Below are 72,089 nucleotides of genomic sequence, written 5' to 3'. Positions count from 1 at the left end.
TACATTTCCCTCTGAGGAAGTCTTGTTGTGAACGTCCGTTTGGAAGGTTCCACAACAACGGTGACTGGACTTGCTTGCAGAGAAGACGTGAAAGCTAATACCAAGAGCTAATTTATCCTTCATTTGTCATTTCCGTTATGTGTGTGATGTCTATGGACGAATCATCATTATTTTTCCCGCTGAAATCTCCATCGTGCAGCCTCTGTATCTCTCTGCAATATGTATTATATAAATCAGTTCAGCAAGATACTATATATCTATAAACATATATATATATATATGCTTATATATCAATCAGGTGTGTCTCTCAATCACATCAAGAAGTACTAACGTCAGTCAGTGTATTCCGCCACAGTTGTTATGACGAGAGCGATGGGTTAAGATGATAAAACGTTTGGACGGGAATGCGAGAAAACATGATTGCGAATTCGGTAGGGGAATTAGGAACCGTTAGCGATTTAGCCTTAACTAAAAGATCAGAGCTGTGCTAAGTGTGTAGAAAGGTCAGAGTGTTATCGCTGTAAAACAGACACAATCATGTAAAATCTATTAACTATTGAAAAAATACGAAGTATCTTTCCGGAAAATTCTCAACGGAGTAGAAGTTTCTAACACCGTTTAACATGCATTGGTAGCAACAGATAATGTCATTTATCAGATTCTGAACACGTGGTAACGATTTGGGTTTTATTTTGTACTGCCGGTAGAGAAAATACATAATTCGCATTCGAAGAGACTTTATTTTCATTTTTCAATAAGATATGCTAAATGATTCGCGATATACGAATGAGTTCATTTATGAAGACTTATGGTATCGTGTATGAATCTCCGTATTGAAGAGTTCCAAAATAACAACATACATATACGGAAGATTTAACAAGATATATTGAAATGAAATCCATATGTATGTATATGTTCAGTACAAAAATGACCCTAGCAATGCATGACTCGGTCATCAAATTGATTTCCGCTGACATAGAAGATTCACCTGAACACAGGTAAGGGATCGCATAACGCATTAAAAAATCGCGCGCATGTCGTGTAGACAACGTGCGCATATATGTGCGATTAAGATTGGACTATCAATATTGCGAAACGACAAAAAATACGGAATGAGTCGTATCATTGACTTAGATAGATTAAAATCGCATTTAAGTTTTTATATGAAATTTCAGTCCATACGTAATAAAAAAAATCAAGCTTGGATTATCTGGATAGACCCATTCAGATAAATTTACATGTACATATTTGTATGATTACGTTTTCATAAGGTATACATATCCATCTACAGTTGGTCTAATATATTTTGTATATATCGTACCCACGGGAGTGTTTCCAACGTTTTGGAGAAGAAAGAAATTGAAGAGGATTTGTAAGACTAGTGCAAAGCAATTATGAAGTCAGATTTGTACTTACTATATAGGTAAAAGAAGTAAACATACAAGTAAATCTATTTGAAACAGTAATCAAGCCTCGCTCTCTGTTTAAGTATATTTACTGCCTGGTTACAAATGTATCACCCGTGTTACCGTGTAAACCGACAGAGGATATTTGTTCTCAATCGGAAAAACATAAACAAAGCATAATAAATCATCTTAACAAATGACTGTATTTGCAATAATTTTTTCTACAGATTCTACGTGAAAATAAGCACCTTATGTTAGACCGTAACGCCTCTTTTTGTAGTCCATGGGTTGTTGGAATGAACATCGTATGCTTACATGTATACACGTGTCCTGCACGTGCGTATTTGCACGTTAGATCATCTTACACCCTTTAATAAGTAAGACAGAGAATAACAATATTCTAGTACTCCCCACGATAGAAAAACCTACACACATTGTACCATGTCCCCTTAACCACTTACCTGAGTTTATGAATGTGTTTGTAATATCAAGAGTTGTGTTGTTGTGTAGTAATGCAATGTGCGGGAGAATGTGTTTTCTTAGATATAATAACCGGCGCCTAATTATTTTGTTGCAATAAATAGATAAGATATGCCAATAAACAATAACAGTATGTCATCGTCCTTCCCGGGCATGAAACAAAAGATGGAATACAAAGTCAACCGGCGAGAAAAGAACAATACAGACGGGGCGGACAAATAATGACATAATGTCAACGTTTTGGCATGAAACAAAAGATGGAATGCAAAGTCAACCGGCGAGAAAAGAACAATTAAGAAGGGGCGGACAAACTATGGCAATTCATGAACCTCTCATAGATATACATGCAGCGGTTCAGCAGGTTTCAGCATTCTCGAAACAACAGGTTGAATTTTAGTGATGGTTGGCGTTGAAATCAGTTTTTGCATGATTATCTTATGAACGTTTTCATTATATATATACGCCCGTTCGTCATATCTGCAGGGTTTCTATAAGAGAAGGATAATGTGGAGGTGAAATTCAGATCTATTCTTTTTATCTACGTTGTTAATATTTGATCTGTAGTGATGAAGTCAATGTGCAGTATTGTGAATAAATGAAAATCAGATTTCATGTCGAAAACAAGAAACAACATCTTTTTAGAGGTACATGTTAACGATTCCTATATAAGCAGTAAATACGTCTAAAATGAAAAGAAAAAAGAACAGGAAGAAAGGAAGTGCATCCACATATAATAATGAATAATGAATTGATAATATAGAGGGGAGATAACTCCAAGCAAAGAAATATTTTATGCATGTAGTTTAATTTTCTATAAAACATAATTGATACTTATTTAATGGAAAAATATACCATTCTTCTGATCAACTAATTCTCATAAACTTATAAAACAGGCAGTTCCTGGATAAAAAAGCTCAACCGTTTTTTTTAGTAAACTAACAAAGCAGTATAGTTCGCTCAATATGTACATATATTACTGATTGCTATGTTAAAAAAGAATCGGGCTTCTAAGTTAGGTATAATGAACCCTTTAGTAATTAGTACTTGTATCTTCAGATAGTGGACATAATACAATGCAATTCCAATCTTTGCAGACAAGTTTCATATCTTATAAAAGTTAAGGACATTGGATTCGGTCTATATACTGTTCGATCAAAATTTCTTTCAACCAGGTTGATAAAACACCATATTAACCTCAGCAAAGGTCCATAATTGATACACATAATTTGCTTTTATAACATACTCTTCTAAGACTTCCTGAATGCATGTAAATGTACATCATTATTGACATAATTATCTTAGTGATTAGTTTGCGCAGTGGAAACACACTTGTCTTTCACCTAGGCGGCAGGGGTTCGATTCCCCGATCGGATATCATATGTTATGGGGTCACCTGCCCGACCACGTGGGTTTGTTACTCCGGTTTCCTCACACAGTAAGACACCACACACGCTGACATCCGGGCAATCGGGAGTGATTAATAGAAGTTAATATACATTGTTTTGCATTTTTTTGTAAAATAAATAGAGTTTACATAGTTATCTGTTAATTATATCATTTGTAAGATTTGTAAGATGATACTTAAATATATTAACAATTATATAATAATCACGTGGTGCTATACTGTGTTCAAGTTTTTGATTTTGTTTGTTTGTTTGTTTTTTTGTTGTTTTTTTTTTTCTTCTTTTTTTTTTTTTTTCTTTTTTTGTTTTTTTATTGTGTATAAAACATCGAGTGCAGTCTAAACCACTGGAGCTGTAAAAAGACAACCATAATGAATCAAGAGGGATTAAGCCGATTAATTAATCTTTATTTTTATTTTTTCATTTATTTATTATTTATTTATTTTAAATATTAGACTCTATATAATGGCTTTTAACTGCAAACGCATACAGTCTAATTTCTAAGGTTCATTTCTGTACTAAATACATAAATAAAATTTCATTCTCGAATCCATTTAATCCGATTAATCTATTCATATACATGTCTACTGTTTATCATGCTATCGCTTACTTGGCAAGTATACATCAAAAATATTTAATTTGCATTGAAACAAATTGTTGCAATTTATTGGATCTAATTTTGTCTAAATAACTTTGAGAGTTAAACGTTGAATAGGACATATCCGGACTGTAAATTTATTGTACTAAAGACACAAATTAGCTACTGATTGTCGATATATGTAGATTCGTGAATACATCATACAGATGTTTTATCATCTGACTGATATCACGGGCCATTACTGCGAAAATCGAGAAAGAATTTTAGTAAGATTAACATATATACAAATATACCATAACAATAGCAAGATCACAATAGGACGAACTATTTACAAACGAGAAATTTAAATATATTCAAGGAAGGCAAGAGGACTTATAGCAGAGAGGTAAACAAATATATATAAAGCAAAGTCATGTCATGTTCTCAATGTAAGAACCGCGAAGTGAAAGCGGAAACCAAATAACAATACCAAATATTGTTATATGGAAATAAAATTGATGTTTGTTGGATAAACTATCCTTCAAATTTTACACAATTCAATACACATTATTGGTGTCTTCAGGCTCAATCGCTCAGACCTGTACACTACTGGTGTCTTCAGATTCCATCGCTCAGATTGTACATTATTGGTGTCTTCAGACTCCATTACTCAGACCTGTACATTATTGGTGTCTTCAGATTCCATCACTCAGACCTGTACATTGTTGGTGTCTTCAGACTCCATCGCTCAGATTGTACATTATTGGTGTCTTCAGACTCCATCACTCAGACCTGTACATTATTGATGTCTTCAGACTCCATTCCTCAGACCTGTACATTATTGGTGTCTCCAGACTCCATTACTCAGACCTATACGATATTGGTGTCTCCAGACTCCATTACTCAGACCTGTACATTATTGGTGTTCAGACTCCATCACTCAGACCTGTATATTATTGATGTCTTCAGACTCCATCACTCAGACCTGTATATTATTGGTGTCCTCAGACTCCATACGTCAGACCTGTATATTATTGATGTCTTCAGACTCCATTTCTCAGACCTGTACATTATTGTTGTCTTCAGACTCCATCACTCAGACCTGTACATTATTGGTGTCTTCAGACTCCATCACTCAGACCTGTATATTATTGATGTCTTCAGACTCCATCACCCAGACCTGTATATTATTGATGTCTTCAGACTCCATCACCCAGACCTCTACATTATTGGTGTCTTCAGACTCCATTACTCAGACCTGTACATTATTGGTGTCTTTAGACTCCATTACTCAGACCTGTACATTATTGGTGTCTTCAGACTCCATTACTCAGACCTGTACATTATTGGTGTCCTCAGACTCCATTACTCAGACCTGTACATTATTGGTGTCTTCAGACCCCATTCCTCAGACCTGTAAAATGTTGGTGTCTTCAGACCCCATTCCTCAGACCTGTACATTATTGGTGTCTTCAGACTCCATCACTCAGACCTGTACATCATCGGTGTCTTTAGACTCCATTACTCAGACCTGTACATTATTGGTGTCTTCAGACCCCATTCCTCAGACCTGTACAATGTTGGTGTCTTCAGACCCCATTCCTCAGACCTGTACATTATTGGTGTCTTCAGACTCCATTCCTCAGACCTGTACATTATTGGTGTCTTCAGACTCCATTACTCAGACCTGTACATTATTGGTGTCTTCAGACTCCATCACTCAGACCTGTACATTATTGATGTCTTCAGACTCCATTCCTCAGATCTGTACATTATTGGTGTCTTCAGACTCCATCACTCAGACCTGTAAATTATTGGTGTCTTCAGACCCCATTCCTCAGACCTGTACATTATTGGTGTCTTCAGACTCCATTACTCAGACCTGTACATTATTGGGGTCTTCAGACTCCATTACTCAGACCTGTACATTATTGGTGTCTTCAGACTCCATTACTCAGACCTGTATATTATTGGTGTCTTCAGACTCCATCACTCAGACCTGTACATTATTGGTGTCTTCAGACTCCATCACTCAGACCTGTACATTATTGGTGTCTTCAGACTCCATCACTCAGACCTGTACATTATTGGTGTCTTCAGACTCCATCACTCAGACCTGAACAGTATTGGTGTCTTCAGACTCCATTACTCAGACCTGTACATTATTGGTGTCTTCAGACTCCATCACTCAGACCTGTACATTATTGCTGTCTTCACACTCCATTCCTCAGACATGTACATTATTGGTGTCTTCAGACTCCATTACTCAGACCTATACATTATTGGTGTCTTCAGACTCCATTACTCAGACCTGTACATTGTTGGTGTCTTCAGACTCCATTACTCAGACCTGTACATTATTGGTGTCTTCAGATTCCATCACTCAGACCTGTACATTGTTGGTGTCTTCAGACTCCATCGCTCAGATTGTACATTATTGGTGTCTTCAGACTCCATCACTCAGACCTGTACATTATTGATGTCTTCAGACTCCATTCCTCAGACCTGTACATTATTGGTGTCTCCAGACTCCATTACTCAGACCTATACGATATTGGTGTCTCCAGACTCCATTACTCAGACCTGTACATTATTGGTGTTCAGACTCCATCACTCAGACCTGTATATTATTGATGTCTTCAGACTCCATCACTCAGACCTGTATATTATTGGTGTCCTCAGACTCCATACGTCAGACCTGTATATTATTGATGTCTTCAGACTCCATTTCTCAGACCTGTACATTATTGTTGTCTTCAGACTCCATCACTCAGACCTGTACATTATTGGTGTCTTCAGACTCCATCACTCAGACCTGTATATTATTGATGTCTTCAGACTCCATCACCCAGACCTGTATATTATTGATGTCTTCAGACTCCATCACCCAGACCTCTACATTATTGGTGTCTTCAGACTCCATTACTCAGACCTGTACATTATTGGTGTCTTCAGACTCCATTACTCAGACCTGTACATTATTGGTGTCTTCAGACTCCATTACTCAGACCTGTACATTATTGGTGTCCTCAGACTCCATTACTCAGACCTGTACATTATTGGTGTCTTCAGACCCCATTCCTCAGACCTGTAAAATGTTGGTGTCTTCAGACCCCATTCCTCAGACCTGTACATTATTGGTGTCTTCAGACTCCATCACTCAGACCTGTACATCATCGGTGTCTTTAGACTCCATTACTCAGACCTGTACATTATTGGTGTCTTCAGACCCCATTCCTCAGACCTGTACAATGTTGGTGTCTTCAGACCCCATTCCTCAGACCTGTACATTATTGGTGTCTTCAGACCCCATTCCTCAGACCTGTACATTATTGGTGTCTTCAGACTCCATTACTCAGACCTGTACATTATTGGTGTCTTCAGACTCCATCACTCAGACCTGTACATTATTGATGTCTTCAGACTCCATTCCTCAGATCTGTACATTATTGGTGTCTTCAGACTCCATCACTCAGACCTGTACATTATTGGTGTCTTCAGACCCCATTCCTCAGACCTGTACATTATTGGTGTCTTCAGACTCCATTACTCAGACCTGTACATTATTGGGGTCTTCAGACTCCATTACTCAGACCTGTACATTATTGGTGTCTTCAGACTCCATTACTCAGACCTGTATATTATTGGTGTCTTCAGACTCCATCACTCAGACCTGTACATTATTGGTGTCTTCAGACTCCATCACTCAGACCTGTACATTATTGGTGTCTTCAGACTCCATCACTCAGACCTGAACAGTATTGGTGTCTTCAGACTCCATTACTCAGACCTGTACATTATTGGTGTCTTCAGACTCCATCACTCAGACCTGTACATTATTGCTGTCTTCACACTCCATTCCTCAGACATGTACATTATTGGTGTCTTCAGACTCCATTACTCAGACCTATACATTATTGGTGTCTTCAGACTCCATTACTCAGACCTGTACATTGTTGGTGTCTTCAGACTCCATTACTCAGACCTGTATATTATTGATGTCTTCAGACTCCATTCCTCAGACCTGTATATTATTGATGTCTTCAGACTCCATTACTCAGACCTGTACATTATTGGTGTCTTCAGACTCCATTACTCAGACCTGTACATTATTGCTGTCTTCAGACTCCATTACTCAGATTGTACATTATTGGTGTCTTCAGACTCCATTACTCAGACCTGTACATTATTGGTGTCTTCAGACTCCATTACTCAGACCTGTACATTATTGGTGTCTTCAGACTCCGTTCCTCAGACCTGTATATTAGTGGTGTCTTCAGACTCCATTACTCAGACCTGTACATTATTGGTGTCTTCAGACTCCATTACTCAGACCTGTACATTATTGGTGTCTTCAGACTCCATTACTCAGACCTGTACATTATTGGTGTCTTCAGACTCCATCACTCAGACATGTACATTATTGGTGTCTTCAGACTCCATCACTCAGACCTTTACATTATTGGTGTCTTCAGACTCCATTACTCAGACCTGTACATTATTGGTGTCTTCAGACTCCATTACTCAGACCTGTATATTATTGATGTCTTCAGACTCCATTCCTCAGACCTGTACATTATTGGTGTCTTCAGACTCCATCACTCAGACCTGTACATTATTGGTGTCTTCAGACTCCATTACTCAGACCTGTACATTGTTGGTGTCTTCAGACTCCATCACTCAGACCTGTACATTATTGGTGTCTTCAGACTCCATTACTCAGACCTGTACATTATTAGTGTCTTCAGACTCCATTACTCTACTCAGACCTGTACATTATTGGTGTCTTCATACTCCATCACTCAGACCTGTACATTATTGGTGTCCTCAGACTCCATCACTCAGACCTGTACATTATTGGTGTCTTCAGACTCCATCACTCAGACCTGTACATTATTGGTGTCTTCAGACTCCATCACTCAGACCTGTACATTATTGGTGTCTTCAGACTCCATCACTCAGACCTGTACATTATTGGAGTCTTCAGACTCCATTCCTCAGACCTGTATATTATTGATGTCTTGAGACTCCATCACTCAGACCTGTACATTATTGGGGTCTTCAGACTCCATCACTCAGACCTGTACATTATTGGTGTCTTCAGACTCCATCACTCAGACCTGTACATTATTGGTGTCTTCAGACTCCATCACTCAGACCTGTACATTATTGGTGTCTTCAGACTCCATCACTCAGACCTGTACATTATTCGTGTCTTCAGACTCCATCACTCAGACCTGTACATTATTGGTGTCTTCAGACTCCATCACTCAGACCTCTACATTATTGGTGTCTTCAGACTCCATCACTCAGACCTCTACATTATTGGTGTCTTCAGACTCCATCACTCAGACCTGTACATTATTGGTGTCTTCAGACTCCATCACTCAGACCTCTACATTATTGGTGTCTTCAGACTCCATCACTCAGACCTGTACATTATTAGTGTCTTCAGACTCCATTCCTCACACCTGTACATTATTGGTGTCTTCAGAATCCATTCCTCAGACCTGTACATTATTGGTGTCTTCAGACTCCATTACTCAGACCTGTATATTATTGATGTCTTCAGACTCCATTCCTCAGACCTGTACATTATTGGTGTCTTCAGACTCCATCACTCAGACCTGTACATTATTGGTGTCTTCAGACTCCATTACTCAGACCTGTACATTGTTGGTGTCTTCAGACTCCATCACTCAGACCTGTACATTATTGGTGTCTTCAGACTCCATTACTCAGACCTGTACATTATTAGTGTCTTCAGACTCCATTACTCTACTCAGACCTGTACATTATTGGTGTCTTCATACTCCATCACTCAGACCTGTACATTATTGGTGTCCTCAGACTCCATCACTCAGACCTGTACATTATTGGTGTCTTCAGACTCCATCACTCAGACCTGTACATTATTGGTGTCTTCAGACTCCATCACTCAGACCTGTACATTATTGGTGTCTTCAGACTCCATTACTCAGACCTGTACATTATTGGAGTCTTCAGACTCCATTCCTCAGACCTGTATATTATTGATGTCTTGAGACTCCATCACTCAGACCTGTACATTATTGGGGTCTTCAGACTCCATCACTCAGACCTGTACATTATTGGTGTCTTCAGACTCCATCACTCAGACCTGTACATTATTGGTGTCTTCAGACTCCATCACTCAGACCTGTACATTATTGGTGTCTTCAGACTCCATCACTCAGACCTGTACATTATTCGTGTCTTCAGACTCCATCACTCAGACCTGTACATTATTGGTGTCTTCAGACTCCATCACTCAGACCTCTACATTATTGGTGTCTTCAGACTCCATCACTCAGACCTGTACATTATTAGTGTCTTCAGACTCCATTACTCAGACCTGTACATTATTGGTGTCTTCAGAATCCATTCCTCAGACCTGTACATTATTGGTGTCTTCAGACTCCGTTCCTCAGACCTGTATATTAGTGGTGTCTTCAGACTCCATTACTCAGACCTGTACATTATTGGTGTCTTCAGACTCCATTACTCAGACCTGTACATTATTGGTGTCTTCAGACTCCATTACTCAGACCTGTACATTAGTGGTGTCTTCAGACTCCATTCCTCAGACCTGTACATTATTGGTGTCTTCAGACTCCATCACTCAGACCTGTACATTATTAGTGTCTTCAGACTCCATTCCTCAGACCTATACATTGTTGGTGTCTTCAGACTCCATTACTCAGACCTGTACATTATTGGTGTCTTCAGACTCCATTACTCAGACCTGTACATTATTGGTGTCCTCAGACTCCATTACTCAGACCTGTACATCATCGGTGTCTTTAGGCTCCATTACTCAGACCTGTACATTATTGGTGTCTTCACACTCCATCACTCAGACCTGTACATTATTGGTGTCTTCAGACTCCATTACTCAGACCTGTACATTATTGGTGTCTTCAGACTCCATCACTCAGACCTGTACATTATTGATGTCTTCAGACTCCATTCCTCAGATCTGTACATTATTGGTGTCTTCAGACTCCATTACTCAGACCTGTATATTATTGATGTCTTCAGACTCCATTCCTCAGACCTGTACATTATTGGTGTCTTCAGACTCCATTACTCAGACATGTACATTATTGGTGTCTTCAGACTCCATTACTCAGACCTGTACATTATTGGTGTCTTCAGACTCCATCACTCAGACCTGTACATTATTGGTGTCTTCAGACTCCATTCCTCAGACCTGTACATTATTGGGGTCTTCAGACTCCATTACTCAGACCTGTACATTATTGGTGTCTTCAGACTCCATCAATCAGACCTGTACATTATCGGTGTCTTCAGACTCCATCAATCAGACCTATACATTATTGGTGTCTTCAGACTCCATTCCTCAGACCTGTACATTATTGGTGTCTTCAGACTCCATCACTCAGACCTGTACATTATTGGTGTCTTCAGACTCCATTACTCAGACCTGTACATTATCGGTGTCTTCAGACTCCATCAATCAGACCTATACATTATTGGTGTCTTCAGACTCCATTCCTCAGACCTGTACATTATCGGTGTCTTCAGACTCCATCAATCAGACCTATACATTATTGGTGTCTTCAGACTCCATCAATCAGACCTATACATTATCGGTGTCTTCAGACTCCATCAATCAGACCTGTACATTATTGGTGTCTTCAGACTCCATTCCTCAGACCTGTACATTATTGGTGTCTTCAGACTCCATTACTCAGACCTGTACGTTATTGGTGTCTTCAGACTCCATTCCTCAGACCTGTACATTATCGGTGTCTTCAGACTCCATCAATCAGACCTATACATTATTGGTGTCTTCAGACTCCATTCCTCAGACCTGTACGTTATTGGTGTCTTCAGACTCCATTCCTCAGACCTGTACATTATTGGTGTCTTCAGACTCCATTCCTCAGACCTGTACATTATTGGTGTCTTCAGACTCCATTACTCAGACCTGTACATTATTGGTGTCTTCAGACTCCATTCCTCAGACCTGTACATTATTGGTGTCTTCAGACTCCATCAATCAGACCTGTACATTATTGGTGTCTTCAGACTCCATCAATCAGACCTATACATTATTGGTGTCTTCAGACTCCATTACTCAGACCTATACGATATTGGTGACTTCAGACTCTATCTCCCAGACCTGTACATGCATGGTGTTTATTCTAAATAAACCTATTTTTCATCAACCTTGGAATGAATCAGGCTGCATCAGTATCCTAATCCATTATGATACATGTTAAAGCTAAACCCACATCAACGCTTTTCAATGTTACCGCTCCTTTTGTCGGTCAAAAGGACCAAACATTTTCGCTGTCATATGTAAATGTACTAATAGAATATCAGAAACAGAAATCCGGTTATTCTGTTAAGTGCGTTCATGATATTTGAATATGCTATTCCTCTGTGTAATTTTTGTACCATACTTCATATTTTCTACATAGTACAAACCATTAAGGAATCAAAATTGAAGAGTTGGAATTTTGGAATCACATATACTACATGTATATGATATAAGTTTGCATGTCATAGTATTTTATTGTGTTCCTACAAGTGTTAAGACAGACATATTGCTGGTGTTTGTTACGGGAATTTTCACCAGGATGTCGATTTTCGATCACCTTGCTTGCCGCTAATACTGCTAAGTGCATAGCCTGTTACTGTAGCATGTCGTGTTTTCCGCGTGTGTAGAGTTAAAATCCTCCTCCTCCTTCCCTCATCCTTCCTCCTCCTCCCCTATCCTCCTCCTCCTATCCTTCTCCTCCTTCTCATCCTCCTCTTCCTATCCTCCTCCCTCCTCGCCTTCCTTCCTTCCTTCCTTCCTTCCTTCCTTCCTTCCTTCCTTCCTTCCTTCCTTCCTTCCTTCCTTCCTCCCTCCTCCTCCTCCTCCTCCTCCTCCTCCTCCTCCTCCTCGTACACTACACTATGTACCAGGGTGATATACTGTTTAATGCCATGTAACAATTACAGTGTTAAAACCAGCAGAAGGTAATTAGTAAGGTGAGATAATGGGTATGTACTTTTGCGATACGGATCGTTACCTGAACTGATATGAGATGTATTCACCTACACAGAAGTACAATCTAGGGTTCAGGAGCGTAACAATTCAATGGCAACTCCATTATAGACTTAATTCTGGTAAGGTATACGTATCTAATGACGATTTTGGTTGGCACCAGCTGTTTCATGGGGGAATTCTGACCTTCTGCTGAACAGAAAATCTCAGTTACAACATGCCGCATTCCAGAAGGTTAATACGAAGTCAAACGTTTGTCCAAATGTCTTATGTATGTTTAAGGTTGTTTGTTTGTTAACTTCTATATGTTTGTAATCAAATCCATGAAATGTAAACAAAAGAGTGGAATTCTAATTCAAACGGATGAACACGAGCAGGGTAGATCATATCCTCAATCTAATGAAATATTAGACGTGAAAACTCCACTCCTCTACGATACACTGCAATACAATAATTGTATTGCAGTGTATCGTAGAGGAGCTTGTATTGCAGTGTATCGTAGAGGAGCTTGTGTTGCAGTGTATCGTAGAGGAGCTTGTGTTGCAGTGTATCGTAGAGGAGCTTGTATTGCAGTGTATCGTAGAGGAGCTTGTGTTGCAGTGTATCGTAGAGGAGCTTGAATTGCAGTGTATCGTAGAGGAGCTTGTGTTGCAGTGTATCGTAGAGGAGCTTGTATTGCAGTGTATCGTAGAGGAGCTTGTATTGCAGTGTATCGTAGAGGAGCTTGTATTGCAGTGTATCGTAGAGGAGCTTGTGTTGCAGTGTATCGTAAGTCGTAGAGGAGCTTGTGTTGCAGTGTATCGTAGAGGAGCTTGTATTTCAGTGTATCGTAGAGGAGCTTGTGTTGCAGTGTATCGCATAGGGGAGTAAATTACAAGTAGATCTATAATTTTGATTAGATTATTTATGTCCTCAAAATGGTAACTATGGTGATAATATTGAACCCTCAGGTATATCAACAACCATCTAGCACGTCTATCTTCATATCACACAAGGAAATCGAATAGGTCTCAATGAGATTATAATGTCTATTACAAAACTATGGTGTTCCGTTAGGGCTTAATTTAGAATATCGCTCCTTCGCTCCTTCGACCTAAACGCGAAGGAGCAAAGGAGCGAAAACACGATGGCGAAGGAGCGAAAACACGATGGCCTTCGTCATCATGTTTTCGCTCCTTCGCCATCGTATTTTCGCTCCTTCGCTTCTTCGCTATCGCGTTCTCGCTCCTTCGCCATCGTATTTTCGCTCCTTCGCCATCGTGTTTTCGCCCCTTGCTCCTTCGCGTTTAGGTCGAAGGAGCGATATTGGAAATTTGGCCCTGACGGAACACCATACAAAACTTCACCATGTCTTCATCAACCTGCTTATCTGAGAAGAATATTTCTTTCAGCAATCGAAGACAACAGGTTTTTTTCTTATTATCAACGATACAACACCTCAAACTTACCAGCATGCCTGTATGTTAAACTTAGCTATTCCCAATTTCCAGTTTCGTACTCTGTGCCAGTCCGTTTGAATGGCGCCCCTCAATAGACAAAAAAGTAAAGAGTTGAACTATTTAACAACAAGAAAGATTGCATAAGATAAAATTCATCCATTAAACTGTTAACACACTGTGTAAGCTTCATTATTCCCAAGATCCCTTTTCTTCATGGGATATTTTATTGACAAAAAAAAATCCAGCATCCTGCTTCAATGTCCTCACACAAGAGGTCTCCCAGATCCTTATCGATAAACTAGACATGTAATTTTTAAATGTTCGTGATATCCCTTACCTTTCATAATTATGTTGATATAGTATCTACGATTATTAATCCATAAATCATGTTTTACAAGATTTGTTCACGGTAATTTGATACACAAATACATTATTCATAGCAGTATAGAAAATTCAGGTAAATATATTTGAAGAAATATTACTCGTATGTTTAAATACATGCCGATTAAAAGATGTAAAGAACATGAATATTTAATCGTTCACATAAAATATCAATTAACAAACAAATAAGTAAATAATCCACGAAAAAAAAATAATCATCAACCTATTTTGGTGTGTGTGTGTGTGTTTTTTTTTTTTTTTTATTTCATAGACGCATCAAGTTTCTTGAAAGCCAAGTCAAAAATGGCTTTGTGATAATTGCGATTCTTTGAATTTTTTCTCTCTCAAGTTTTGCCATTTTTGTGCAAAACAGTTTTGAAGTTATTTTCTTCAGTTTATATTGAAACCATTTCATTACTTATGGACGAAACATGCTATAACAGGGGAATCATAAATGTCCAAAAACGGCGCGTTCGGTCCAGGTCCAGCTTTTCAGAGTGACATATTTATTAATCATTTTTTATTAATCAACTTAGTCTTATCACAATTGCTAACATTACTATTTGATAACAAAACCGGGGCCGCGGTGGCCGAGTGGTTAAGGTGTCCCGAAACGTTATCACTAGCCCTCCACCTCTGGGTTGCGAGTTCGAAACCTACGTGGGGCAGTTGTCAGGTACTGACCGTAGGCTGGTGATTTTTCTCCGAGTACTCCGTCCAAAACCTGGCACGTCCTTAAATGACCCTGGCTGTTAATAGGACGTTAAACAAAAACAAACAAACAAACCGAGACCTCACTGGGCATGAGCCATAGCAGAGACGAACAGATACGGCAATACTACATTGAGCATGAAATGACACGAGATATCAAAAACGATATCGATTGTGAAAGTGCAAGATTGTAATTAGCAACGCAACAACATCTTAACACAATCAAAATTTTACAAAAGGCGTTCTATCCTATGCGCCGCGGGGTTTTCCTTTTTCGTCAACAATTTGAAATTAAATGAACTTAAAGTATGATACCGAGTCAAAGCAGAATTAAATAAGATTGTAATTTTAGTTAAAAATGATTCTTTCGTTGAGGAGTTAATTATAATCTTTCTTGGTTGCGCTGTATAAGATAACACGTTCAGCATATGCACCAATATTATTTTGTAGCGTTAAATCTTAATTGCAAAAGTATCATATATGATTTGAAATGAAATATTTAACATTTACCCGTGAAATATTCATCAAACGTATAACAACCGAAAGCAAAAGTCACTCGTTTTATATATATCAGCTGTATATTATATGATTTGATTCTAATTTTGATTTTTTTTTTTTTTTTTTTTTGTTAGGGCCCATCGGCAGCTAGGGTCATTAAGGGCCAAAATGCTATTATTTTATTTTATTTGAGTTAAAAATCAGATAAAAATGTTCATTTTCAAAAGCATTCGTATTTTATATTCTGATCATTATGATAAAAAAGTGGGTTAAATTAATAAAAAAAATGTAACGAATAGATTAGGTGAATTTTATGATATATATATACAACGTCAAAGAGAGTAAGGTGAAAGAACCGCAAAGTCTATAGAATAGACAGATGTCCTTCAAATAGCTAAAAAGAGTTTTCATATCCAGGACTTGAAAGTATTTATCACGAATATGCTTGAAATCGGAACATTCTATTAGAAAGTGCTCCACTGTGAATTAAGTGTCACATGCATGGCATATCGGTGGATTTTCTCGTTTTAATTTAAAAGGAACGAATGAGTAGGATATGTGTGTCCGGTGCGGAGCCGGAAAAGACCACTTCCTTTTTACGATCTTTCCGACTTGGAATGGATGTTTTTAAGTTTCGGTTGAACTTTTTTTAAGTTTGTTGTTTGTCTCGAGAGACAAGCGTTGTTGCCATTTACGTAAATTTTGTTGGAGATTTAAAGCATCTTTTGCTTGCCGATCAACAAGTTCGTTGCCTTTAATTCAGACATGGTTCGGAATTGAAAGTAAAGTTATTTGGAATTGTTTTTTAAGATATGAGATTTTCGAAAGACAAGGTTTTATGTGGATGTGTTTTTAGGATCTCGTAATTGTATACTCTGAAGAATAGACATGGAGTCGGAACAAATGATTGTCTTTTTAATGCGGTGTTCATCGATATTGTCGCGGGCCAAACTGATTGCATATGCATCCGCAGAGAAAATAGAGGTACCATCTGGTAAATGGATTGAAGAACAATGGTATTCGGTGTAGCATGCTGCCGAAACCTTTTCACCATCTTTTGAGCCATCAGTGTAGCTCTGAACATGATCGGGAAAATCTAAAATGCACTCCCGAAAGGAGGTTTTGTGTTCTTCGGGTATTGAACTCGACTTTGCCCTATCATGCAGAGCATTTTGATTCTGAAAGTCAACGCAGGCATTCGGACCTACCCATGTATTGGCAGGGTCAATGGGTCAATGGGTATACGCAAGATAATTATCCAATCAAAATGATTGTATACAGTAACGACAACAATGTAACAACGTGACGTCAATAATGAAATGACGTCAACAATACTGAAATGACGTCACCAATGTAATTAAATCAAATTAGGTTACTGATTTCATACACTGAGATATTGCCTCAATTCAAGAGTAAAAACTTATTCAGGGAAAACAAAAAAACCTGGTGGCTGAAATAGATAGATCTCAATCGTCAGAAAAAGATTCTTAATTGCCAAACACTCGACACATAGGAGTTTAGTTTAGCTACGTTTATTTTGTTATACATCCTATTAACAGCCATGCTAAATTAAGGACGTGCCAGATTTTGGAGGTAGAGGAAAGCTGGAGTACCCAGAGAAAAACTTCCGGCCTATGGTCAGCACCAGGCAACTGTCCCACGTAGGTTTCGGACTCGCAACCCAGAGGTGGAGAAACCTTAACCACTCGGCCACCGCGGCCCCACACCTAGGAAAATATCTTAAATCGACACGAGGACTGGAGAAGATATATAGTATCTTGCTAATTGTATCTTACCTTGGGCGTGAATATTATGTGCAATTGTTTGTAAACAACAAAGCATTACAAATTAGTTCAGTTTAATTTAATCTTAATTTCTATTTCTCTCTCTCTCTGAAAGAAAATGACGGGGTTCAAAAATCAATAGTGTGGTGAAAATTCATGCAACACTTATAAGATGTAAAAGCAGAAAAAAAATGAAACAATGTGTCGGATTCCATTTCAATTCAATACCATCCAAAATTAAAAAAAAAAACATCGCTATATCGTTTAACTTACTTAAAATCATAAATCATATAACAGAACATTAGCAATGAGGTTTGAAAGTTTATTTAACTGACTATATCGTTTTATAGATATGATCATTACATGTAAATGGCTAATTACAGGTCGATCTGATAAATTATTTACACATCAGCATTATTGTACGTAGAATAGCTTTAGTGATGATGGCTGTGATAAACGTCAGCTATTCCTGCATAAAACGTCATCAATTTTTGTGTATTACTCTCATAATGATTTATTACATTTCTTAACGGTGAAATATACGAAATTATCAATTTGATGACAATATAGATCGCCTTTACTTATATCACGAAAAGTGATCTCGGTTTAGGTGGCGAAAAGACATCAAATGGTTGTTGTGAAAATTCCAGGCAGCCCGTTCTAACTGACACTGTCTCTTTGTCAAGAATCGTATGCGGACTAAGGAATCACATAAAACATCTCAGACAAAGGCTATTTACACCAAAGATATTGAATCCGTAGCTTTTCTTCTTCTATCATGAAGTTATTTCACAGATCAGTTTTAGCGAGCTTGACTTCTATGAAAACCGGTACCGCAGAAAGACAGAAATTAAGGGATTCACATGAAGCTGATGTCTAGAAACAAGCATAATGTGATCTGAAGTCTGATTTAAGATACTAAATAGGAACAGGTGATGTCTGTAGCTTAACCATTACGCTTTCGCATTTCTATTGTCGCACATACCGGTCATCTATTTGGCGATATTTGCATGTCTCCATGGTGATATTGACATGTCTCCATGGTGATATTGACATGTCTCTAGAATGATATTGACATGTCTCTAGAATGATATTGACATGTCTCTAGAATGATATTGACATGTCACCAAGGTGATTTTGACATATGTCCATGGTGGTATAACATTTTTCGATGTTGATAATGACATACAATTCTGTGGTATTGGTATGCCCGGTAGGTTTGTTACGTAGTTGACACAATGTAGTGCTAATTGTTTAGATGTCTCGGCCGAACGACACGCAATCTTTGGATCGGCCTACATGGGACCTTGGTATTTTTTTGTTTCGTTTTTTGTTTGTGTATTTTTTACCTGGTAAAACATGTTAAACACATAGTGCTGGTTTTATTGTTATACATAAAAATGTACTCCAATGGTCTTAAATTACCGTTGTGTTGTGTTGTGTAATTCTGATAGATATGAATACTGTCCCAATATTCTAGGTATACATTGTAATATACTGAAACGAATGAAATTGTCTTTATCATTAGCTTGAGGCAAGCGTGTAAACTTTATTTCCTTTACAACAATTGTGAAACAAGTTATACCAAATTATATTAATCACTGTTGTTGGCCCGGGTGAAAGTACACGAAGGGTCTTACTTTGGGAGGAAGCCGGAATAACCAGAGAAATCCAACGTAGTCGGACAGTGCCCACATCCCTTTTCACGTCTAATTTGGGAATCGAACCCCGGCCGCCTAGGGGAAATGCAAGTGTGTTACCACTGTGCCGCCGGATCACTAAGAAGACTGCCACTTTTGGTTTCTGTATTTTACCCTCAGTGACTGGCCGAATTGAAACCTGTTAATGAAGGTTTTACAGGACACGATTTGCACACAAAATAACAAATAAATGTAAAAAAAAAAAAAAAAAAAAAAATCCGTAAAAATTAACAAGGCTGCATATCCTTTACGATATAACTTCATTCCGGCGTCAGTTCATCGTAATGATTTTAAGGTTCTGCATTTCGAGATATACTTTAAAAATTCAGTTGAAACCAGCTGAGCTTGAATTGCTCAGTCAATATGTAAATTTAACCAGTGTGATTTACATTTTACAAATAGAATTTTCTCTTTCAATCTTTTCAAGGCATCTTAATTTCCGTACTGACAGAGCACCTCTGCATAACTTGATTCCGTGTAAACATTCTGGATTTTCTGTAGACTGTCGAGAGACGCCTTTCATGGGTGTTTCCTCATGCCCCATTCAACTTATTTACAAGACCTTTATATATAAAAATTGAGATAGTCTAATCTAGTTCAATAAAAAAGGAAAACGGTATTAAATATACAATCGTATAGAGTAAACTAATAGGGAATGCGGACAGATATTTAATTCCGACTGAATGAGTCTCTGTGCCGTACGACAAGTTTATAAATGACACAAGCTACCCCAGCGCTCATTCACGATAAATCTCGATTGCGCAAACACGTGACTACGTATATTTACATTTGTGATGCAGTGTTACTATGGAAACCAAATTTCGTTTCGGGTTATAGCCCATGCTAATTTCCTGCAACGTATAGGCTGTTGTATTACTTGTAACCCGAATAGGAAAACATACAATATCTATAATATATATAAATAACAGTAATATAATATAATAATATATATAACAAATACCAATAATCGTATCGGCGAATTAATTATCGTCCGAAGGAATCATTATCACATTCATAACGATATTGTTTGTTGTGTGTCTGCTAATCTTGTGTAACTGTTCCATGTTCTATGTCTATATGTGATCGTTTGTGATTTACTTGTGTCTTGATAAAGGGGAAGATTGCTCGAAAATTCGACAATTTACTTGTCCGTACTCTCGTTATTCCTACAAGATTAATTATCTATTTCCGGTAATACGCATCCAGCGAACATCCGTTTATTAGGATCAAGTACCAATGTTTGACCATACATATATGGGACAAAGAAGTAATTCTTATAGTGCCGACAATGAAAAATGTCTATTTTTCGAGGCAATCCGCCCCTTTATCAAGACACACAAAACTCAAATACAATCACATATTATATAAACAGTACTAGAAAATACAATGAGATACAGTAAAACTAGTATTTTGGTAGTAGTTGAAATAACAACATTGAACCCTTTTGATAAGAGAATACCAACATAAAACCGAAACCATATTCGAAATTAAATCTTAAAACTTGAAAATTCATTAAAAAAATGAAAATATTGACTCAAAAATATGTATTGCGGGTCAAATCCGGGTTAAATCACAATCTCAAATGACGGTTAGGCTGACTACAACAGAGCCGCTAGGAATATCTTGCATGGACACGTCTGACTTCATATCGGATAAGGACATATAACATTCCCAATGAGATCATGCACGATGTCGACCATACAAATTTTCCGTGGACATCACGGCCCTGTATCTGTCAGTGTGTCGGTACATGTATTTTACTGTCGGTGGTAGAAAGCTGTCAAAAGACAAACGAATGGAGGCATTTTGAAATAAGAATTAAGTAATAGAAAACGTGCGATGAAGCTGTATCATACAACGGTTTCGTCCAACTAGTACTCGTTAGCTATATAAGCGACATTATAGGTCTTGTCACTGATGCTAGGGACATCATACGGCTGTTTCGTCCTTCTAGGACTCGTCAGTGATGCTAGGGACATCATACGGCTGTTTCGTCCTTCTAGGACTCGCCAGTGATGCTAGGGACATCATACGGCTGTTCCGTCCTTCTATGACTCGTCAGTGTTCTTAGGGACATCATACAGTTGTTTCGTCCTTCTATGACTCGTCAGTGTTGTTAGGGACATCATACAGCTGTTCCGTCCCTCTATGACTCGTCAGTGTTGTTAGGGACATCATACAGCTGTTCCGTCCTTCTATGACTCGTCAGTGTTGCTAGGGACATCATTCAGCTGTTCCGTCCTTCTATGACTCGTCAGTGTTGTTAGGGACTTCATACAGCTGTTTCGTCCTTCTATGACTCGTCAGTGTTGTTAGGGACATCATACAGCTGTTTCGTCCTTCTATGACTCGTCAGTGTTGTTAGGGACATCATACAGCTGTTTCGTCCTTCTATGACTCGTCAGTGTTGTTAGGGATTTCATACAGCTGTTTCGTGCTTCTAGTACTCTTCAGTGATGTGAGGGACATCACATAGCTGTTTCGTCCTTCTATGACTCGCCAGTGATGCTAGGGACATCATACAGCTGTTTCACCCTTCTAAGACTCGTCAGTGTTGTTAGGGACTTCATACAGCTGTTTCGTCCTTCTAGTACTCTTCAGTGATGTTAGGGACATTACACAGCTGTTTCGTCCTTCTATGACTCGTCAGTGTTGTCAGGGACATCATACAGCTGTTTCGTCCTTCTAGTACTCTTCAGTGATGTTAGGGACATCATACAGCTGTTTCGACCTTCCAGGACTCGTCAGTGATGTTAGGGACATCATACAGCTGTTTCGTCCCTCTAGGACTCTTTAGTGATGCTAGGAACATCATACAGCTGTTTCGTCCCTCTAGGATTCTTTAGTGATGCTTGAAACATCATACAGCTGTTTTGTCCCTCTAGGATTCTTCAGTGAAGTTAGGAACAACATACAGCTGTTCCGTCCTTCTATGACTCGTCAGTGTTGTTAGGGACTTCATACAGCTGTTCCGTCCTTCTATGACTCGTCAGTGTTGTTAGGGACATCATACAGCTGTTCCGTCCTTCTATGACTCGTCAGTGTTGTTAGGGACATCATACAGCTGTTCCGTCCTTCTATGACTCGTCAGTGTTGTTAGGGACATCATACAGCTGTTTCGACCTTCCAGGACTCGTCAGTGATACTAGGGACATCATACAACTGTTTCATCATTCTATGACTCGTCAGTGTTGTTAGGGACTTCATACAACTGTTTCGTCCTTCTATGACTCGTCAGTGTTGTTACGGACATCATACAACTGTTTCGTCCTTCTATGACTCGTCAGTGTTGTTAGGGACTTCATACAGCTGTTTCGTGCTTCTAGTACTCTTCAGTGATGTGAGGGACATCACATAGCTGTTTCGTCCTTCTATGACTCGCCAGTGATGCTAGGGACATCATACAGCTGTTTCACCCTTCTAAGACTCGTCAGTGTTGTTAGGGACTTCATACAGCTGTTTCGTCCTTCTAGTACTCTTCAGTGATGTTAGGGACATTACACAGCTGTTTCGTCCTTCTATGACTCGTCAGTGTTGTCAGGGACATCATACAGCTGTTTCGTCCTTCTAGTACTCTTCAGTGATGTTAGGGACATCATACAGCTGTTTCGACCTTCCAGGACTCGTCAGTGATGTTAGGGACATCATACAGCTGTTTCGTCCCTCTAGGACTCTTTAGTGATGCTAGGAACATCATACAGCTGTTCCGTCCTTCTATGACTCGTCAGTGTTGTTAGGGACATCATACAGCTGTTCCGTCCTTCTATGACTCGTCAGTGTTGTTAGGGACATCATACAGCTGTTTCGACCTTCCAGGACTCGTCAGTGATACTAGGGACATCATACAACTGTTTCATCATTCTATGACTCGTCAGTGTTGTTAGGGACTTCATACAGCTGTTTCGTCCTTCTATGACTCGTCAGTGTTGTTAGGGACGTCATACAGCTGTTTCGTCCTTCTAGGATTCTTCAGTGATGCTAGGGACATCATACAGCTGTTTCACCCTTCTAAGACTCGTCAGTGTTGTTAGGGACTTCATACAGCTGTTTCGTCCTTCTAGTACTCTTCAGTGATGTTAGGGACATTACACAGCTGTTTCGTCCTTCTATGACTCGTCAGTGTTGTCAGGGACATCATACAGCTGTTTCGTCCTTCTAGTACTCTTCAGTGATGTTAGGGACATCATACAGCTGTTTCGACCTTCCAGGACTCGTCAGTGATGTTAGGGACATCATACAGCTGTTTCGTCCCTCTAGGACTCTTTAGTGATGCTAGGAACATCATACAGCTGTTTCGTCCCTCTAGGACTCTTTAGTGATGCTTGAAACATCATACAGCTGTTTTGTCCCTCTAGGATTCTTCAGTGATGTTAGGAACAACATACAGCTGTTCCGTCCTTCTATGACTCGTCAGTGTTGTTAGGGACGTCATACAGCTGTTTCGTCCTTCTAGGATTCTTCAGTGATGTTAGGGACATCATACAACTGTTTCGACCTTCTAGGACTCGTCAGCTAGGTGCTGAGCCTTGTAGAAATCTAGAAGGGAAGCCAGTAAAATATAACGTTTTAATCAAATCGCCCCACAATTTTGGTTTGAATTTATGCCGAGACCTCTTGGTACAAGCATAGTGTATGATGTTGATCTTTTTCGAAATTAGAGAAATTTGGTTAAAATTACGACAATCGATAAGCAACAAATATTAGAAAAATAAATAGATAAATTAATTAACAAAAGCATAATACTTATGATCGCAATTCCAATACATGTACGGATTTTTATATATATACATGTACCTATGTAGGTATAGAGTGCGTTTAATTTCCTCAAGTACATAATGCATTTAAGCTTTTTTTTTTAAAACATTAATGTAAATGGCCCAAACTGACATAATTCAGTATCAACTTTGTCTGTGATGTAACTAACAACAAAATTAAAATGAACCATTTTCCTCCGAGAAGAGATTAACTAGCCTTTCATAAAAAAAAACATTATAACTAAATAAACAATTATCTTGAGTTCGAAATCAAAAAGGGGTCACAGAGAACACTAATGGCGGAAATGGCCGGGAAAAAATCTCTATAAAAAGGCTTATCGCACCGAGTCGCCAGCAATTTGAATTTCGATATATACATATCGGTCAAGGGCGTCACTAATATTGCTATTAATGAAATCAGATTTCATCATTTGTCGGTTACATACAACACGGCGCGGATATTTGATATGCAATGGACAATAAAATGCATTTCAATCGAATATGCTATTTCTAGTAATTCTGATCGTTAATCGCACTGGGAGCAGACAGATATAATTGTGAAGATATAGACACTATCCGACTACATATTAAACTTAAAAGGTAAATCTTGTCATAGGGATCCCAATCATTTCACATGATTAGGTGATATTTTTTTCTGGGGAGACTGCAATAATCTTGATCAGAACCTTTTATGTGTGACCAGGTACACTTGCACTGATAACGAATTAGATAACGGACGGTTTTATACAGAATTCCCCAGACGTTTTAAATATACTCGTATCTGATCGACCTGAGTAGAACCAAGGAACATACTAGCAAAAATCATTTACTTATTTTATTGTTTCATGTGTATTTATATTTTTTTATCGATTTATTTTATAGTTTCAAATGAACATTATAAATCATAATGCATAATATACACCTGAATGTTCAAATGTTACCGCTAGGTACATTTATATGTATCGACATATTTCCATGTTGACGTTAATATGTTTCCATGGTGATATGACGCGTCAGATTGACATGTCTCTATTGTGATATCTACATTTTCCGTGTTGATTTTGACATGTTTCCATGGTTTTATTGACATGTTTCCGTGTTGATTTTGACATGTTTCCATGGTTTTATTGACATGTTTCCGTGTTGATTTTGACATGTTTCCGTGGTGATATTGATATGTTCCATGGTGATATTGACATGTATCCGTGATGATATTGACATGTTTCCATGGTGATATTGACATGTTTCCGTGTTGATATTGACATGTTTCCATGTTGATATTGACATGTTTCCATGGTGATATGACACGTCTCCATTGTGATATATACATGTCACCATGGTGATATTGACATGTTTCCATGGTGATATTGACATGTCGCCATGGTGATATTTACAAGTTTCCATGGTGATGATATGCAAATATATTTCCGTTGTGATATTGGCATATTCCCATAGTGATATTTATATGTTTCCATGGTGATATTGTCAGTAGTTTTTTCGTGGTGATTTTAACCTACATTTTGATGTAACTGACATATCGGGTAAGTTTATGATGTTGTTGGTTTCTGGCCATCAGTATGGTCTGTTTATTTTCGTGGTTATGTCGAACAGCTTACACTGGGCGCAACTCAGAACAAGGTGCCTTTGTACTTTAACCTAGTAATGAATTGTTAATGCATGCAATTGTAATGACCTTGACATTTATATGTAGCAAACAATGACCTCCGAATGCTATTTCACCTTTAAGTTAAGCCAAGCTGAAGTTAAGTGAAGCTCCACGCTACCTTTCAAAGCATTCAGTCATTAGAAGTTTCACTGGGAGATTTTTCTCTCGTTATCCGGATTAAATAGCCCATGTCCGCTTCTTAGATTAGATGTTACATCAGGTGGTGAAACAATCGGAAAAATACCAGTTAAACGTGACAGCTTGTTATCGAAATAACTTTCTATTTGGATTTGAATTTTGCTTTTTATAAAACATGTTTTTACATTTAAAATGCATTGGTGTCAGATAAGATTGGATATTTTCTATGTATTTTGTTTCGCATTTCGGTGAGAATGTTAGATTTACATAACACTTACGCAACATTCAAGTTGCTCATGCTTGCGTTGCTGTGGGTGCATATTCACAGCACATTCACAAACTCATGCGGCGAAACATACACAGTTCTCACAACATTGGTACAAGTCGTTTCTTACATTTCCCGATGTTCTACAACAGAAAAAAAAGAAACCTTTGTCGGATAAACAGGAGTTGAAGTGTCATTAGGGTGAAAACACCGCCTCCCGAATGTTTGGAATGTCGACTTAATTACAACGAAAAGCGACCCTGCACTCTGCAAATCTGTAAGACTATAAATAATTCATATTTCAGGAAACACCTACATTTGTATATAGGGTTAACATAAATATTAAATGTTCTGATTATCATTTTAAAACGGATGTTTACAATTGTATACTTTGTGCTTGTTATTATTTAGAAAAAAAGCTAAAATGAAGATCGTGGCCGGCTATAAGACACAAAAATTATTCAAAATTTGGCTATATATATATTTACAAAGCTAATGAAATAAGAAATGAAAGATTATTTAACAGATTTTTTTTTTGTTATGTTCGAGTACCCTTTGCTTACTATATTGGTTTTGCTGGATTGTAATATAAATAGGCTAACTGAATTATTTCTTATTGTACTTATTAAAATGTTGCTACTCAATTGTACATCAAATTTCCACCATAGCTCACATATAGATTGTAATTGTTTTGTGTATTATGCCCAAAGGCAATATTGCCTAATGCGAATAAAGACATTATTACAGTTATAATTTTGAAAAACAAAAAACAAAATGAAATAAATTAAACAAGCAAAATAAATATATAATTGATTAGATAACTAAAACACTTAAGGTAATTACTTAAAGTAATTAAAACGATGTTGGTTTCCTTGTTTTGTATGTTTTGGAATATTTAGCATATCAAAAACATTTTATAAATAACACATAAAATTATTTACGGAAATCCGAGAATTTGAAGTAAAATGAATATTCAAACGTGCAGATTAACTATTTCTGTAGCTTTGAAAATATTTTGACATCCTCGTCAATTTGGGATTATTCCCATTTGATTTCTTCGCTTACATTATGTAACAACAGTTTGATATTTTATTTACTTTATTATTTATTTATGTATTTTTATGTATTTATTCGTAATTTTGTCTTGTCTATGTTTTGTAGATCCCTACCCGGTGTCGGTTGTGTTCCTCAGGTCAGCAGATTGTCCTATACCGACGTTTTACATCGACTGCTTTCGATAGCAAGCGGCGGGCCTCCCGTATGTTGTAACGTGTGAGGTAGTCACCAGCTACTACAAGGATACCCGGCTTCAAAACTATCACGGATGTTCATGGAGTGATAAATCCAATCTGAAAATCGTTCATTTCGCTTTCTGGTGTGTGGTCTTAAAGTGGGTGGCAAAGCCAAAAAGGAAACGCCACCTGCTAGCCCTCATTTGTATAAGCGTATAGTTTGGGTAAAATGATTTTTCCTGCGTTAAATACATATACATCCCTTCATAGTGTCTGCATAATTTGAAATGAATCACAGCAAACTCTTCATATGCAAAGATTATACATAAAATGAGTCCAGGAGCGCATACTTGCTCATTCATGACAAACAAAACTCTTACTCAAAGCTCTCTTTTGTAAAAAGGGGACACTTAAGTCGCCAACAGTAAACATAGCCTATGAATCGCAGCAATCTATTTCATTTTCCTAACACCTGCATCTGTTAAGTCCAAACGAGAAACTGGATTCAGGAAATTGGGTAAAGTCGCCGGGGAGGTGTATAGGTTATGGGGATGGCGGCGCGCTTTCACAAATGTATCATAAATTCGTCATCATTACCGTCATAACTTTCCAGTCATGTCGACTTTTTATGGATAATTTATGAGATAATAATTGCTCTATGTTGAGGATTATAAGTAGCTATGTACAAGAATGTTGTTATCATTTACAATCACCAAGCGGTTCATTAAAATACACACGTTAAAATGACAGACTCCCACTTGTATCCGCAATACGGACGCCCTGCTACAATATGATACGAGAAGCATCCTCAGTATAGTCAGCTTAGTTTCCATCACAATTTTTAAAATATTACTATATGAAATAATTTCTATTTTGAAATATTTTGCCTTTAAAAAAAAAAAAATTATCGTTTTTTTTTTTTATCTTTTTTTGTTATTTTTATTTTTTTGTTATTTTTTTTTTAATTCTGCTGTAATTTAATATATTTTTATTTTAAACCACAGGGAAATATTTTCTATCAAAAGAAGCTAACAGCGCTTCTGTGTACTTCAGCAGGATTATTGTCTGTTGTCTTTGAAAGCTTAATTACCACCGTGCCATTTATCAGAATTCGTCTAAACGGAAGTGATTCGAGTGCGATCTTTTATATACATCAAAGGATCTACCATTCACAGTTTCAAGTTGTGGTCTGTATATAATGGCCCGTACTTGGTTCTTTCTCGACGTCTGAAAATGCATGGGTGGTCAGATTCGTTGCCGAAAATGCATACTTACATACACATTTCAGAAATATGAACGTAATATTGAATATATTGAACGAGTTAAATTTATGAATCTAATAAGAAACAAATCTTTGGCGAGTTTTTTCTGAAATCAATGAAAGTATATTTTGTTTAACGTCTTCTTAACAGCCAGGGCCATTTAAGGACGTGCCAGGTTTGTAGGTGGAGGAAAGCCGGAGTACCCGGAGAAAAACCACCGGCTTACGGTCAGTACCTGGCAACTGCCCCACGTAGGTCTCGAACTCGCATCCCAGAGGTAGACGGCTAGTGATAAAGTGTCGAGACACCTCAATGAAAGAGTTATATTATTAAATACTAGGATTATATGAACATAAGTGTTAGATTCTTCATATCATACATAAGTGACTTTAAGATACAGAATTTATTAAACATGTTCAATAATTTGATATGCCAAGAACATGTTTAGACGAAAGACAAGCGAATTTCTATTCTGACGATACGTTTATCTCTACAGAGACAATTGTGTGACGTCATATATTAATTGTGACGTCATCAATTATTGATGACGTACATTAGCGTTCCTACAAACGTGTCTTAGGTCAATTTTGAGATAAAATATTACGGTTTTTTGTAACTCTTGAAAAATAACTTACTCCAGTGATATAATTACCATATACAACAACAACTCGTTCTATTAAAATAGAAAAGTTTTGTGTCAACGTGTGCACTTTTCACAATAACAGTTAAGGTTTAAAGATATAAGCTAAATTAAAATGCAACCAAAGCAATAAGTTGATAGAAATCTATATAAAAACAGTTTTGAGTGTTATCATTTTCGCGACCTGTGAAATGGCCTTCACGTGTTCCAAGTGTACATTTTGGCCAATCAAGATATATTAAACCATGTGATTGCAATCCTGGTCACAGGTCACAGGTCACAGTCACCGTGTCAACCAATCAAACGCATTTTGAGTTTATTCACGTGCGGTATAAATTGAATATTTTTCAATAGTTGTAATGATTAGTATATGGAGAATAATATAATAAATCGTTATTACGACATATCTAACATGTTATAAGGAGATACTGTAATAAGTCGTTATTACGAATATATAACATGTTATAAGGAGATATTACAATAAGTCGTTATTACGACATATCTAACATGTTATAAGGATATATTACAATAAATCGTTATTACGACATATCTAACATGTTATAAGGAGATACTGTAATAAGTCGTTATTACGAATATATAACATGTTATAAGGAGATATTACAATAAGTCGTTATTACGACATATCTAACATGTTATAAGGATATATTACAATAAGTCGTTATTACGACATATCTAACATGTTATAAGGATAAACTACAATAAATCGTTATTACGACATATCTAACATGTTATAAGGACATACTGCAATAAGTCGTTATTACGACATATCTAACATGTTATAAGGAGATGTTACAATAAGTCGTTATTACGACATATCTAACATGTTATAAGGAGAAACTGCAATAAGTCGTTATTACGACATATCTAACATGTTATAAGGAGATATTACAATAAGTCGTTATTACGACATATCTAACATGTTATAAGGAGATGTTACAATAAGTCGTTATTACGACATATCTAACATGTTATAAGGATATATTACAATAAGTCGTTATTACGACATATCTAACATGTTATAAGGATAAACTACAATAAGTCGTTATTACGACATATCTAACATGTTATAAGGATAGATTACAATAAGTCGTTATAACGACATATCTAACATGTTATAAGGAGATACTACAATAAGTCGTTATTACGACATATCTAACATGTTATAAGTAGATGTTACAATAAGTCGTTATTACGACATATCTAACATGTTATAAGGATATATTACAATAAGTCGTTATTACGACATATCTAACATGTTATAAGGATAAACTACAATAAATCGTTATTACGACATATCTAACATGTTATAAGGAGATGTTACAATAAGTCGTTATTACGACATATCTAACATGTTATAAGGAGAAACTGCAATAAGTCGTTATTACGACATATCTAACATGTTATAAGGAGATATTACAATAAGTCGTTATTACGACATATCTAACATGTTATAAGGAGATGTTACAATAAGTCGTTATTACGACATATCTACCATGTTATAAGGATATATTACAATAAGTCGTTATTACTAAATGCGAAGTTAGAATATTGATAGAGCTTAGTCGTTGTGATGAAAATGATAAGTCTGCATTACAACATTATATTTTTCTCTGGGACCCTCCAAGTCTCATCGTTAATTAATCCGACTGATATTAATTAAAGATATGCGAAGTCGAGAAAACACCTGTGATCAATTTGAAACTGTTTGCAGGCTTCTTCAATAAACCAGTTTCAAATTACTTTTGCTCGTTTTTTTCTGATGAACTGTTAAGGAAAATAGCATTTCTCGTAAAAGGTGGAATTCTGAAAATTTTCAAAACGAAAGGAAACTGTCTTGAAATCATGCTCTGCATGAAGACAGGAAATTACAAATACTTTATAAAAAAAATATGCTTAAATCTGCAGTATCATCTCAGAATCAGAACACGAAACACTAAACATGTGTCTAAAAGTATGCGAGTTAAAACGATTGAGACACTATCTTGAGAAGCCATTTTCCCGCATGACGCATTTTTGACGAAAAAAAAACCCACACCTTATACTTTTTGAAATCACTTCAATCATCAATGTAATTTATTCAAATGTTACAGAATGCACATTCGCCAAAACAAATATACAGTTTTTGTATTTTTAAAAGATTATTTCGCCAACAGCGGAAGGATTTTAATGTATTTTCAATATGCTCTGGGATTCGGTCAGCACGTGGCAGTTTTCTTTGGACTCCTGTGTAAACATATGATAAACGAATTCCCCACGTTTGTCAACAACTTTCTGTGTATCTGTATCAGTTTTGGTTTTGATCTATGTGAAGTAATATTTTTGTCTTTGTGAACTCCAGAAAGTTGAGGAGTTCTACTTGCAATAGATATATACATGATCTGGTGGCCATATTGCCATCTATTAGAGATATCTCGTCCCTACCAACACATACAACAGTATACATTTTCATTCTTTAAAATTGCTTTCTTAATTAAGAGTAAATTTTGTTCTTGCTGAAGACAGAAAATGCCATCACTTTCTTCAAAGTGTGTTTCATCTTAATAAGAAGTCATTGAAAACAAAATACGAAAATAAATGTTTATTTTTCGTTTGTGTGTTAAAGAAAAGAAGAAAGTATGTTAAATGTTTTAATGAAAAGGAAATTCTGGTAGAACTTCAGGAAGTAGTGTGTTCCGTTTCTGAATATAATTTGTTTCTTAAAGATTCTTTTTCTCTGTGAAAAAAAAAATGAATGAAATGATCATAAGAAGCGCCCATTTCCTGTTAAGCTTCCAATTAGTCACATTTTTCGTGGTCTAAATAGTAAACATTACATAGGTCTGGTTCACGTGCAATCAGTGAGTTCGTGTCTTATAAAAGTGCATTCCAGCAATATCAATTGACTGAGTTATAGTTTACTTTTGTCTCCCGAAGGAAAAACTGGAAAAAAACATAAATAAAAAATCATCTCTAAACTTTAGCTTAGATTGACTTGTTTTATATTTGAAATGTAACAACTCCTGACACAGTTTTCTTGAATGTGACTAAATTAACTAAATAAACTAAATCTGAACCTTTGAAACAATTTGTATCTATGTTTTATTTGAATGTCTGCGATCTACTGGTTGCTTTGTTCGCCACCTGTAGAGTTCGTCGTAGATTCGTTCTAGAGAGGAGATTTATAAATTATATAAATCCTGATCCCTCTAATGAACATTTAACAAGATGGCGTGTAAAATATATCGTTCTTAATAAAGTCGATCGTCAAAATGGTTTTTACAAAAGTAGATCACCTGTGCTGTGAAGAAAACCGTGCTCTGATAATAAGGATGAGAATTAAGCAACCGCAGGTAGTTACAGTTCAATTATAACACTGATCACTTCGTACCGGAAACGGAAGTGCGGCCATTATGCGCTCCGCATGTCATAAAACGACGTGTTGCTAACAGTGTAATGAGGATCATTATAGGTGGGTTGTCTGTGATTATGTCCCAGACAATGACATCCGGTTGGTTAGTGAGGCTATTAGTACGGAAGACGGATCGTAAAGTTCCGAAAACCGATTTACTTACAAGATTTTGATGTGGCGAGGAGGAAAGAAAGAGTGGATACAGGGATGGGCTGAAAGGTGGAGCGCTGATAATTATTTACATTAAATTTCATCATATCTTTAATAGGAAAAAACACTTAATGCATGAAACGAGCGCAGCATCTACAGGTATCTTTAATCCCTTTTTTTCTAAAAAAAAACTTTAATTCAAATATAACTAAGTTGCGATGCAGAAATCACTGTACATTACATATCATAATAATTAAAATGGAAAATTTTCGAATGAACAATGCAGTTCAGATTTTTAGTACTTTTACATTGATGCCGCCGTCTATACCCTCAGCGTAACGTTGCAAGAACAGTAATGCCCAGCAAGACAATTCATAATTGAAATTGTATTGTTTATAATTAATACTTTCCGTGTATTCAAAATGAATTATATTTGTAATTAATTTGTTTTTATTTATTCCGACATAACTTGTATATACTTTGACTGATAACTTCAACCCGTGTAGAAAAAGAATATCACTAGCAGAAACATATCCGGATTTCCTTTCGGATTCGTTCTTAGTTTTACTTCCGGTTCGGGTGCGATGCTTGAGTTTCTATTTTTCAAAGCACTAAGTAACACATCCCGTAGAAAAAAATACCAACTACAATGATATATTTTTGAAAGTGCAGTAAGGTTAAACAGAATGGTAACATCAGGATCGCAGTAACTTTACGCGTACTGTTGTAATGAGGCAATATTGGAAATTTAATATCGACATCACTGACTACAATTGTTCGTACAGAGCCTCGCTCTGGCGCCTGCAGCACATAATATGGACAAACCTGGATATAATGTATTTTTGCTTCATTGAACTGTTCAGAATGCTTACTATTTGAAAATTTTGGTGTCGAAAGTTAAGGACGCTCCATATTTATTATTTTCCGTCACTGAATGCTGTGATGGTTGTAATAAACACCGGTATCCTTTAATATTGTTACACCCATGCCAGAATTATTACAATGAAGCTGAATATGGCGATAAATAAAGAAAAAAAAGCTCTCCGGTTGTCAAGACAAAAAAGAAAATTGCTTCGGTTAATTATCCAGTCCTGTGAAATTAATTATCATATAAAGTGTACGTACGTTAATCAATTTAATCGGTAGAGAGTGTATGTTCTAAGCAGTCGAGGCTGTGTTACTCATTAAGACACTTAAACCCCAAATGCACTGGACTGGATGCTATGAAGTTCATGGATGTAGCCACCAGCTACTACAAAGAAGACATGGTAACAAAGTGATCAAAACAATTAATATGGCGGCGAAAAAATGACTATACAAAGAAAATGTTAACAGGTACAGATTTATTGCATATTAAAACAACAGGAAGCAATATTTAATACAAAATCGGGTAACATGTTATTCAAACTAATCATTTTTTTATCTCAAATTAATTTAGACGATAGTTTTAATACATCTCAACTATTTCGTGTCAATTGCAGATACAAATTTTCAAACAAAATATTAGTGTCTTTCTTTAAAATGAATAAAATATCCATCAATCTAATTAGCGACAGATGAGCTTCCTATGGATAAAGGCCCCGAAACGGCTCATCTGGCATCGTATCAGCTCAACAAAATCCGTTCGCCTCTTTGCTGTGTTAGCGGTGACGTCGAAAGCTTCCTGTGTTGGAGTGATTACGCGGGACAATTCCTTCCTCCGGTTCTGAGATCTCGATACACAAGCGACGTCCTCTTTGAATTTTCCGTGTTTGGATTTCCTCTTTGTCTTTTCCAGTTTCTTTCCCGTGTTGATCCCGCTGCCATTCGGAAGCTCGGCGAGTTCCGGGTTTCTGATGGCCATCAAATGCCGAATACCGGTAGTTGTCGTACGCTTATTGACTGGTTTGTTTGTTGTCATCGGCGTTTCGGTCAGCTGATTAAATTTCTCGACAGCAGTGTATGTGTGATCAGAATGACCTTCACCTTCGTTCTCAAGGTCAAGCATCATTACATCACCATGCATGGTAATGTTGTCGTCAATGACGAAAGCTCCGCCTGTATCAGTTTTTCCAAGGCGGTTCGTCTTCTTTAGCTTGAGCTCAGGATTTGGGAAAAGATCCCGAAATCTGAAAGTTTCCATGGCGTCCGTAGGACTGAAATATCGGCCTTTTAGGGTATGTCTTTTCTTTGTCGACAGGAGAAAGACGTATTGAAAGCTTTGGAGCAATCGGACATGTTGGATTCAATTTAGTGTCCTTTGGTTGTAGATATGTTGTAGGTGTCATGGCCAAACTTGTTGTAAGATGATCAGATAAATTGTCTGGATGTTCAACATCAATATCGTCCAAGTCCCACATAAGTACATCGCCATGGACAGTCATTGTGTCGTCAATGTAGTATGTGCCATTTCGTTTCTGTCCTAGTTTTTCCATGTTTCCATTTTCGGATATTTCACTCTCTCTTTGATCTCGAGAATGCTCCGACATAATTTTCATTTCAATACTTAAGTCTGCTATTGAGAATTTTAAGTTGATCGATGATGAGAATTGCTATTAGACGCGTAGTTGTCGTCCGCAACACGAACAATAGGCATCACGTGACGTCGTGGTATGGCAACGTTGCCATTCGCAACCACTCGGGAATCATCGGAAGCGTGTTCGATAAATCCAGAGAAGTCCGATTGGCAACGTTGCTAGCCACGTCGCGATCACATGTGAATACGCGGGTAAATACGAAAACAGTATCTGAACTCTTATTTATAAGCTTTCAGCATATTGTTGCTAGAAGATTAATGTAATTAAAATCAAGAAAATGTAATCAAAGTAAATGTAGTATTAGTTTCATTAATCAATTCAAGTAAAATAAACTTAATGAAATAATACAGAAGGGTAGATAACGCTATATGAATCTGCAATCTAAGTTTGATTTCGGCGTTAAATAGTATCACATCGCTAAATAATACAGAAAAATTAAAAAGAAATATTTCAAAGTTTTGATGTTTTATTATCAAAATGTATTTTGAAATATGATAATTAAACCTATCATTGTCAATTCCAATATCATATTTTTACTTAAAGTTCGAGTGATGTTTCACAAATTACAGCAGACGACTTTTTGTTTAAATGAACGTGCAACGCATTTGAGCGAATCATCTTGGATTGGCCTTATTTTCAAAGTTTGGGGTTATCACACCAAACCCTGGGTTTGATACCAGTAGGGAAATTTGACAGGGCTGTATATGCCTTGCCCTTTCATTATGACGTTGATAGTTTGGGCTGAGATTTGAAAATCCCTGGAAAAAAAAAGCTAAAGAAAAGGTATAAAGGGTCGATAAGGATGAAGATAGTTTTAAATATAAACAGTCTCCATCAGTCAACATAATGGGCATTCTCCTCAGGTTCATTCGTGAAAGATGGGGATTATCACGCCAGAAAACCGGGCTAGATTTCTGTTGAGACCGGAGTGTATTTTTCCTTGATCTGTCACACATCATACAATTTGATATTGACTCCGTCCATTATTTGTCACCTATCGATCGTAACAACAACGTGAGTTTCTGAAAAATACAGAACCGGAAAAATTAAATAAACACGGGCCGTATAAACAGAATAGCAATAGATTTAAGTGAAAACCGGAAGTATTAGGTCATTTCCGGTTGATTTCGAGTGTAACCAATCCCCACTTTATCATTTTTTCCTGACATGTCACCATGGACCGGCACTTAACCAGCTGTCCAGCTCTCAGCAGCCTCAGCCGACACTCCTTTTTCACGGGACGACGGGCGTGTCGATGAAACACCTGTTGCACAAATACTCCTTCGTATATCACTATCGCTGTTTGGGCGATTGGGTCGTTTTACGATCCGTGGCCGCTGGACTGTGGCGAGCGTGTTACATATATGGTGTTAGTCATGCGCGTTTCAAAAAAGAAAAGTATGACTGTTTATGGTTTAATGTGCTATCAATTTGATTTGTTTTTCCCCGCTGGCCGCGGTCGTTCATTGTTCTGCACAATAATACAAAATTAATTTATTACCTGATTTATTTTACCTGAGATAACAAACCCGATTGTTTATGGCACGCGTTTTTGAGTGAAAAGTCAACACGCTCTCAGAATCCACATATTCAACAGGGCATCTGCCGTACCAACTTTCACAATCTTAACGGTACATTTTTAATCGTATACATGGGAAATGAGTACAGGAATGTAAGTATTAGTCTTATTTCCATGGCGTATCTTGATAAAATTCACAAATATTTATCGACAAGACAATTCATCGAATTACAGTCCCTCATAACATTGTAAATGTGAAGTTATTTCTCAATTTGTTTGTTTGTTTTGATTAACGTCCTATTAACAGCCAGGGTCATTTAAGGACGTGCCAGGTTTTGGAGGTGGAGGAAAGCCGGAGTACCCGGGGAAAAACCACCGGCCAACGGTCAGTACCTGGCAACTGCCCCACGTAGGTTTCGAACTCGCAACCCAGAGGTGGAGGGCTAATGGTAAAGTGTCAGGACACCTTAACCACTCGGCCACCGCGGTGCCCTATTTGTCAAGAATGGACAGATGATGAATACATATTTACTGATAAGTGGTGTCCTTTTACCGTGAAATCGGATCTGGTGACATTTTTTCATCATTTGATTGGATTTGGTGGTATGAATTTCAGTAATATCACTGATTTTGTATCAGGATTCATACGAGAAAACAAAAAGAGGCAATATGACTAATTTGTTTAATGATATCGTCCGTTCTATAGTATCAAATAAAACTTGCTTATCTAATGATATAACTTTTGTATTATACCAATTTTAGCATATTATATTGATATTGTTTCCTGAATTATGAATATTTGACACCCGAATCCGGTAAACTGTAGCTTAAAGAAAATAGTACTTAAATGTGCAAGAGCACCATCACTGTCTCAATGGCTCACTAAGCAGAAAAAGCCAGTGTGGTCGAGTTAACCTATACAAGTAGTACATACATGGTCATTACTTGTCAATGGTTTCTACATAGATTAGTTTTATCGTTATTTCGCTTTAACGTGTTTTCGTTTAATCGTTTTGTCTCTTGTACATGTATATCAGTTACACAATCAAGATATTTTATGAAGCCTTATTTATCTCAGAGATGAGTTTCAGACAATGTATGTACATATGGTGAACGAAGGAACGAAAGAACGAAGGAACGACAAACGAACGAACGAACGAATGAGTAAAGAAGCAAGCGTTTGGTTTGGTTTGGTTTGTTTTTGTTTAACGTCCTATTAACAGCCAGGGTCATTTAAGGACATGCCAGGTTTTGGAGGTAGAGGAAAGCTTGAGTACCCGGAGAAGAACCACCGGTCTACGGTCAGTACCTGGCAACTGCCCCACGAAGGTTTCGAACTCGCAACCCAGAGGTGGAGGGCTAATGATAAAGTGTCGGGACATCTTAACCACTCAGTCACTGCGGCAAGCGTTTTTGAAGCATGATTACAAAAGCGAAGAATAGTACAGTCAATGAATTATGCTACAGAGTACGATAAGTTTAGATGTGGAGAAACTGCTAATAAATGGAATGGTTATTTGTTTATACACAGGAGATAGGGGGCCATCATTTCCTCCCAAGGCATGGTTTCGTATTCGAACAAATATTCGATTTGTTGACATGTACGGTTTCCCCTGCATCAACAATAAACACAGATGTTCCTATGAAAACAGGGAAATCATTTAGCGATGGAGGTCGATAAATCTATCGATTTAGTCAATCAAACCACCGGATATTTAGCAATACTTGACCGCATTAACGTTATGGTCATTTTCAGCCATTCTAACAAGCATACACTTAAGTCGAGATGCCGTATGTACACGAAACCCTTGGGTATATATATTGTACATGTATACAATATACATAGATATATTGTTGTTGTTTTGGCAAATTTCAATATCAAATATCAAAATAAAAGAAAACAAATAAAAAAGACAAAAAACACAAAAAAACAAACAAACAAAACAAACAAAACAAAACAAAAACAAAACAAAAACAAACAAAGAAACAACAACAAAAAATAACAAAAAAACAAAACAGAAAATTTAAAAAACAAAAAACAAAAAATTACAATTTGATTGATATCTTAGCTTATATTTATCCATTGTTTTAAATCTCCAAGACCTACAAATGTTAATTGTGCTATTTCTTCTTGCCTGGTGTATTCATTGTCCACTGGCGATTAATCAAAGCTTTAGTATGGAAGCTTGTAGTGGTCGTCATTTGATATACAAATTTATTTGTCAGTAAGAAGACTAATATTTTAAAATAATAATAATGGGTTTTCTCTCAACATGTTTTTTGCCACATGACTTCCATAGTTTTATCTTGATATGTTGACTTTCCTTCATGACACCATTTTCTGTGGTATGTTACTCATGATACATAAAGCTGACCTGATGGTTTTTATTTCATGAAACTTTACTATAAAATATTACCGCTCTACAACTACATATACATACCGAGTGGTTAATGTGTCCCGACACTTTATCATTAGCCCTCCACCTCTGGGTTACGAGTTCGAAACCTACGTGGGGCAGTTGCCAGGTACTGACCGTAGGCCGGATGTTTTTCTCCGGGTACTCCGGCTTTCCTCCACCTCCAAAAACCTGGCACGTCCTTAAATGACCCTGGCTGTTAATAGGATGTTAAACAAAAACAAACCAAACCAAACGGGGTCTAGAGGTCTAAAATATGTTGAGCGGTAATTTGGTGGAACAAAAAGCAAAAACAAAACAAAAACAAAACAAAAACAAAACAAAAACTTATCAAAAACCCAATAACAATAATAGCAAAAAACAACAACAAAAATCAATCCACAAAAAATATTAATAAAAAAATTCTGATTTCTTTGATGATTCATCAAAATCAAAGCTAACGCAACAAAAACACAAAATATCGACACACAACCCCATCCAAATTTAAATTTGAATTAATAAAAATAAGGACAAAGAATGAATAAAGTGATTTTTAAAAAATATGAAGATTGTATTGTAATACGTGTAAAACCTGTCAAGAATTTGACAATATACATGATCCGATAAACCCGTTCAACAAGAAGCATATGCTATATAATAACTGTGTTAGAAACCATAATCGATATTAAAACTATTCCTTTCATTTCGTTCCTTAAGCCATGAATCAACAGCTCTTAGTTTTTTGTTTTGTTCTTTTTTTTTTTTTTTTATTATTACTAATTTTATTTTTCTTTGTTTTTTTTTGGGGGGGGGGGGGGGGGGGGGGGGGGTGAAAGCTGCTGAATGCTATCACCCGACGGATGTTTTATCGAAGAGAAGCGAATTACAACCGCCATTTATATATCCCGACGGTTGCTTTCGACCGAACAAGTGAGATTTCGTTTTGACGTAGCAGCACCACGGAGTCTGCTTAAAAAATAGTAACTTTATTTATTTTACAACAATGGCGAACTATACGGGATATGTATTGATTGATGTAAGGAGGTATGTTGATATTGTCTAAAATAATTCCATTACGTGTAAATAATTGTAAGTCGACGATATAAATGCGTAACTATAAAAACGTTCAATTCAATAGGAAATTGATTTCTAATCCAAGGCTTCGATTTCCGCCTTGTACTGTAAAAACGTAATATATATTCACAAACTGCACTTTTTTTTAGGAATTATGTAGATTTCAGAAGACAATCTAATTCGAATTGGGGAAAAAAGAGGAAAGGGGAAAGCAAATCTCAAACCTCTTGTTATGTACAAACGTGGCAAAGATCGGGAAAAGACTGGATATCACACATAGTTCTGTTTCCTCAACGACGCTCGCGCTAGGGTGGGAAGACATATCGCACGGAATTAAATGTCGCGGATTATCCAATCAGTCTTCTTGTCGACATTCATCACGGCGTCCGTAATTACAACGAGCGTTCAGGAGTTAGTTTTCGCGTTCTCAGGCTACATGTGGTATTATTGGATTACAGTGGTATGGACATAGATTGAATTACTGACCGAGCGATAGATGTATATGCGGATTTGACCGGACAGTCGTGAGCAAATCTGCATACGATTTAACGTCTTATTGAATTATCCGTAATTCTTGTTACGTTAATGCCCATTAAATCCTGACTATAGGCATACCTATTAAGACTGTTTAAGTCGTTTCCCTTGCTTTTAGGCAGCTTCTTGCTGTGTTGAAACTGAATGGTAATTTGTGACTTTTTTTAGATTAACACTTATTTTTTCACGTTTTACATTCAGAATGATAAAGGTGACTCCAAGACAATGTCTGTTAAATGGACTTTGCAGAATCGTCTTTATGCGTTTAATGGGCTATGGATGGGAGTTCATTAAGAAACTCCAATCCCTGCATTGAATCAGTGTAAACAAACGTTGATTGACCTAAACGGAGACTTCACATTTCTTATCTAAATGATATTGCTTGATATTGTTGGTTTAGTGATTTCAGGATAAAAGATAAAATGTATATATATGAAGCATAGTTTCCTTCACTTCAATGTCATATTGACATAATAACGAAATCGAAGGGTGCTACCTTATTGAATGACTCCAACTCAAAATTAGATAAAGTAAATAAATACCCTAACGATTCCGCAAACAGACACTGTCTTTAATATCATAATTTGGCCTTGTTTGCTTCCATATATTTAAGGCTTTCCCTAAATTGAACGAAATGCTTTTCTTTTTTCCCGTCATCATTTGACTCTATCAGGATTACACGCAATCTGGAATGACATTTCCCAGACACACTTAACGACTTCATGATGGCCAGTTCTCAGGTTAGTGACCGTTACTTAACTGCGGGTCCTTGTACACGTCTGACCGGTCTGGCGACAAAATAATCCTGTTTGAACTCCATTGATTTGTTTGATGTCTTTCCTGTGATCGGCGGTTTATCATCCATCCATCCATCCATCCATCCATCATTCATTCATTCATTCATTCATTCATTCATTCATTCATTCATTCATTCACCCATCCATCCATCCATCCATCCATCCATCCATCCATCCATCCATCCATCCATCCATCCATCCATCTATTCATCATCCATCCATCCATCCATCCATCATCCATCCATCTATTCATCCTTCATCCATCATCCATTCATCCATCCATCCATTCATCATCCATCCATCCATCCATCCATCCATCCATCCATTCATCATCCATCCATCCATCCATCCATTCATCCATCCATCCATCCATCCATTCATCATCCATTCATCCATCCATCCATCCATCCATCCATCCATCCATCCATTCATCCATCCATCCATCCATCCATCCATTCATCCATTCATCCATCTATTCATCATTCATCCATCATCCATTCATTCATCCATCCATCATCCATTCATTCATCCATCCATCCATCCATCCATTCATCCATCCATTCATTCAACCATCCATCCATCCATCCACCCACACACCCACCCACCCACCCATTAACTTATCTATCAACTGACTTTTTAGATATCTATGCAGTAGCGAGTTTACGTGCAAATGTGCGTCTTTTAGCGGTAGTCTTATTTTAGCGGCTCTCGTACTGAAAGCATCCCGCTTAGTCCTCACTGCTCTGATTGTAGATGAAGTATATTGTGTTTACTTCAAGTATCGCGAGTGCAACAATTCGTCATTTTCGCGATGCTTTGTTTAAATTAAGTAAAATTTGAGTCCACCAAAATAACCACCTTTTCACTATTCCAACTATTACAATACTAATCTGGTTATCCAGTAACCATGATTCATATTTTCAGTAGGGGACATATAAAATTAACCATCAACATAGATGATCGGTTTTTTGTTTTGTTTTTGTTTTTGTTTTGTTTATTTAAGGACGTGCCAGGTTTTGGAGGTGGAGGAAAGCCAGAGTGCCCGGAGAAAAACCACCGGCCTACGGTCAGTACCTGGCAACTGCCCCACGAAGGTTTCGAACTCGCATGGAAGGCTAGTGATAAAGTGTCGGGACACCTTAACCACTCGACCAAAGGGATCTGAGAAATTGTAACATATTTGTTTAAAATTTGGTAATAAAAATTCATACTACTATGCTCCACTCTTTCTCCTGATAAAATAAATGAATAAAAATATTAATAAAATTGAGCATAATTCATTTTTCAAATCAAATAAATAGTTTATAAATATTTTTACAGTAATTTATATAATATCGGTATATAAAACTCTATAAATAACTGTATATTAGGATATATCCTGTCCACTCAACGGGATGTATTAAAACGACTTCTACACAATACCAAAAATCGACTTCCAATTAACCATCAAACCATGACAAAGTTAAGATATATGATATATTTCAATAATATATTATTGATGATGGCGAGTTCGACCCAGACAAATCTAGTTATCGCATGATGACGTCACACTGATATACCCGCACGTGCACCGAGGGACACATTTTGCATCATTAAGTATTGCGATTTACAGACACATATGAAACTATTTGACAGTCGGATATCCATTAGCAAAACACTTTATACATTCGGATCCATCGATCTGTGAGTTCTACCAGAGACTCTCTAGATTAAGACTGATATGTTAGCTGTAACTATCGAATTCCCGAAGCCGATAGGTGCTACAATGTGCATTCCTAGCTTTATCAGTTTCACTTAAAACAAACAAAATCAACTTTCATGACACCTCCAACCCCCCCCACCCCCCCCCCCCCCCCCCCCCACCCCTCATTAGAATAGAAAAACAAATAGCAAATAAATTAATCAATTAAAAACTAAAATGAAATCAAAACTTGTCGTTTCGAATTACATGTATATATTTTCCTGTTTGTTGGCATGCGTCATTTCGTCGTTTCGTCGCTTCATCGTTTCATCGTTTCATCTTTTTATATTTTTTTTCTTCCCTTCATATTATGATTTCAATGATATGAATACTTTTGTAGTATGATATTCGACCTGTCTGGTGCTCGACTGGTCAAGGTGTCCCGACACTTTTTTTACTAGCCCTTCACCTCTGGGTTGCGAGTTTGAAACAAACATGGTACAGTTGCCTGGTACTGATCACTTGCGGGTGGGTGGCTTTTCTCATGGTGCTCCGGCTTTCCTCTACCTCCAAAACACGTTTTTTTCCACGGTTCTTATTTTGTGAACCTGACATCACATGGATTTGATCTAGATCAATATATAAGGATATGATGTACGTAGCTGATGAAACAGTCAGTCGGTGCAGTGGGTAATAGACTCGTCTAGCAGATGGTACTTCAGGACCAATAGGTATGCTCAATAAAGTTTATAGTTTGTTTCATAATTGTTCTCTATATACACTTCCAAAATTGTCTGAAAATATCAATTTGTTCATAATATGATATAACATTTTTGAAATAAGAGTTACGTCCTTGTGCACGTGATGTTTTACTCGCTCTTGCTTCAAGAGAGAGAGAGAGAGGGGGGGGGGGGGGGGGGGTCAGCTGCTTGGAGGTATATCAAAGGTGAAACGAAACTTGTTAATATTCATGATATGGATATAATCGAGCCATATTTCAGTAATTTAGAACGTTTGTATTCTGAAGGTAAACTGATGTTAGATAAATGCTAATGTTTTAATGCGCTAGAAAAAAATCACTTAACGAGATGTGATGGAAGTTCATTATCGGTTTAACACCGCCTACACAAACCAGCACACGAAACTAACACAGGTCAGAACACAATTCATCACAATTTAAATGAATTGTAGGGAATATATAAGAATCACCTAAGAAATTTTAAAATTTATAAAAAAAAAAAAAAAAAAAAAACCTATTCCAAAAGTTTATTAGAGTAGAGTTCCCATGTACGTTAAATGAGTTTGGCGGTTTAAGATCATGAAATATTTGTCATATATAAAACGCCGTCCTATTCAGAATTCAACAATGATTGACAATTTGAGTATGACAAGGGGAATAACTCTCACTAGATCTAGCGCAGTCTATTTTCCTTGCGACTTGTTTGAGTGCTGTAGCACGTGACGGGCGCAATGTATATCCCTTTATTTTGACATATATGTAATTATATTTATTTCACATGTTTAATCGGCGAGCGACCTGAAAAGCTTCCCCCTTCAAGAAATTTTTGAGATGTTCGTATTAACATCTTGTTAGTTTTCATGTACATTTATTCTGACAGCAAAATGGAAACTATTTCGTATTTTGAAAGGTACACGCGCATTATTCGTACAATACATATTTTCAAAATATGTTGATAACGTTTTGTTTTTTTAAATTATGTCTATAACTGTATAATTTCCATCGAGTTATCTGTAACTGATAAACTGTATAGTGTTAATATTTTTTTATAACTTATATTTTTATTCAGTTTTCAAAACAAAAAATAAATACACATGACACAATTTGACAATACATTCGTTCCTTTTACCTTCATCCATTTTTTCATATCACAAATTCAAACACTCTTGATACATATAAGCATCCATTAAATATTGCATACTATTTCCTTTCATACTATTTCCTTTCATACTTATTCAAGTAATCATATCTGAATATTTGTATAGTATGGAAGTATATATATACACACATCATTTATATCACTGTTTGTATTTATTTATTTTCTTAGAGAAAGAAATATATTTTATATGTTTAAATAAGTTCACATACTTTGTCTCTTGCTTTAGGGTTATTTACATTTTTATAATTACTGTCATAATCAACCTCTGGATTCAATACTAAATTAAAGTCTCCACATATCACAACATAATTATTTTCAAAATCGTCAATAGTCTGAGTAATAATATCATAAAAATCAGGACTATCCTGATTCGGGCCATATACAGTTATAAGAGTCATTCGGGATCCTTCAATTACTATATCTAGCGCCAAAAAGTTACCAGTATTATCTTTCTTTTCCTTGTACACTTTAAATTCAAAATTATTATTAAAACATATTGCAACACCTCTTGAATTTGATTTATAGGAGCTAAATAAGCATTCATATCCCCATTCACTTCTAATTACATTCTCCTTATCTTGCGTAAAGTATAGTGTTAATACATGTATACTACAAATTGATTTACCGAAACATACCTAACACCCCTACAGCGACACCTTCAAAGAAATATTAGTTCGTTCAAACAATTTAAGATAGTTATTCAAATTTTGTTTTTAAAAATCAAAGAAAATCAATGTGGATACGCGGAATTTACCGGAGCATCTCTGGCTAAATCACAATCTGTGGTAGGAATCTCAGACAAAATGAATAAACATATGCACAATGTATATTATCTATACTTATTAAAAAAATATTTAGATATATATATATATATTTATAGTACTTATATTGGATTAAACCAGCGTTATTACTTACTAGACCCTATATTTTTTTTTTCAAACACATTTTTATTGCATAAATACATAAAGCACCACATAACCAAACATACATCACTTTCATCATCATCATCATCATCATCATCATCATCATCATCACTGTATCAGTTTTATATCAACCCATTTAACTGCTTGAGGCCATAATATTAAAAGTACAATCAACGTAACAAAGATCCCGGATGATGACGTAGATTGGTATATTTGTGTCTGCGCGAGGGCAGAACGCAATATAATAGGACTCATGTCCTCGGTCGAGGGCTGGTCATGTCAGCAACTTTTTATAACGATTTTTAAGGATCTAATTAAAAACTATTATTTAATTGCTAAATAAATGTTATAAAATACATCAAAATTAGAAATAACTAATGAACGCACATGTATCCATCCTCACAAAAATTCTTCCTTTCTTCCTTTCTTTCCTTCTTTCCTTTCTTTCTTTCTTTCTTTCTTTCTTTCTTCCTCCTTTTTATTTCATTATTTTAATTCGTTCAGACTAGTCTGCCCGAGGCCAACAATGAATATCCCTCTATGCTTTATCAAAGGAAAATAAAAGATTTTTTTTTTTTTTAATTTGGAAAAATAAAATTTCTTGTTTACATAAGTTGTAGAAAAATTCAAGCTGGACCTGCCGTCATCTTAAAGGTAGTTATTACCTGTATTATTTTAAGAAAAGTATCCTTATGTTACAACCCGACAATTCATGGATAAAATTTGTAAAATTACAAAACATTTCTACAGAAGCCTTATAATACACGGTACAAACAGACATGAACATTTCTTATGCACTGCATTTGTTTACAACGACCCGGTCTGCAACGAACTACTGGAATAATGTCCGCTGATAACGTTTTGTTCCGGAAATAAAAAGTGTTTAAACGTCAAACTAAAATCCGGATAGGAAAACCCGGACAAAGTAATAGCGGTCCGAATTGAGGCACAACTTTACCAGTCCGTGTAACGATATGACTTTACAAAGGGAATTGTACCACATGAGCAAGGTGTACAGTATCAGTGGTAAAATTGATGACAAGGAAATTGCACGATATCCCATAAGAGTTAACAAAAAAAAAAAAAAAAACCCTTCTTTAAAGCGCATCCAAGTCCTGTGATATGTTTTGTTATGAAACAGTAATATTAAAATGTAAATATATTCTAAAATTGAGAATAAATCATACTGCCGCGAAGTGTTATCATATTTGCTTTAACCGCAAAAAAAAATGAACCACCAGAAAACAGACGTTATGGAAGTGTTCTAATTTTGATTGTTCACACTGGTCGCTGATTTTGCCCATTTTGCTTGTCGAGTTTGTACCCTAAAATTTCCACAACACGAGTTGAACGGAGTTCAAAATGTTACTGGAATCAATCATAATCGTTTTGCAAAAGTATAGACAATTCGACCGGTACGAGTACTCCTATAGTCGACACCAGGCTATGCGAAGTATACATTTTCGCCTATGTTTGTATTGAATAGCTATCACAAGTACGTGTTTTCTTCGTAAGGAATGTCGTCCAATAAAACCTCAGACAGTTCCTGTGTCACAGCGTGTACATCCATATTGCACTCTTTCATTGCCATCAATAAGCTGTTTATTGTCGCTTTGTCTCCGGATTCCTTTATCCAGATATTCAACAGTTCTATGAACAAGGTTTTCACACCTGAATGTTTGTGATCCATTTCGAACCTTGCGATTATATGTGGCTCCAATCCAAGTTCAAGAAATAAGTTGAAATAAGATGTATCCACAAATGTTGCTATGGTTTCAACTTCCTTTGGCTCTGGGATTCTTTGTAAATGATACTCCGGTATCCCTGTTCCTTAAATCATAAATAAAATAATGAGGTCAAAGGTGACTAGCGATGAAAAAGAAATATCATATTAAGTAACAATACATATGTTAACAATAAATATGACTTAGCAGAGCATTTTGAGAGAAGCCCCATATATATTGAAATATGGCCAACCACGCCATTTAATGTATTGACTATCCGGTGTCATTAACCCGTAACATTATAAATGTAAACCATATTTGCATTAACAACATATCATCGCATATCACTGAAACATATCATACCAACATATTAAAGAAATGAAATAAAAATAAAAGTAAATTTTTGATAAACATAGCCTGATAACTCTCTGGCAGGTCTACATATTACTTCATTTAACAAGGGAGATAACTCAATTCATCACTTCCGCCAAATAGGCTTTAGGTTGCACAACACCAATTTAGCATGTGCTCTCTGATAACGGTGTATTGTCATTAGTGCTGTTATTTAAAGCCATCCCTCCAAGGGTAGTAAGCTGATTCCTTCGTTCAACGTGCTAGTTTGTCGCATCATCTTTCTTTCTAACGTCATTTAGCAACACTTATTCGAGGATTTATTAGAAACCGACAATATGCCATGATTTTTCCTCGAGGGAGCGCGAATGTAAATAAATGTGATTGTCCAACCCTTCCCCTCTCCCACACCAACAACATCACTACGTCCAGGGCCTCTAGTTTGTGCCAAGCTAATCAAACTGTTTCTATTTCGTTAGATTTGATTCAATGTGCATGGAATCTATCGTCTATAAAAAGACGATAAACACACGGGGTAGAAGGCGGGGTCCAATAGGAAGAATGGAGGCGTGACATTAAACGGTGTGAGTTCACTTGCCCGAAGACGTAGGGTACCCCCGTGTACTCCAGTTACCTCCCGCATTTAGACTCTTCGCACGCTTCCATCCTGGCTAACAAGTTTGGTTTTGGTTTTGTTGGACGTTAGTCCTATTAACAGCCAAGGTCAGTTTAGAACGTGCCAGATTTTGGAGGTGGAGGAAAGCCGGAGTACCCGGAGAAAAACCACCGGCCTACGGTCAGTACCTGGCAACTGCCTCACCTAGGTTTCGAACTCGCAACCCGGAGGTGGAGGGCTAGTGATAACAACCACTCGGCCACCGCAGCCCCTTGCTAACAAGCGTGATTAGTAACTTGATATATAGTGTTTCACAATTGTTGTAAAATCAATGAAGTTTGCATCAGATCAAGTGAGGTCAAAGGTCCACTGCTACTATATGAATTAAAATGTTTGATTATTTCCCAATTTCTCGGACATAACTGTGAGGCACTACAGTAGAATAAATATAAAAGAAATATCTTCTTAACCGTTAAAGGATTTTGACCAAATTTGTTTCATGAAGTTGAATAATAATAACAAAAAAAAAACAAAAACCTGTTTATCAACAGTATCGGGTGGAACAAGAAACCCGACCTTAACGTAAAGCCTTGCACACTCTTATTGTATGTATTTGGCAAGATTGTCTCGTTTCTTCTAGGGAGTCATAAGATGCGAGAAACCTAGTGCGTTATGAATGAAGGGTTAAGCTCATTGAGACAAACACAACGGCGGCGCTAGATGAGGTAAATACTGAGCTGAAGAGAGTTTGATATATAATTGTTTCTACTGACTTTACTATGAATCATCTTTAGCACCAGGAAATAAAATGTTAAATCAAGAAAGCTGCTGTTCTCACCGTAATGAGAGGAACAGTCCGTAAAAACACTTATAATACATTGTGTATAGTAGCAAGCCGGAATATTTCCCAATGACTGATGTCATTTTCATATAAGTGATACAGGCCCTACGGACCTCTTGTTTATATCATATATGTCATAGATATGAAAAAGTACTGAACTTCAAATAATATACCGCATATAACATAGAACCATTAAAACTAAGCAACACTTGAAATATCATAGTAAAGGTAAAAACATCATTTCGTTATTGAAACAAACTGTGTAAAAGTTTGCATATTTTCCCTCTAGTATCTTATTTCTATATTAAGTACCTTGTGGAATAATATTGTCCTCGGTATGGATCTGCTCGAGTTCCGTCATCATAGAGGTGCTATCCAATCCGTGCGAGTTCATTGCCATGACAATCTGCTGTAAACTAACTTCCAGTCGGGGATTACTCCAGGAGAGGAAGATCTTGGTCACCTGTGTCCGGAAGGACAGATGACCACAAGTTTGTCGGATCCCGCTGATCTCTGCGTCCTGAAGTCCAAGTTCTATGAAGAACATATGATGAGCTTCGTAGATGAATTTTGCGATACGGCCAAGCTCTCTATAGGTCGGGCGCCTTTGTATGTCAACACCTATTTATATAATCGGATGAAGAACTCACAATAATCAAACAAAATCAATTCAATTCCACTTGAAAAAGAGCAAACCTAGTTGTTGTATCTGACAATTATTATCCTTATTAATATTTTGTTCGTAAAGAAAAAAAACTCACCTGAGACTTGTGCAGCATTCTGAAAGAACGATAAACCCAAGTACACATTTTTGTAATTCAATGTGAAGACCATTAGAGGCACTCAACTCGGTGGATAGGTAGTGTTCAACTAAAATTGCCTTTCAAGGTAAAATCACAAATGTACTTCCAATAGGATTTTTGCTGTAATTATCTGCTGAATAATGACAAAAACAATTTACAGGAGACATTATGTTCTTAAACATACCTCTGCAAGAGACTGAAACCAGACATCATAGTGTTGTCTGTGTATGGGTTCCGTTTTCTGGACACCGGCATCTATTTGTACACATATCAGTGGTGAAGTCTGAAGAAGTAGTTTCGCCTCTACTGCCTCGTCACGTGGCCTCACTATCGGGTGACAGTGTAGGTAGTAGTCGAACTCCAGATGACCTTATTGGTTCATTGACCTCAGCTAACACGACCCGGATAGCATGGCCTGTTCCCGGTACAACTGGACTATCATCCTTCATCTTGAAAAGAGTGAGCTTCATCACATTGCCACTACAGTGTATCAATATATTCCAGATTGGGTCAATGGCTAAGGCGACGAAACCTCTGTAACAATTATTAAAACGTGATTTGCCAGGGACTACAAAAGGCTGGAATCTGTGGATACAGGCTGCGATGAATTTATCCCAGATGGCGCGTGGAATGAACCGTTTTTGGAATTGAATACACAGTGTGCCAGACTTGACAGTTGTAGATTCGGATACTATGTTTTCCATGAGCTTTGTCTCCTCATCTCCAGCTATCTTCAACATACCTGGGACAACGTAGTAGTTCACCTTGTCATCTTTGTCATTCGGCAGCGGCTTCACCAGAAGTCCCAGTCTCTCCATGACAGCTACTAGAACATACATATGATCTAGGAATTTAGAATCAGGATGTTTTCCCCACAGCATTTTTAAAACCTCCACCGGTAACCGCCCCGTCTCCTCAAACTCTTTCCAAAGAGTCCTTTCGGCATCGGTGAGTCCGCAGACAAACTTGATTGCAGTTATCAGGTACTTGAAGGCGTCAATAACCCACTGTGGGTTCAAAACAATGATGGGATTGTCACTTTCCAGATCAAAACAGAGCATGAACCCAGTCAGATGGAGATACCTGTATTGAAACAAAAAAAAAACCCAAAAACATCTGTGCTGAGATTTAATGAGGTTGTTTGTGCTTATTTAGCTTATTTTCGTCATCTGAAAACAATACCGTGATATGCAAATTTTGCCATGTCTTCACGACATTTTAACTAAATATCTGCACATGTCACCTTATAAGGCACCTATTTGTACATGTATGTCATGTGTTGCCTTTTGGTATGATTGTACCGTTACAGGTCCATGTAACTAGACTGAAATTGTTGTAATTTTTAAATTGATATCAAATCTTTAACACAGAACAAGAACGGTAATGCATTTATTACATCCTATCAACGATATTGTAGGAAACATTTACCTCAAAAATAGCTTCAAGTTTCCAACGCCATCTAGTGGCAGCGTCAACTCTTTGTTCATCTCCATTAACTCTTCAATGGTCATGACTTTCACTCCCGACTCCTTCTTTTGTAGTAACTCGAATTCGAGGGCAATCCATTTGCCTGGAATTCGTTTCTTCCATTGTGATTGCAGTGGAGCAATCTCTGCTATGGTTTTCCACATCTTCAGGAAGACATCTTTATTTTTGCTGCTGTCGTATAGGTGAGAGATCGGAAAAAATCCTTTGATATGCTTTTCCATTATTTCCGGAATGCCCGGGACAGACTTAAGTTTATCCAAGAACTTCGCTAGTTTTTCCTTTTTTATCACCTCCTGTCAACCATTTTAAGTCGCATATTAAAACATGAAAACCCGTAAACAGATTTTTAACGTTCTATGTTTAAACAATATTTATGTTGTAATAACGTCGTTGAATCCTTTAGTTGTATGAAACTATGTAAAAGTATAACTTACCGGCCCCTCTATCAGATCCATATGGGAACCTATCATCAACACTGGCGGTGTTCCTTTCTTGCTCTCCTCGACATCCACTGCATATGTCGCTATCGACTGTAACCACTTCACTATACTTTCTGTAAACAAAGATACCTCCTGGCATGTTCATATTCCTAAAAATATATTTCTAAAATGTCGTTGTCTGGTAGATCAAATTTCTGGAAGTACGACTGTTCCATCCTATGATGCGGTAGACGAAAGTATATGTCTTTAACTATTAACGGTTTTGGGATTCTATCGTACCACATTGTGCATGCGATATCCGGGTGATAGAAAACATGGGTGGATATGCAGGGAGGAGGTCGGGGACTATTGTATATTTGTGCGCGTGATAGATTCTACCGTGGTGAATGCTCTAGGGTTAATGGTGTTCTTTCTCTTGATATGAAATGAAACTAAATAGAAATGTATATTTGTCTTATAAATTCTGGTTGTCATTTTCGTGTACAGAACGTATAAGCCATTGTACCTATAGGTCCCGATTATAAATTGCCACGCCTGACCAGTCTTTGCGTAAAACAACATTATTTATTCATCAGTAAACATTAAATGTATGCTTTTTTGTTCTCTCAAATCAGATACTATCGTATATATTCCTTTTAGATTACTTTCATTTTCTATTGTTTTTTAACAAGTAGTATTCTATGGGATCATATAAAGTTTGGTGATGTTTTAACTCACAGGTGTTTACCTATGTACCCGTATACGGGTATTTTTTTTATTATACAAAGTGTTTTTCTTGCCACTCGCCGAGCTGAGAAAACTGCTCATTAGATAGTAAAGTTATGTTTTGATAACTATGGAATTAAAAATGAATTTTCACATCATCGATCAACATTGGAACTTCGATGGTTTCTGTTTAATCATAAGTATATGAGTTTTTCGTTGAAATTTAAGTCCGTATCACAGATGAAACAATTGTGCTGGTGTGTGATATTTTTGGACAACAGCGCGCAAGATACTGTATGATTCGTTTGTGAGAATATTGTATGCTCGATATGCAATATGTTTATGGTGCATTATGCAATCCCACACATGTACATAAAATCCTTTCAAAATGAGAATTATCCACAAAATGTTTTTGCTCATAACGTTAATATGACGGATTGAAACGGACGTCATATGTAATTGTTGTTGTGTTCGATCGCAACATATCTTTTTATTTTATACCCATAACCAGCCACCAAATGTCGGTGATGGATATCAAATTGTCACATTTTAGACAAATCCTTAACACATTTTATCTGATAAACTCATAAGTGACGCTTAGATTTGTAATAACACTTTAAAACATTTAGCCTTTTCTAATACACGTAACATACCTAGACCTTCATTTTCTCCATCTTCTTTGAGGCATGCCGCAGCGTTGAACACCAGTAGGTAGATGCTGTCACTTGTCATGAGGGAGTGATGAGTATTGTAAAAGACGTCTTCTCCCCCGAAGTCATACATTGTGACGAACGCCTTTGACTCGTACAGATCATTGACCTCCTGATGCAGCACCAAGTTTATCACCTCTTTCTGTTGTTGGGTTAGTTTTGCAGTGGGAAGTCCTGACTTTGATTGTGATCTCACGAAGTCAGTTTCCAAGATTAATGCATCATGCGAGACATCGGTATCTGAAATCAAACGGTGAGTGCAAGTTAACATGCCATAAATAAAGCAAAGCAAAATTTCCTAAAACCTCCAGAATAACACTAAACAAGTCTATGTTCTGTTAAAGGAATAAACTGTATAATAACGTGTTTCCAACAACATTTTAATGCCTTTGAAGTATCTTCCAAAAGGAGTTAAACTTTCATAATGTATTTTTGATGAATTTTAATGCTGAATTAGTGCGGAATGGTTCAAAGAGGCTCCCAACCGGACGACCTCGATTAACACGTAATAAACTGAATAAGGCATATGACAGAAGTATACTACATTTATTTAAGCCGCTTCTCTGCCTTTTGGCAGATAAATTAATCCATTTTTGGTTCATTTTGTACAAGAATTATGCCAGCAAAATTTGATCAAATGCCATACAGCAAAATAATGTTTTAAAGACATTGTTCTTGTCCCTCTTTGGGACCCGCTTGTTTACCTACAAGGATAGACCTTTCATTAGCACAAGAGGCCAGATAGCATGCATCGCTCTCCTTGATTTTCAATCATCAGAGAAAAGGCATATAAAGGAACCATCATTTAAGCTATTTAACAGAAACTTCTTTCATTTCATTTTCAGAGCCGCCTCTTCTCTGAGTTGCACGCAAAACAGTAAAATTTTCCTTCAACTAACAGGTCGTTTTTTTATCTAAGGATGATTCATATATGTAGCAAAATCAGAAAAAAAAATCGGTTATAAAAATCAATTGTGACTCCCTCTATATTCTGGAACCTTTTCAGAAGAATGCTACAGCCCGAATAGAATCTCTTTACTCATAGAAAAGAAAGAAAGACTTCAAAACAGTTTTATTTCCCCAATTAGACTGCGATGGATTACCTTCCCTATGTACAGGCATTATCGGTGGATCTGTCGTATCACCTGTAACAAAATAAATACTCAAAACAGCGAATTGATAGGAAAACAGCACACAAAGGAATTGTCATGAAATAAATAAATAACAAAATTAAATGATTTTAGCATCACAAGTCTCTGAAAAACAAAGGAAACGAAACATTTTCGATTAAAAAAGTGAAAAAAAAATTAACTTGGAAATTGTTCTATGGAATTAGCTATTCGTATCTTAAGACGATAAAATGAACAATTTTCAAAAGTTACTTTGCAAAACACTTATTTTTCCATTTCTCGATATATTACATTGTAGTCCTTACAATATGTAACCGTTCTTACATTCTTTTATCAGTCCTGATACTGGTTCAATCCTTCGGTTATCTTCTTTGATTTTACTGCTAACCATGCGAAGTCGTTCAAGTACAATGTCTTTCGCTGAAGTGCCTGTTATTCTCTCCAGTGTGAGCATATCCAGTAAAAGTCTTCGGAGATGAAGTTCCGCAACATTGGTTGAGTGGTGACTCTGGAGATCAATATGTTCCCCGAAAAGCTGTTTCACTAGACAAGTTTTCCCCACCATTGCATGGCCAATGAACATCATTTTGATGTTTCTGGTTTCTTCTGCATGTTCCTCCAATCCACCTAGATAACTTCTTATGGCCTCTTCGTCTAATTCTCTGACAAAGCGTGGGAGGTCTGTAAAAAGCATTTGGAATCAGTTTCGACGCACTTGGATGCTGTCAAATTTACTTGTTTAGATTATTTCAAAATCAATAAGCAAGAATATTGAATAATTACAAAATGTTTATGACACATACTCAATGCGATTTTATCCTCTATATGAAAAGATTTTAATTAAGATATAAATAAAAGGAAACCAAATATACCATTCTTCATGACGTATTCGTACAAGCTTTTGTGTTCACTGCTTTTGTGCTGCATCATAATCACCAATTCCATCGGGCTCATCTTAGCTTCATCATTTTTATACAGAAGTTGAGGACATTTCTGTGAAAGTATCTGCCAGACCTCCTTCCAAGGACGCTCCAACATCGCCAGGTAATGAAGAGCATTTCTACTTCTATTGTCTTCGATGCTGACATCACTTTCAGGAATGATTTTTGCCAAGAATTTAGCAATATCTTCCCTTCTGTGCTTTATTGCAAGCATGAGAGAAGTCTGCCCTACAAGGTTTTGCGTCTTTAGCGGATATCCATCACTGTAAAGCTGTTTAACCTCTTCTAAGTCCCCATTTATCACCAAATCTTTGGCACGGCTGGTTATATAATCTGAAGTGGTGTGATAAATATCATGGTTAATAAAAATATAGGAATGTCAAAGTGTGCGAAACGATTTGCAGACTAAGATTATATACATTGTGTTTGTATGTTGTAATTGACTTAATACCACAGGTACTCGCCTCGTCTGTCTATACACCAAATATATTATCAAGGTCTAACCTAGTTACACGAACCTATTTCGAATAAAACAAAATGTGAACAGACTCTACACAAATTGGTTAAAGATTATATTTAAATATCAATAGAATAAATTACCTTCGTCCAGTATTGATTTAAGTGAAGCATGACCTTCGCTCTTCGAAGACAACAGCTGAAGTAAGTCTGTCGGGGTTCGACCTTCCGTGTCTTTTTGAACTAAACACTGTGGAGCATTCTCTACAATCCTGTTCCAAATACCTCGCCAAGGACGTCCATATTTTGCCATGAGATGAAGAGCGTTCCAATTATTTCTTGTGTTTTGTATCTCTGTAGAAGCTGGTGATACCTTGTCTATGAGAAATCCGGCCACATTTCGATGACCATACATAATGCTCTCCATTAGAGGTGTTTCTCCAAATTTATCCTGTTTGTCCAACGGATAGCCAGATTCCTCCAGTTTCTTAACTTGAATGAGGTTGCCCTGGACAGCAGCAGCATGAGCAGCATCTAAGGATAGGAGTTTACATACGGATTATAAATCGATATGGTCATTTTTTACAATTAATTTTTTATATAATTTATCTTTTTTGTTTTCGAAATCAGTCATAGGTCATCGAACATGTAAATGTTTACAAAGGTTTTCATGTTGAATGAACACTGAAAAGCTAGCATGCATGCGGACAGGTAGCTCAAAATGTTTCAACAGCTACAGATATGAGCTAAATGTATTTAGCGATTGTATCATACATGCGAATGTGCGCACGATGTCCGATCAAAAAGAGGTCTGTGCGATAGATATCAAGGTTGATTGAAATAGACACTGTGAAATCTATTGTCAACAATAAACAATAAATATCTTTAAAAAGATAAACGGCATAGTTTTGATGCTGGTGGTTATAATGTAAAACTGCTAGTGAAATAAATTAACGAACTAATGCGTTTCAGCAAGGATAACAAAATTATATCAGTTTGAATCTTTTTTGGTGATGATAAGACTGCATTTGAATCAGGAAGAATTTTTTTCATATGTCATTTGAAAAGATACATCCACTTATTCAGCTTGCATTCAGTCTTAATTTTGTTTCGTTTTTAACTGCATATCTGCATTTTACATTTACCGCTACATTGACCAATCATATACTTCATCTTGACCTGTCGCGTCATATCCGGGGCCAAAAGAATATTATACGGCTATGCCGAAAAATTTCTCGAAATAAAGTAATATTTAATAAAAAAAAATGTTTTTGAATGTTCTTATTATTGTTTGCATATCATGTTCTGTATCAAACATATTCAAGTCCCCGATATCGAGATAAATCGGCCAGACCCTCATCCATTCCCCGACTCGCAGATATACAAATCACCTTTAAAGAAAATTTATTACAGCTGGTATGTATATGGTTACTTACAGAAGTTGATTTATACGTCGTGAGAAACTACTCAACACAAAATATTAAAAAGAATTATTTAGTTACGAACAGCGCCATAACATCAGTTTCCCTTGTCAAGGATTATACTGTTTGCTTTTTCGAGTATAGAATCAATCTCAGCACAAAATATATACATGGAAATAGCAACAACAAAGGAAAAATGAATGTCTGCTACGTCTGTCCAATGAATTAAATACTTCACATGTTTCACATGTTCGATAGTACCTTGGACATCTCAGCCTTTGAGATGACCTACGACTGTTTGAGTATTCCTGAAAGTGCATGAACCAGAATAGAATTGAAAAATCCATGATGAACAACTCCACACATAATGGTTAACGAATATATCTAAACATCAATAGAAACAATACCTTCTTCCAGTACTGTTTTAAGTAATGCATGGCCTTCGCTCTTCGAAGATAACAGCTGAAGTAATTCTATCGGGGTTCGACCTTCCGTGTCCTTCTGAACTAAACACTGTGGAGCATTCTCTACAATCCTGTTCCAAATACCTCGCCAAGGACGTCCATATTTTGCCATGAGATGAAGAGCGTTCCAGTTATTTCTATCTTTCATCTCCATAGTAGCTGGTGATACCTTGTCTATGAGAAATCCAGCCACATTTCGATGACCATACATAATGCTCTCCATTAGAGGTGTATCACCAAATTTATCCTGTTTGTCCCATAGATAACCGGATTCATCCAGTTTCTTAACTTGGACGAGGTTGCCCTGGATAGCAGCGGCATGAGCGTCACCTATGGATACAAGTATGTACATATCTTGTAAAGCAATATGATCGTTTTATAACAGTTTTTTTATTTAGAGCCTTATTTCTGTCAAAATAAAATTGTATATCCTTCTTTATAGCCCCCGAGAACTTTAGCCATCGGTCGAAATATCTGCTGCTTTGCACCTTGTAAACAGTTTTTATCCTAACTGTGCATTCATGGCTGTATGTTGTGATGCCAGATAATAGGTATTGTGTTGTTGTTGTGTTGATAACAATCAATTTGTTTTCGATATCAACTGGAATTATTTTAATATAAGAAAAAAGTAAGTAATTTAGGTTAATATGTTTTTAGGTGGTCAGGGCACAGGCGTACGCTTCTGGTAAGTATTAATAGAAAAAAATACTCCTACTATATCAAAAAGGTGTGACACTCGAGAAACCGGAAAACTTCAGTAACGAACATTGATTTAGAATCCTTAAAGATCACTATGTTATTCTTTAGTCGTATGACAATGATTTAAAGATAAGAAGATGGATCAAAAGCGATCGTGATAGCCGACAATGCATCGACTGTGGAACGGAATTAATCTGTATATTTTAGTGGTGTACAGGGGGGGATATGATTGGTTACCAACTCAATAAACAATACTAACTATAATTGTCGACCAATCAAGTCTACTTCCGTTCTACAGTCGATGCATCGTAGATCTTCAAGTGTTACACCTTGTTGATATATTATGAATAGGGTTTAATTTTTTTTTCTATTATTACTAACCAGAAGCAGACGCCTGTGGTCAAGCAGGGGGTGTTTGGATGTTGACAGTACCTTTTATGATTTTATGATTTGGTGACCAAAGTACGAAAGTTTTATAAGTTTTGATGTTCTGATTTATAACAATATATTGAATGATAACACCATACCAAGAGGACTACGTGGCCAGTAGCCTCTTGTTTAAACTTGGTGCAGTGTGATGCAATCAAAATGCAACTTTGTTTATTGAAACTGTATATAAAAATATCAGATACACTGGGCACCGATTTTTGCGAGCATACATACCGTCTTTATAATCCATTCGTGTGTTTCAGAAAAAGTAGGCTATTCCAAATTCAAGACTGCCAAACCGACTGGGCATCCATATACTGACAAGATTATCAAAGGTCTGAAAAGCGGAAATTGCAAACATATTTGAAATAAATGAATACTGATATACTCATAAACATATCTTTATCTACATGTTTTAACTTGAAGCGCAAAATGATGTCTTAATTGATAAAGGAGAAAACCAAGGCACCAGTAAAAACCTGTATCGTCAGGTAGATAATTAGTATCCGAATCTGAACTAAACACTATTAAACCACGAGAAGACTTAAATATATTTAATAAATGACGACGAAAATCATAAATCTTGGTAAAAACCTTGATTTAACTGTAGATAAACAAAGTATATAGTCTGCTTTGTTAATTTCCACTAAATCTCATCTGAATGTGTAAGTCAGTAATACTGTTGCGAATGATAGTCGAATACAATAAAGATTAGAGTATAATATGCCGCCAGTGGCAAGCATGTATGTAAATACGTGTATAAACTTACACCTACACAAATACTTTAGCCTGCATTGTAGAGTACTGCAGCCAGAGTTGAGCAGAAGTATGCATTGCTGAGCAAATCACAAATGTGACATGACCTCACACACATATATACCCGCCCTGACTTCCACTCCTATTGTTATATGCAACGTTAGTTGTAAAACAAATTGAAATTTAAAAAAATCGAGTCCTAAGCTGAAAACCTGAGATAAAAACTTTGTATTGATCCGGGTTAAACAAAATATCGGAAATAAATGTATTATTCCAAATCACTAAGATGTACAGCACAATAATAAAAAAAAATGTGTAGCTCGATACTGATATTTTACCTTACTGAGATACCCTATTCACCTGTATTTCGTGATCGATCCTACGTATGTGTAGTTTATACAACATTTTCCCGGCTTATACCAGCTCAATAATATTGCATGATAAATATGTGAAGGACGTCTATATATAGCAAAATATTTGTAATTCAATTTTATTGGCATATTTTTTTGTTAATCCTGGAGCTGTACTCATAATCGTCGTATATTAATACACATAGCAGGTACACATTCACATGAAGACTGTAAATGTGATTTAAATAAATACACCTGTTTGTGAAAACACATTACAACACATGATCTGACCAAAGGTGTAAAAACGTTTCATTTGTTAAGTTTTATCACAAAATGATATTTTTTTCACAATTCGTGACTGGCCAAAACAGTGTCGTGGGGGCAAAAAATGTTTCGTTTGTGTACCACACAAGTGAGATCTATGGAACAGAAACGAGTTAAGCAGACAAAAACATATCCTGGTACATGAACATGTGCACTACAGAACCATTGTAAGTTGGTTATCTGAATAATGCTAGCAGCGAACACTCATACATCCGACTTAGGACATTAAATGATCATATCGGCCAGTGATATATGAGTTTTATCTGTGTTATCTAGCAGTTATAAATTGTATAGAATAAACAAATACCATATGGATCAGTATCGCTTGTCAACTGCACCCTGTCATGATATCGTGCCTTTTAAAGTCTGGTATTGATCAACTAGCACAATTATTTATGAAGTTGTTTATTGAGAAACATACCCCAGACATAGATACTATTAGGTGTATTGGTAGACGAGGCGAGTATCATTGCACCAGACAGACCCTTTATACACCCGAGATAAAGATACGTGTTTGTACAGAAATGGTCTCTCACTACTAAGTATTTCGTTACATGTTATTACCAGTGACTCCATCACCTCAATCGCTCATTTGAAGTTCAAATGATGTCACATTAAAGTTTGCAGATTTCGCTATATGAAAATTTTTATTGGAAAGTTTATATGGCATATAAGATCACACCAGTACTTGAAAGGCCTGATATTTACAGTGGAATGAGGAACCCCGCCTGGGGAACTATCGCCCTTTTTTCCCTCTAGTCTTACGTCATTTTTTTTATTTTAGTTGAAGTTTATGTTTTTATAATGTTTTTGCAATATAACAAATACTCATTTCATATGATATTTACTCAGGAAAACAGCTGTAAACCTAAGAAACACATTTTCTTCGTGAACTTGGTTCTAAGTGAAACAGCGGTTAATTAGTTGAATTCGTTGCGCGAGACCTATGAAGAAGACAAACACAGGGATAAAAAAAAATCACTGTTCCTTAACATCATTGCTACTGCTTTTCTAAGTTATGAGATATTCAAATGTCATCTCTTTCATTTTCGGACAGTGCGCTACACATAAAACAACCTGTGTATTTGCACCAATTTGAAGATGTGGTCGAAGTAGCTCTAAAATGGTATCAAACTATATGAGATTGGTTAGGATTTGCATTCACGCCATTAATGAATATTTCCCATACGGTTTTGATCTTTGAAAAAAAAAAAAAACATTAAAAGAACTACGTGTGTCTCTTCTATGCCGCATTCGTAAGAATTGAATACAGCTAAAAGTGGCGTGCGGGGAAGCAAAATATATCATTTCGAGTGCATACAAAATCTACCTGTAGCATAAAGCCTCTATTTAGAGACGAAAAACCTAGCCCGACCTTTGACAGGTGTCTACTGACGTTTAACAATTCAAAAGAAATATTACCAAAATAACCAATGGTCAAAATTTTCAACAATAATGCCAAAGTACAAGGGATTTATCTTGTCTACTTACCTCTAGGGAAATATACGCAAGTATGTAACTAGCCATAATGTCGATTGATATAAACTTCCTGGTGTGAAAATATATCATTTTACAAAATCACGTGATATCGTTGAAGAGTTGTCTGTCCCAAAAGATAGCGAAAAGTAGTGTCTTAGTTTTTGTAATATCTTGTATCTTGTACACTTGTATTGATTTTCAGTAAGTGGACAAATAATAATGATAATCTTTATTGTCAGAGAGTTAAATACCTGTTTAGCTAAGGGCAAAGGCTAAATTTCCTTCTGGCCCAATTGTAAACCACATTACTACGTAAAAGCTTAATATTCATGCACAATAAACATCAGTAAATATCACATTTCATATTAGTTAGAATTATCAAAGAAAACATCATTTCCACGTGTATACCAGGGTTATACCTGTGGTATAACACTCTACGTGTATGTGTTGTGTGAGCGAGATACGTGAGTAGTGGTCACACGTGTGTGTATGTGTTGGAATGTGAAAGCGTCCGACTGACCGTTGACAGACGGACTGTATGACTTAGCACGCGTTTTTCCCATCACACCCCAACTGGATTTCCCTCCTATTTTCCGCCTAACTATCACTCGGCGCCGGCACTTTCACCAGTCCGGACGTGCTTATGATAAAGAGATACTTGCATGGTTGCGAGACCATTGTCAGACATCTACTACTTGGGCCTGGGACGCCTGGTAAGTTATACACGCGTGAATGGTTTGTACTTTCGTTTCTGTGTACAGTCCGTTTCGTAAATGTCTGTATTCGTCGTTGTATTGTTTCTGTTTTAGGTTTCCTGTACGTCGAATAAATTATATCTGGAAGAATCTACGGCTGTTGTGTCTTGTATAACGACCACACCCTACACACGCATACTTATTTTGTTAATTAAATGACATTTACCTTATATACATACATACGTATTTAGTAAAGAAATAAGAATTGGCATACAGTTGAGTGTAGACTAAAGGTTACACAAAGTGCACTCCGAGTGCACTCCATTTGGACTCGGAGTGCACTCCGTTTGGACTCCAGGTAAACTTGGAGTGCACTCGGAGTGCACTCCAAGTTTATCTGGAGTCCTATCAGGCCCCAATCCTACCTGGGTCCACATGTATCACATGTACCTGTAACCAAGTACATATATACATAATGTTTATAGATAGATGTATACTCTTATACATTTTGACTCCTTAAACATGTAACAATAAGATATGTGTTACTGTTTTATCTTTGTATATATCATCTTATTATTTTGTTGGTTCATTTCTCGTTGGTTAACTAACAGCATCTTATATAATTGATTTTTTTCTATTAGTTAACCGTATATAAAACGAATAGATCTGGCACTTCGTTGAAAAATGTATGATAGCATTCCTTTGATTTGAAGAGTTTTAACAAGCCCCGTCAATTAGTAGCAAATTGGTAATAAAAAATGTATTTGGCAAGTTGTTTGTGGTCTCTCAAAATGTTTTTTTGATTGTGTACTGGACATAACTTGTACTCGAAGTACTGAGGACTGTTTTTAATATATTTCAAATACTTTTCTTCCAACAGTTTATATTTATCTTAACATACAATAAAAAAGAAAGTTGTTTTTTATCACATGGATAGCATATTCCAGATCTAATGTCTAATTTTGATTTACAGTTTAACATCAGACTTACATTTCTATTTGGTAAACCAACTTTTTTTTGTTATGACTGCCTCATTAAATCCGGGTCATACATGGTACATGGAGTTCTTTTAACAGTTATATCAGATCCATCCTACCCCCCCCCCCCCCCCCAAACTTCCAGGTCAATATTTACCTGTATATCAAGCGTGATTACAGGTGTGTGGAGAAAAGAAAGACTTACACTGACCCCAATACTGACCCCTTCCTCCAAGTTTACCTCATAAGGTGTGAAGATCTGGACAGGTGTACACACGGTCATCTAACTAGATAAAGACCCCCTTAATTGTTAGATGGAAACTGGTCATCACACCTTACCTTTACCTAGCCCAGGTTTCCTCTGGCATTGACCCCATGTCTGGTATGGTGTCAGGGCTAGAGGAAATTCAGGCTGACCTATACCAAGGTCATATAGAATATAGGTACAGACTTGTGACGGTCGATATCTGACACTTTTGAAATTATATGATTGTCCATTCCTATTACAGTATTATAATATTAAAACAGTTATAAGTCATTAATATAAAAAAAAAATATTTGAAAAAAAAAATTCAAACTGGTACTATTACTTTAGGTCTTTGATATTATAATGGAAGCATGTATAGAGTATAAGAGGTCAATATGTAAATCAACATATAGATTAACATAATTTTCATGTTTGAGCTAAGTAAATACTTATCAAACATTCCATACACCAATTGCAGCGGGCCTTATGCAATTTTTTTTCAAAGTTTGAACATTTAACTTAATGATTTTATAATTGGCTTGAACAACCATTGAACATTCATGACCTGTATCTGTTACATACAATGTATGAGTGACACATATCATGATAGATATTGACTCAATGGGAATAGAAAACGATGTAGTTCCAACAGTTCAGTTTTACAGGTAAATGGTACATAGGTTGCCGTGTCCAACTGCCCTGGGGCAAATTTTACCTCAGGCTCTATAATCTTATTACCTGGATGAGAACAATGTGTACTAAATACGGGTATATATAAGGCTATAGGTTGGTTTTGGGAAATGGTGAATTTACATTCATTATACCATTTTGAATTACACTGAAATTATTATTTTTTTATTTTACAATTAATTTTTTAAAGCAATGTCTTTATATTTTTGAATATAACAAGGTAAGAACTGCATCATTTCTTAATTTGATTTGCATTATTTTTTTTTGAACTTATATCATTCAACATTGTACCTCTACATACCGGACACCTGCATAAACCAGCCAATACGTTTGGTCTCAATGACTTACGGTTTAGACAGGTTACAATGTAATAAGAAACAGCTTATTTTTACTTTCTAATTTCAGTAAAGAATGATGGCTTGACATTTCCACCTTAATTACACTGGTTTTTCGTTTATACATGTAATTTTGGTCTGATTAAGGCCTCTCAAATGGAGAGCTACAATCCTTTCCTTCAAGTCAGGAGATAATCTTACTGTTCTGTTAATTGGCCTGAGGTTATAACACTGTGACCCTGCTTTGCACAGCTTCATCATTTGGAGCCATACAGTGACAGTATTGACACAGGTATTTCTGTGAACCCAAGATAGTACCTGTAGCTGGCTCCTAAAACTCACCTGGCACAGTATCAGGGGTGTCAGGCCAAAATCAGTCATGCATGGCCAATAATAATAGCAATTAAACAGATACTGTCTTTTATTATGGGTAGTCCAGAACTACATACTTGTGTACGTTATGTCAGAATATTAATTCAACTAGGTAATTCTCGTAAATATGTACAGTTGTAAATGTATATTTTTCTAATGATACATTTAAATTTATAACCTATATAAACTGAAATGATTGTTTATTTTATAATTATTGCCTGAATCGAGTACATATATGTAGAGAATGTCTTATATAAAAAACACATAATTCATTAAATACTGTAAACTTTCAATATTTTGAATAATCAATAACATAATAAAGATATATTATCTGAACTTCCTTTACAGTCATGATATATGTACGGTAATAAATATTCTAATTGAAATAATTTTAAATTCCTTAATAAAATGAAATACAATTTACTTACATCTTAATGAAATATGAAATAATAAGCAATTAACTTTCATAGAAACCTTATTAAAGCATAAATTGTATAACTGTCTTTTATGGATCTTAATAAATATAAATTTAACATGTAGGCATTATTACCATGTATTAACAATAAAAGAAATATTCCTAGTAGACTAAACAAATGTTAATAGTAATATTAACAGAACAAAAGTAATTTGTAAATATCTATTTATTTATATGTAAATTATATTAAAAGCATCAAAGTATTAATATATATATATATGATATAGTCTGATTATAGAACTGGGGTAGACATGGTGTCTTATAGGACTCCAGGTAGACTCGGAGTCCACTTGGAGTGCACTCCAAGTTTACCTGGAGTCCAAACGGAGTGCACTCCAAGTCCAAATGGAGTGCACTCGGAGTGCACTTGGGTGTAACCTTTAGTCTACACTCAACTGTATCTAGACGCTAATAAAGCATAACCTTAATGGTGTATAATTAGTTTAAACACAATCACTTGAATAGAAAAAAAGTGATTGTTACGAAATTTTTTTAGAATAAATCATGTAGACATTTCGGTAGCAATCAATTATTAGAAATTGTATGTTAAAGTAATATAGGAGTATACGGACTTAATGGAAGGAAACAATGAAAGTTGTTTTGAGCTAAAACCCGCACGAAAATAAAATGATGATATGTTATGATGACGTAATCAGGAGCAAGATCTCTATACATTTATGCACCGCTGTTTATATGTACCCATCCTAAATTGATAAAAATATCAACTAATGACGTACGATTAAAGAAACGGACTAGATTAAATTTTTTAAAAACCTCATTATCAGTATTCAGCATAGCTTAACGAATTACACTGAGCAGTATACAAAAAAAACATAACTTAAAGCTGACAGCGCAAGTTAAAAAGCATCCAATTGAGATTAAAAAAAATAATACCAAAAATCGTTTCCGAGACATTCCCCAGTTATGGTAGTGTCGTATCTAAGGACGGGCAGACATTTTTCTTTTTTGTTACGCATGGATACGAACCACTATAAAAGCGCTTGCGTTCATTGAGACAAGTATCAGTCTATCTTCTCAATTCACACGCCAACGGGTTTTTGTTTACGTTGTACGCAATTTCAGAACTTCGATATGGAATTTGAAGAGGTAATTTTATATATACATATATATTGTATTTTATAATAAAAGAAAGAAAAGAAAATATTGACAATGCAAAATATTTGGGCCTCGACAAAACATGCATCTAATAAAATTATAAACAGAGTAAATATGAGTAAATTCCTACCTGAGTCTTTCCAGTGGGATATGCAGCAAGAATAACTTTACAACTGTTACAGTATAATATCCATAGTTTCCATCTAAATATTTTCCGTGTCTTCGTATCGTTTGTACACGTGTCATAACACAATTAAAGCGTGATACAACCGCACTACTGCAGTACAACAGTCCAGGTGTAGTGTAGACAATGGAAATACATCCGAGGAGTTCCGAGTGCTAGTGTAGACGAGAGTAAAAATCGGAACTCCTCGAACTGTTTACTTTTATCAAAATGGCTGCACCCACGAAAAACACGTGAGAAAATGGATAGAGCATTGGGGATTAATTCGTTATGCATTTTTCAGCATTTATTTGGAGACTTAATTTTGAACAAGATTTGAAAGATAATTGAGAGACACTGACCATCTTTCTGCTCAAGTTACAGGTAAGTGCTTCTTCTGTTTGGTGTCGTCCGCGAATACAGTTGTAGGTCACGTGGTGTACAGATATAGTGTAGGTGATACAGGTGTGTCACCGTGGACACCTGAGGTTAGAGTGAATGCGAGTGTGACGAAGCACCTTTATATTGCAGCGGTGGCATGGTTGTATCCACGCATAACAAAAAAAGAAAAATGTCTGCCCGTCCTTAGATACGGCACTACCATAACTGGGGAATGTCTCGGAAACGATTTTTGGAAATCTGTACATGTATTCTTTCTTTTTAATCTCAATTGGATGCTTTTTAACTTGCACTGTCAGCTTTAAGCAAACGTTACTTGTGAATGATATTCCAGGTCAGTCATTCGGTCAAATATGTATTTTTGCGACTTTCTGTTATCAAAACCATATACCTGGATACATCTATTTTATCATTTTGTTATCGCACTGTGTTTTTCATTTGCTTTTAAAGTTTGGATTTCCAAAGAACCTACCATAAACATCTACTGTACAAAGACATTACAACAGTTGGTTTGATTTGTTTTTTTTAACGTCCTATTAACAGCCAGGGTCATTTAAGGACGTGTCAGGTTTTGGAGGTGGAGGAAAGCCGGAGTATCCGGAGAAAAACCACCGGCCTACGGTCAGTACCTGGCAACTGCCCCACGTAGGTTTCGAACTCGCAGCCCAATGGGGGAGGGCTAGTGTTAAGTGTCGGGACACCTTAAGCACTCGGCCATCGCGGCCCCTCATGCAACAGTTGGTAGTTGCTTCAACAGCTTGATTTGAGACAAAACAGGAACGCGGCTCGGAAGGTCGAGGTTATTGAGGTGGATGTGTAAACATTGTTGATGGGGTCGGAACACTAAGTTACGTCACTATGCCTCTACATTGGCTTGAGTTTATTTTTTACTCTGGATACACTGATGTTGATCTGCACCTTATTCAAATTTTGAATAGCTGTTACTGGTAAATAAGATTATATATCCATAGTCATGAAATGAAGTTATGACTCAGGTGTCAGTTATGTTTTCAGTGAGTGCAAATCATTCTGGTTTATACTCGTAGTCGCTTTGTAATTCAAACTGAAATGTTAAAACATTACATTAAAGTTACATAACCTACATTATAGAATACTGAACATTTTCGATTTTTTAAAGAGTTTTATTTCACTTTAATCTATGTAAACACACTTTATCATAGAAATTGATACAAACTCAACAAAATACAATATGGAAAAACAGCTTGGAATCTACCATAAATAAAACACCAGTGTTCACCTTGACACTTGCTGCAATGATTGATCAATAATGGCAAATATAATTCCCAAAAAATCAGGACTGTCCTAAACCATAACAACTCATACCGTCCAGGGCACATTAGAATTTGGACTACAATTTTATCATTGCATTTCGACAAAAGGGTGCTTCTGGTCTGTTCTCGCAGAGCTTGTCGTGATACTGACAGGACCGCAACGTTCATCGCCTCGTGAAGGCCACTGAGTTCTAAAGTAAGTATGTCATGTTGTAACAAATATTTACATTTTGGTGGCAAAGCCACGATATAAACTAAGTAAAAAGATTTGCAGTCTATATGAGCATAATTGACACCCAAAACGTGACATCAATCCATGCCGCGCATGAATATATTCACCCACCGGAACTACATTTGCAAGCTTGAGATATGTTTTGGCCGTTGGTCACATAGCGTTCTATCATAGAACATGGCTTTGTACATGTCACGCTAACCACCGCCTTCGGCCCACGCCAGCCGAAGGGTTTATGGTTATTTCAACTAATACCAAAAATACTGGTCTTACTGTACTTATTGTATTTTCTAGTACTGTTTATATATAATGTGATTGTATTATCTGTGTCTTTTGGATTGCCTCATGTCCCCACTGTTAGAATTACTTCTTTGCCTCATATTAACATTTCAAGTAATTAATATCCTGCAGACAAACCTTTGCAAGGGTTCAGTGTTACTTGGATTATTACCGTTAATATTACTTCTTTGACCCATTTATATATACAAAAAAATACAAGACTTTGCCGCCCGGCCTTTATGCCCTCTTAGGCTTCTTCAGGCGGACTCATATATCTTAACCAATAATTGACAAATCATCAAAATGTATAAGCTAAAAAACAGTTTATAATTGAAATCAGAACCATTGCTAAGGGGGGTTGCCAAAAACCGCCCCATGTGACAAAATATATTATTCACTTCCATTGCATTAATAAAAATGCTATACCTTTAGACAGCTAAGAATGGGTAGTGTCAAAAAGTCCTCATGCTCATACATATGATTTCCACAGGTAAGTTTGCACTATGTTACCTGTGATTCTAATCTCAAACCCAAAGTAAGGTTACTGAAGCGTAAATGCATGCTTCTCAGGTACGTTCACCTGTTTGTGCGGCCATTTCAACCCGAGACAGGGACCAGTCAAGTCACTCTACGGTCAAGAGGCATTATGCCCATGTAATGCACGGAGCTGGGTGCTCCAAATATATTATTAGGACTGTGTGTCCTCAAGAAGCCAACAATGAAGGGAATTTTATAGTGCCATACAAGTAGAAGGTAGAATGGAAATTGCATAAATGCAGTATAGACATTTGTTGTGTGCTATGGTCCAGGAGGTGTTGGTTAGAGGCTGTGCGCTTTGGGAGCTGTGTGCTTAGAGAGCTGTGTGCTTTGGGAGCTGTGTGCCAACAAAACATGTAAAAGTGATCTTAGGGAGCCTGGAAGTCCTTAGTTATAACTAGTGAGTGATGATAGTGATGAGACTTGTAGGAGTCAGGACAACCTACCTTTACAGTTTTGTACATACACTAAAATCATTGGAAGCAGACTGGATATAACATTGAAACGTTGTGTTCGCGACTTGAGGAAGAGACTGTCATAACACGGGTACGCGATATAGTTATATAAGGAGAACTATATATATATATAGATATAATTCTTTAGTTATGTTGGTTATGTAAATTCATGTGTGATGTGTTATCGAGTCCAGTGAGTGGGTGTGTTAGCATTGTATATGTTGTACATGTAGGTAGCTTATTTCTTATAATTTTGTATATAATAAATATTTGTTTGTATATATTTCTGTGTTGTGAAGTCTATCGGCTGGTAAGTGAACCGGCCTATCCTAACAATTATTGACAGATAGTTTGTGGGTAGGATTTAAACACTTGCATTTTTTTTATTCTGATGGTATCAAAGATGGCTGCTGAATAAGAAAGAAGACGCGGGCCCTAGCCCTAGCTGATCAATCCCTCAAATAACCTCGATGAATTCATTATCAGCCAATTATCAGCAAGAAGCAAGGAATGTTCAAAGATAGACACACAAAGGATTCATACATTTCATCACGTTCAATTTAAATAATGCACGACCAGGGACGTTAGATAAATAAATGTTATAAAGAATTGAAATAAATCAAACACACTGTAATTGCATTTTATAAAAAAAAATAGATGTAAGTACAATATTCTTAAAACAATGTTAGCTAGCCTAAGTTGGTTTACCAAAAAACGCCCCGTCTGACAAAATACAGTATGTACTATCATCACATTAATGAGGGTGGGTCTTGATAGGTAACATAATCTGATGCTATCAAAATGGCTACTGAATGAGAAAGGGAACATTATGAATCTAAATTAAGCTTATACCTTAGCTACCATATAAACGAATAAGTGCATTCTGCGATTATTAGCTTCGCCGATAATTCAGACCATGCTATATCTCCAAGGACACTATAGTCTTATTCTCCTTTTATATCTTACGAAAAGTGTCCCTGAGGGATCATCTCATGCAAGTAAACAACAAACATGTCTTATAAATAATTCTTTGCTTTGTCGATTCTGAGTTCGAAATATTCTTCAATTAGAATGTCTCTACACAGCCTTAGCTTTTCAATCTGAAGTATAATTTATTTTCATATTTGTATTTGTAATATTTAAAAGATGTGTTTTATGCGTCCAGGTAGTGGGCCAATTTTAAAACGTGTAGCATTTAACCTGCCATTCTACACCACTGACCAATCACACTTGACAGGTGTTGGTTATATTATACAATCTTGTAAATTGAGAAACTAAAACCGTCTAGGAGTCACTAGAAACCTTAGGCATACGATTTTTTACCTCAGCAAACAGCCATGTGTTACTTTTAACCCATTAATATTTTAGACAAACGAATAGGGCATTATCCATGGTGTAGAGTTCATTATTCTGAATACGTTTAGA

The 72,089-nt window shown here is 36.5% G+C and overlaps 3 protein-coding genes and 1 long non-coding RNA gene across 4 annotated transcripts; 1 reads left to right on the top strand and 3 right to left on the bottom strand.

The window, feature by feature from the left end:
• Nucleotides 1-46,106: 46,106 nt before the first annotated feature.
• Nucleotides 46,107-47,340, top strand: LOC117344955. Its single transcript, XR_004536302.1, has 2 exons — nucleotides 46,107-46,490; nucleotides 46,522-47,340. It is a non-coding gene; the product is annotated as an uncharacterized LOC117344955 (long non-coding RNA).
• LOC117344954 lies at nucleotides 46,855-50,984 on the bottom strand. Its single transcript, XM_033907839.1, has 4 exons — nucleotides 50,793-50,984; nucleotides 50,567-50,585; nucleotides 50,118-50,426; nucleotides 46,855-48,103 (listed from the first exon to the last, which is right to left on the bottom strand). The coding sequence occupies exons 3-4, from the start codon at nucleotides 50,350-50,352 to the stop codon at nucleotides 47,763-47,765; spliced, it is 576 nt and encodes a 191-aa protein (XP_033763730.1). The 5' UTR covers nucleotides 50,353-50,426; nucleotides 50,567-50,585; nucleotides 50,793-50,984; the 3' UTR covers nucleotides 46,855-47,762.
• LOC117344762 lies at nucleotides 50,923-55,115 on the bottom strand. Its single transcript, XM_033907589.1, has 5 exons — nucleotides 55,055-55,115; nucleotides 53,895-54,191; nucleotides 52,531-52,649; nucleotides 52,037-52,389; nucleotides 50,923-51,691 (listed from the first exon to the last, which is right to left on the bottom strand). The coding sequence occupies exons 1-5, from the start codon at nucleotides 55,071-55,073 to the stop codon at nucleotides 50,923-50,925; spliced, it is 1,557 nt and encodes a 518-aa protein (XP_033763480.1). The 5' UTR covers nucleotides 55,074-55,115.
• Nucleotides 55,116-55,382: 267 nt separating this feature from the next.
• LOC117344761 (serine/threonine-protein phosphatase 6 regulatory ankyrin repeat subunit B-like) lies at nucleotides 55,383-62,479 on the bottom strand. The gene is made up of 6 exons (XM_033907588.1): nucleotides 62,413-62,479; nucleotides 59,726-59,828; nucleotides 58,307-58,693; nucleotides 56,623-57,012; nucleotides 55,954-56,355; nucleotides 55,383-55,762 (listed from the first exon to the last, which is right to left on the bottom strand). The coding sequence occupies exons 2-6, from the start codon at nucleotides 59,739-59,741 to the stop codon at nucleotides 55,383-55,385; spliced, it is 1,575 nt and encodes a 524-aa protein (XP_033763479.1). The 5' UTR covers nucleotides 59,742-59,828; nucleotides 62,413-62,479.
• Between the last annotated feature and the right edge of the window lie 9,610 nt (nucleotides 62,480-72,089).

This window comes from Pecten maximus, chromosome 16 (assembly GCF_902652985.1).
Source record: "Pecten maximus chromosome 16, xPecMax1.1, whole genome shotgun sequence".
NCBI lineage: Eukaryota > Metazoa > Mollusca > Bivalvia > Pectinida > Pectinidae > Pecten > Pecten maximus.
Note: the sequence above shows the minus strand (reverse complement) of the source record. Positions and strands in the feature narration are given on the sequence as shown.

Bases quoted from the DNA above. Each gene is read 5' to 3' on its own strand.
- LOC117344954 (XM_033907839.1), bottom strand. From the start codon at position 50,352: ATGTTCTTCATAGAACTTGGACTTCAGGACGCAGAGATCAGCGGGATC. The intron at 48,104-50,117 runs GTACTTAATATA...TTATGATTTAAG, and splicing joins GGACAATATTATTCCACAAG to GAACAGGGATACCGGAGTAT.
- LOC117344762 (XM_033907589.1), bottom strand. The intron at 52,650-53,894 runs GTATGTTACGTG...CTTTGTTTACAG, and splicing joins TGGAGAAAATGAAGGTCTAG to AAAGTATAGTGAAGTGGTTA. The intron at 51,692-52,036 runs GTAAATGTTTCC...GTTTCAATACAG, and splicing joins AACTTGAAGCTATTTTTGAG to GTATCTCCATCTGACTGGGT.
- LOC117344761 (XM_033907588.1), bottom strand. The intron at 56,356-56,622 runs GTAATTTATTCT...ACACCACTTCAG, and splicing joins TAAATCAATACTGGACGAAG to ATTATATAACCAGCCGTGCC. The intron at 55,763-55,953 runs GTATATTTGGTT...TGCTTTTTACAG, and splicing joins CGAATACGTCATGAAGAATG to ACCTCCCACGCTTTGTCAGA.